General features: G+C 36.1%; 1 pseudogene; it reads right to left on the bottom strand.

Moving 5' to 3' along the window:
• Positions 1 to 35861: 35861 nt before the first annotated feature.
• Positions 35862 to 54653, bottom strand: LOC125863760 (gibberellin 20 oxidase 1-like; annotated as a pseudogene).
• Between the last annotated feature and the right edge of the window lie 3426 nt (positions 54654 to 58079).

The following is a 58079-nucleotide window of genomic DNA, read 5'->3' as shown; positions in this document are numbered from 1 at the left end:
AAACCCTAAATAAAATAATTGAGTCCAAATTAAATTAGGAATCCAAAACCAAAAGGAATTGGATTCCTTTTTCTCCGCGTGTTGCTTCCAATTTTGTGCGTGTAACTTCTTTTGACGTTGCTGCCTGACACTTGGACCAGCAGGTAAGTTCTTATTTCCTTATTTGCAAATAAATTATATTAATATTATATTAACTTATTTCCATTAAGTTGTCTTATTGATTTCCTTCTTCAACCTTTCATTTTTAATTCGTTTTAGCTCCAAACTTCTTCATTTTTTCACCAATTTAATCCTACAAATAAAATATACCATTTAAAACAATTCATAAAATTAATGCTAAAAAAGGATAAATATAAACAATAAATTTGAGGAAATAATGATTAAAAATATGTATTTTTAGCCTCACATCACTTGGTATTGATAACAAGGTCATATATCTAGGCACTAGATTAGAAAAAAGTAAGAAATAAATATAAACACAAGAAGCCGAAGGTTGATTCATTGAATAATTTCACTTTAACAAAAAATCAAGAAAGTCATTCTTTGGATGTGATATTAAAGACTCCCTTAATTAAGAGGAAATTGAGTGAATGCCAGAATCCTAAGAAACAACCACCCCTTAGATATTATTGAATAGACATGTGATAACAGTCGTATTAAAGAAAAGAAGGCAAAGATTTCCAATTCCATGGGAAAAGACTTCAGTAGAAGTAGAACTAGTGAAGGGACTGATGGAAAAGGTAGAGGTAAGAAGAGAGAGAGAGTCGGGCAAGATATAGATTGCACTGTTTCTCAGCATAATGCAGAAGCCGAAGATTCTGTACCAGCCTTTCTCCTTTTCTATATATGTTAGCTAGTCTTTTGCCATTGAGACGACTTGTTGTGTTCCACTAACGGGACTTGCATATTTTCACATTACACAGCTTTGTACTCGTGACTTTTAGGTTCTTGTATTGGTTCCATTGTATATAGTTCCAATTAGCAACGAACTTCGTCGTTAACCTTTGTTAAATTGTTCGTAGGTAATAAAATTTTATAATAATTTGTGACTAAATAATATTAGAAATGCATTTTGTTGTTTTGCTATAAAATTTATCGATTGCTAATTTCCATTTTTAGTCATATCTTATGTGAACAAGACACTTTAGAAGAGCTTGAAGTGGCTTCAACAAAAGGTTGCAAAATAGACAAATTCCCTTTTGAAGAATCTTGATCAGCTTCTGCACTCTGCCGAGACAGTGTAATCTAGATCTTGTCAAACTCGTTCTCCCTTTTCCATCAGTCCCTTCACTAGCTATGCTTTAGCTGAAGTTTTTTTCAATAGGCTTGGATACCTTTCTTTCTTTTCTTTCTTACAGTGTTATCACATATCTTTTCTATAATATCTAGGGGGATATCTGGGGGAGGGGGGAGGTTGTGTTTTCGAATTCTAACATTCACTATATTTCCTCTTAGGGGAGTCTTTAATGTCCCATCCCAAGAATGGTTTTCTGAATTTTTTGCTAAATTCAAATCTTTCAATGAATCAATCTTTACCTACTTCTATTTATATATATATCACTAACCTTTTCTTATCCCACAGTTTGATAAAATAGTTCCCCATTGGGATCGTCATCATAACTTACATCATCTCTCCTACACTTTTTAACTGCAGAACTGTCCAAATCTATCTTACTTAAGTTCCTCGTCTTGGAAGTTTCTACACATAGAAAACATGTCACATAGAGTTAAGAGAAATCCAAGGATTTTATCAAGTTTAAAATACGATAGCTTAAGATATAGCCCCATCGGGATGTTTCTCAAGTGATCTTCTCTTCTCATTTTACTTACATATTTGCTTCTCTAAATTTGAGCTACTTGGCAGGCCCACTAGTTGATGACCATTTTTATCAGTGGGAGAATTAGTAGTTGTTGGAATATATACTATTAACCATATCTTAAGATATAATATTTATTATAAAATAAATATTTATTCAGTTTTAATATATCCTATATTCGTTTATGTTGTATGTTTACTTATATAGTAGATGATTTAGAGTGTAGAGTTTTAGCTTATACACAGAGGATTAAATCGGTTCTTATAAGTATAAAGTTTTTTGTTCACAATCTAGGATGGAAATTTGACATGCAATCCGTACGATTGTGGCATAAGATTATATGTAATTCATCTTGATTATGGGAACGGTATAGTTCCAACTTCTTGTGCTAGTGAATTTTGTATGTATTGAACATGACCGAGTAGAGATAGTTGTTTTAGACTGGCTGGCAAAAACATATTCCCTAAACTATTAAATTTACTTATATTCTTAATCCTAATATAACTATTATGATCTGTATATATTAATTATCGTTTTGATTTATTAAAAGGTGAGATTATGAGGTGAGTTAAAATGTCTAGTAGATTGGATGATAATAATATATGTATAAATGAGCACTGAATTTTGTTATTTAGGATTATTCGAAATATTATGATCTACTTAATGTAATTTATCTCTTATTTCAATAGACTTTACGCACCCACTTAGTACTACTTAAGCTTTTCTTTTGGTAGAGATAAGATATAAATTCAAAGAATGCATTGTAAATGTACCTTATGTTAGAAGGAATTATTTCCAGTTTCTAACTAGATAAGAGATGAGTATTTAATATATTTGTTTTTAAATCTCCTATCATTGAGTTTGATGAATATTTTATTTCGTGTGGTATACTGATGCATGTTTTTTTATTAGTATTGTCTCTCATGAATTGAATTATATTAATCTACCTCAAAAGGGAAATTTTCCTTTAAATTGAATAAAACTTATCTTTATATTAGCGTCTAAGTCATTTATTCTGAATATAATTTCAAGGTTGGTTAATGCATTGAAAGTGCAGTCACTACCAGCATGTGAGTCTTATTTAGAAGGAAAAATGACTATGAGACCTTTACCTAAAGGAAAAAGAGGTAGTGATAAGTTATAATTAATCTAATCTGATTTATGTAATAAATAAACATTTGGGCAAGAGGTGAATTTGAGTATTCTGAGTTTTCAAGAAGTTTACTCATGATATGATTTTTTTTTGATGTTTTGTAAGTCTAAATGTCTTGATAAACTGAAAATAATTAAGACACATGAAAATAACATCATGAAAAGTATATAAGTCATTGTAATCTGATTGCATTTCTGTCACGACCCAACCCATCGGATCAAGCGGGCGCCCACTCTAACACCTAAGTAGGGGAACCCTCATATCCCAATAGTTAAACATGCGAAAAGATTAAAGAAACATAGATAAATATACTAATATGATTTTTAAATAATATCTTTAGACACACTTTTAGTTAAAACTTGTAAAGTAATTTAACAACTCCCATGGATCTAGCCTAAACAGGTAGAAGAGCGACTAAGAGTAGCACTGGACAAACAAATAAAAGACATAGCTCCCACCATGCAAAAGGAAAAGTAGAAGTTGTTGGAGATTTTCTTCGTCTTCACCTAATAAAATGTCACCAATCCTGCATCCAGACTATGTCAAAGACATAGCAAGGGTAGTGTCAGTACAAAACACGTGTACTAGTAGGCATCATCGGTCAACCTAACATCCACCACATAACATAAGAAACCAACTAGTAAGATCATGAAATAAACCACTGTCTTCTCCACCTTTACCCTCTCTTAAAAATACCACCAATGGGTAGAGGAGCAGTGCAACCAAACAAGGAGATTGTCCGTCAAGATGAAATGGCTGAGTGTTATGCCTTTCAGGGTTAGACTGAGGCGGAGACATCTAATGCAGTGATCACATGTACTATTCTTGTCTGTGAACAGATGGCTACTATTTTGCTTTATCCGGGTTCTACTTATTCATATGTATTAGTTCATTTTGCCTTGGGATTTTATGTGAATTGTGATGTAATTGATGCCCCATCCATGTTTCAACCCCAGTTGGGGAGTCGATCATAGTCACCTATGTAGATCGTGCTTGTCCTGTTCTGCTTATGGGTTATCAAACTTGGGCTGATTTGGTTATTCTAGATATAACAGACTTTGATATAATCTTAGGCATGACTTGGTTGTCCCCCTATTATGTTGTGCTTAATTGTAATACTACGTTTGTGACTTTAAAGATCCCGGGTAGGGAAAAGGTAGAGTGGGAAGGGGTGTACAAGCCTAAGCCATCTAAGGTCATGCCTTTCTTTCGGGCTAGAAAACTTTTGGGGCAGGGGTGTTTGGCATATTTGACTCATATTCGGGATATAGATGTTGAGTATCCCTCTGTTGAGTCTATTCATGTAGTGTCTAAATTTAAGGAAGTGTTTCCTACCAATTTACCTCATATGCCTCCAGATAGATATATAGATTTTTGCATTGACTTGGAACTGGGTACTCACCCTATTTCCATCCCTACTTATCGCTTGGCTCAGGTAGTATTGAGAGAGCTTAAGGCTTAAATCCAGGAGCTTTTTTATAAAGGTTTCATCCATCCCAGTTCTTCCCTGTGGGGTGCTCCTTTCTTGTTTGTTAAGAAGAAGGATGGTAGTATGAGGATGTGCATAGACTATCATTAGTTGAATAGGATCACCATCTTGAATAAGTAGTTGTTACCTCTAATAGATGATCTTTTTGACCAGTTTTATGGTGCATCAATTTTCTCTAAGATTGACATATGTCCTGGTTACCATAAATTGAAAATTAGGCTTAAGGATATACCAAAAATGACATTTAGGACCCATTATGGGCACTATGAGTTTTTAGAAATGTCGTTTGGGTTGACCAATGCGCCTGTAGCCTTGATGAGTTTGATTAATTGTGTGTTCAAGCCATTCCTAGATTCTTATTTTATAGTCTTTATTTATAACATTTTGTTTTATTCTAAGGGCAAGGAAAAGCATGCCGACCATCTTCGTATTGTTTTAGGGTTCCTTGGAAAACATAAATTATATGCCAAATTTTCAAACTGTGAGTTTTGGTTGGAATTCAGTTGCCTTTTTGGGGAATGTGGCTTCCAGGGAAGGGGTAATGGGAGATCCCCAAAAGATCGAAGCAGTCAAGAACTGGGTCCGACCTAGCTCTGTGACTAAAGTTAGGAATTTTGTGGGACTCGCTAGCTACTATCGACGGTTTGTGAATTTTATTTCTTCTATCGCCACACATTTAACAAGGCTAACCCAAAAGGAAGTGCCTTTCGATTGGACTGACAAATGTGAAGAGAGCTTCCAAAACCTCAAGACACTTCTGACTACAACACCCATTATCATACCCATTATGATGTTGTCGGTGGAAGGTAATTATTACATTATTTATTGGGATGCTTCACATTCAGGTTCGGGGGTTGTGTTGATGAAAGATAAGAATGTCATACCTTATGCATCGCGGCAGCTGAAGGGGCACAACAGAAACTTTCCGACGCATGATTTGGAGTTGGCAGTGGTAGTGTTTTCCCTTAAGATCTCGCAACATTACCTTTATGGTATCAAGTGTGAGGTGTTTAAAGACGATCGTAGTATACTACATGTATTCACTCAGAAGGACCTGAATTTGAGACAAGGACAGTGAATGTAGTTACTCAAGGACTATGATGTTGTCATCCAGTATCATCGGGGTAACTCTAACATGGTGGTAGAGCCATTAAGCCGGAAGGTGATGAGTATGCGTAGTCTAGCATGCTTGGGTGTGTCCAAGAGACCTTTGGCCAAGGAAATTCAAACCTTGGAGTCTAAGTTCATGTAGTTGGGTGTCTCAGAGAAAGGTGGGGTGTTAGCTAGCATTGAGGTTAGGCCCACATTCATTGAAGAGATCAAGGACAAATAGTTTGAGGATGATAATTTGAATAAGCTCAGAAAGAAGACAGTATCTGGCAAGGCACAATATGCGACTATTGACGCGGGTAGTGTGCTCAGTTTTATGGGAAGAATTTGTTCTCCCCGAGTGGATGACTTGATTTAGAAGATGTTGACAAAATCCCATGGTTCACAGTATTCCATTCATCCCGGTGTGACCAAGATGTACCAAGACTTGAAGCGACTCTTTTAGTGGCCTAGCATAAAGAAAGACATAGTTGAGTTTGTGGCTAAGTGCCAAAACTGTCAAACAGGTAAAGTATGAGCACCGAAGGCCTTGTTTCAACGAATGCTAATACCTAAATGGAAGTGGGAGAGGATAGATATGGATTTTGTGGTTGGTCTCCCCAAGACCTTGGGGAAGTTTAATTCCATTTGGGTAGTGGTTGACTAATTGACTAAGTCAACCCATTTCATTCAAGTCAGAGTAGACTATAATGCTCAACAGTTGGCTAAGGTTTATCTGAAAAAGATAATGAGGCTGCATGGGGTGCCCCATTCCATTATCTCGAACCGTGGTACGTACTTCACATCAAAGTTTTGGGGGAAATTGCATGATGAGTTGGGACTAAACTCACTTTTAACACAATCTTCCATCCACAAACGGATAGGCAGTCAGAGAGAACTATTCAAGTGTGAGAGGACATGTTGAGGGCATATGTGATCGACTTTGGAGGTCATTGGGATAAGTTCCTTCCTTTGTGTGAGTTCTCCTATAATAATAGTTATCACTCCAACATTGACATGGCACCTTTGAGGAACTTTATAGGAGGGGATGTAGATCACCCATATGGTGGTTTGAGGTTGGAGATGTGAAACCTTTTGTGGTTGACTTAGTTAAAGATGCTTAAGATAAGGTAAGAAGCATTCAAGCTAAGCTTCTAGCAACCCAGAGTCGACAGAAAAAGTATGCGGACCGTAAGGTAAGTGACATAAAATTTCAGGCTAGTGAGCGAGTTCTTCTAAAAGTATCACCCATGAAAGGGGTGATGAGATTTGGCAAGAATGGAAAACTTATTCCTCGATACATCGGGCCATTTGAGATTCTTGACTGTGTAGGGTCAATGGCTTATAGGTTGGCTTTACCGCCCTAGCCTACATGGGGTCCTTCTAATGTTTCATGTGTCCATGTTGAAGAAGTATCATGGTGACACAGATTACATCATAAAGTAGGACTTAGTTCTGTTAGACAAAGACCTTCAGTATGAGAAGGAACCGGTTGCAATTCTTGATTGTGATGTCCAAAAGCTGAGGACCAAGGAGATAACGTCCGTTAAAGTTCAATGAAAACATCGTCCAGTTAAGGAAGCTACTTAGGAAACTGAGAAGGACATGCGAGACAAGTATCCCCTGTTATTCAACAATTCAGGTACTACTTGACTGTACCTTAGCCAATTTTTCCTAGTTTATCACTCAGGAATGGGTGATGGGTAAATTGATATCTATTGTAATGACTTGTTCCTCTAGTTATGGAAAAGCGAGTGGGGAAATAATTTTGGTCCAGAAAACTTTAGATAGTGACTTATAAAATTTTAGCCTAGACCAGACTAGGACGAAATCTGAGTCAGGTGAGGTCTAGGGAAATATGGTAATGCATAGGGGGTTTAATTATGAATTTTATCACATGAGTGGATAGCCAATATGTTAAGGATCCTGTACCGCCTTACATAATCGAATTCAGGCAAGTAGAACTCTCGAAAGTGATCTTGGTGTGAAATGGTAGTTTTAGAACGTCTCGAGTTGAAGGTGTGTTGTGAAATGGGAGATTGACACTCAAATTCTGAGCTTTTGTCTGCGTGCAACCCGCCAGGGCAAGATTAATCCCGTTTGGGCGGGGCCGCTGTGGCGGAATAGGGTCCGCCGTGGTGGGCCAGTCGAGAACTTAGGTTGAGAAAACTCCAAAATCATTATTTTCCGCAAAGCGTAGTTCTTGAGAGCTAGGAGACGACCCAGGGTGATTCTTGATAGTTTTCCATGACTTTTAGTGCTAACGGTAAGGAAATTACTCCCTTAATTCGTATTTCGATTCGTAGGACTTAGAATAATAGGTAACTATAATTGGGGGAGGGTTTTGGCCTGAATTTGATGGTGGGAAAAGTCTTAGTTCAATATTAGGATCTTGGGTTTGGCCTTGGATTGATAGTTTGATTATAATCCAGGTAAATTAGGTGTTGTTTATTGATCCTTGTACTAATTACTTGTGTTAAGACCAAGAACAAGAAGAAATAATCCGGAAAGGTAAGGTTCAAGTGTCTTAGGAGGATTCAAGCTTGGTTTCAAGGTAGGTGATGGTTAATTCCCTATTTTTGTGCTATATGCCGGATAATTGCTTCTTATATGCATGTGTGTATGTGAATCGTGAAATGTGAATCAAAACTAATGGAATGATTATGTATGAACAAATGCATGCCATGAACTGCTACTTGACCATGTGACTATATGTATTATTCATTATGGGGTGAGTGTGATTGTGGTTGTGCCGATTGGATAAGGTGTCATGTTCCGACATATACATTGGACCGGGTGTCACATTTCGACATATATATTGGACTGGGTGTCACGTCTCGACACATATATTGGGAAATTGTATGTTGCTCCTGAAATGCTAATTGAACTATGTATTCTGTATATGTATGTTTACTGTGTTGTAATTTCCTGGTTGTATTTCGCTTATTGGGGTAGTCGCGTGATCCTACTATATAGTACACTGTGGTTGTGTACTGATACTACACTTGTTCGTTCTTTGTTAATTAGAGGGAATCTTTAGGCGGCTACTGATAGACCTCAGTTAGGAGATCAATGATCGAGTCTGGATTCAAGGGTGAGCCAGTTCTTCCCGGTTGCAATGGGTCCTCTATTGTTTAATCCATTCTTTTCAGACTCAAACTCTATAGTTAGATTTATTCGTATATTTAGTTACGGGGTCGTACCCCCTTTCCTTAGACTCGTTGATTGGTAGAGTTTTGGTACAACGACTTTCAAGTTCTAGGGATTGACCTCCACAACAGTTGTTTAAATTATTTATTTAAAACCTTTGGATTTTATGGGAACTCCGTTTGTATCCATCATTTAAAATTGCTTCTGTATCTTTAAATGTTTAGTTTTTTGTTAAGTTGTTTAGTTGGGTTGTCGTAATGATTCTCCCACTGGAGAGTTAGAGTGGATGCTAATCACGGTGGGCTGGGTTGTGACGTCGATAATCGTTGTGAACTTATTATTTATAATAATTTGTCACTAGCTTTGCTTATATTGAAGTTTTTTTCCAAGAACTTGGACACCCATGATTTCTTTTCTTTCTTAAAATCGTTATCACATATCACTTCTATAATATCCGGGGAAGGTTGAGTCTCAATATTCTTGCATTAATATAATCTTCTTAAGGACGTCTTTAATATCACATACAAAAGAATGGTTTTCTGGAATATTTACTAAAGCAAACTTTTTCAATGAATGAACATTTGGTTGCTTGTATTATAAATTTATGATCCATTATTCGATAAAATAGTTCCCCAAATGGGATCGTCATCGTAATGTACATCATCTCTCTTGAACATTATATCTGTAGAACCATCCAAATTTGTCTTACTTACGTTCCTCATCTTGAAGAATCTTCAACATCTGTACTATGCTGAGACAGAGTACAATCTAGATCTTGTCTAACTCTCTCTCTCTTCTAACCTCTACCTTTTCCATCAGTCCCTTCACTAGCACTCCTTCTACTGAAGTCCTTTCCCATGGAATTGGAAACCTTTTCCTTCTTTTCTTTAATACGACTATTGGGGGGAGGGGGGAGTTGTTTCTTAGGATTCTGTCATTCACTCCATTTTCTCTTAATTATGGGAGTCTTTAATATCACATCGAAAGAATGACTTTTTGGATTTTTTGCTACAGTCAAATTATTCAATGAATCAACCTTTGGATGCTTGTGTTTATATTCATCTCTTACCTTTTCTGATCTAGTGCCTAGAAATCGTACCTTGTTATGAATACCAAGCAATCTATCCAAGCATTCTTTGATTTTCTTGGAGTCTTTATTATTTTCAACTTGAGTTCCTTCACCTCCAACATATTCTTTCTTAAGATAATTCCAAATTTCTTTTGGTGATGGGAGAAATATAATTCTCTTTAAAATAGTTGTTGAGACAACAACAAACAAAGTTACTTTGGTCGTGGACTTCATAGATTTGGTTTTCCTTGTGACTCTTGCTTTGTGGTATGGTTGGATTATTTTGTAACAGGTTAATTTCATAATCCTCTTCCACTGCTTCCTTCCTAAAGATCAAGGGTCTCAAAGTAAATTTCCGTACTTACAACACATAATTCATAATTTTCATTACTAAAAATAGCATGAGTCATTCATGTAAAACAAACTTTGAAATTCATCTCTTTACTCAAAGGTCCCTTCAGAAAAATAGCTCTAGATCCCACCTATCAGTTTTTGAAAGAAAATAAATGCAGGGAAAGAACATTGGAAGAAAAGTTGAATGATATATTATGTGGAAAGATCTTATAATATTTTTCACCAAAAAATGTATTATTTGTTTAATTGATTATGTTTATATTATTTGTATGTAATACGTAATGCATTATCTTATTATATAGTACTAGTTTGTAAAATTTCTTACCGTAAATGTATCGCCTATGCTAACCACAAAAGCATTAAAATTTGGACGAATGGAATACCATTCATTGTCTACAAAAACCTGAAGTCCTGAATTGAGGCGTAATAAATAAAACATTGAATTCAATAAATAAGATACATAATTTAATAAGATACAATGTTTTGATGTATTCATTGTACTATATGTATCATAAATTATTATTTTTATGTAAATTCAATACATATGATACATAAATTATTAGGATAAAATAATTTTGATGTAATAAAAATTAACATTTCCTGAATCTCAAAAGACTCTTTAAATTAATAAATATTAATTTATCTATTAAATTATACATCTACAAATTAATAATATTTTGTAGACTCACCTATATAAATTTAGTGAGTTTTACTATAGTTTTATTTTAAGAATAAAAGTTATTAGTAGCTATATAAGGAAATCCATCTAAGGAAAATCAGTCGGAAAATTACTTTAAATATCTCTACCTATGGTTATGCTATATTATGTGTAGATGTGTTACATTCGGTAACAAAATTGTACCCCAATTTTAAATATTATTAAGACATTCTTAGCAAACTTTTTGGACCCTTTTTTGTTATTTCAAAGCTTTTTAAGGAAAAAATTTCAAACTCTGATTTTAAATCTATGGTCAAACATATCTCTAAAAATATTTCCTTTTTTAAAAATTTCTTCAAAATATATGAAAACTCTCTGGCCACAAAATTAAGCACTATTAAGCCCTTCTCAACAAACTATTTAGACCCGTTTTTTATACTTGAGAACTTTTTAAGGAAATTTTTTCAAAAACTATGGTCAAACATATCTTTTAAAGTATTTCCTTTTTTAAAATCTGATTCAAACAACATATGAACTTCTATCAAAATTTTAAGCATACTAAAACTTGAAGGGGAATCGGATTCAAGTGGAAAAGTTTCGTATGTTGTTTCATTGGAAGACGATGAAGAATGGGAAACTGTTGGCCCAAAGAACAAGTTAGCACTCACAAGAACTCAAGATTTTGTTCCTTCAAAGTTGAGTGCCATTATTGGGGGGAAGTTGAAGAGCCTTGTAAAAGTGAGATGGAACAAAGCCTTTGCGACAGTTCAACCATTTTTTTGTATTCCATCTTGATATTTCACATGAAGCTATTCATAACATTCAAGATGCTTTCTGCTTATTTTCTGCCCCTGAGAAACTCGAGGGATATAGAACTACCATAGGAATGGTTTGAGTGGCTACTGCTAGGAAATCCATTAGCATACATACACTTCCTAAGATGTTGATTTTACACCTGAAGCAGTTAGGTTATGGAAGTGCCATATTGCATAAACCTGTGCAATTTGGTACTTCCATAGCTTCTATAACCAAACCACTTCAGGTGTAAAATCATCATCTTAGGAAGTGTCTGTATGCTGATGGATTTCCTAGCACTACCCACTCCAACCATTCCTATGATAGTTCTATATTCCTCGAGTGTATCAGGGGCAGAAAATAGGTGGAGAGCATCTTGAATGTAATGAACAACTTTGTGTGAAATATCAAGATGGAATACCAAAATTGGCTTAACTATCGCAGATGCTTTGTTCCCTCTCACTTTTACAAGGCTCTTCAACTGCCCCCCTATAATGACACTCAAGTTTGTAGGAACGAAGTCCTGAGTTCTTGTGACTGCAGACTTGTTCTTTGGGCCAACAGTTTCCCATTCTTTATCGTCTTCTGATGAAACAACAGACGAATCTTTCCCACTTGAACCTGATTGCCCTTCAATCTTTAGTATGCTTAAAATTTGGATAGATGTTCATATTTAGTTTGAATAAGATTTTTAAAAAGGAAATACTTTCAAAATATGTTTGACCATAGATCTTGAAAAAAATTCCTTAAAAAGTTCTCAAGTATCAAAAATGGGTCCGAATAGTTTGTTGAGAAGGGCTTAATAATGCTTAATTTTGTGGCCCGAGAGGTTTCATATATTTTGAAGCAAATTTTAAAAAGGAAGTATTTTTAAAGATATGTTTGACCATAGATCTCAAATCAGAGTTTGAATTTTTTTCCTTAAGAAGCTTTGAAATATCAAAAATGGGTCCAAGCAGTTTGCTAAGAATGGATTAATAATGCTTAAAATTGGGGTATAATTTTTTTCATAGAATGTGCAGAGACTTATGTAGACATAATATAGCATAATCATAAGTAGAGCTATTTAATGACTTTTTCCGATTGATTTTCCTTAGATAGATTTCCTTATATAGCTAAAAATAACTTTTATTCTTAAAATAATACTATAGTAAAACTCATTAAATTAATATAGGTGAAACTACAAAATATTATTAATCTGTAGATGTATAATTTAATAGATAAATTAATATTTATTAATTTAAAGAGTCTTTTGAGATTCAGGAAATGTTAATTTTTATTACATCAAAATTATTATATCCTAATAATTCATATATCATCTTTAGTGAATATATATAAAAATAATAATTAATGATACATAACGTACAATGAATACATCAAAACATTGTATTTTATTAAATTATGTATCTTATTTATTGAATTCAATGTTTTATGTATTATGCCTCAATTCAAGTCTGGACTTCGGGTTTTTGTGGACAACGAATGGTACTTCATTCGCCAAAATTTTAATGCTTTTATTGTCAACATCGGCGACACATTTATGGTAAGAAAATTTTCAAACTAGTACTTATAGTAAGCTAATGTATTTTGTATTACATTCAAATAATATAAACATAATCAATTGAACAAATAATACAATTTTTTGGTGAAAAACATTATAGATCTTTCCACATGACGCGCAATGATATACATCACGAGTTCTTACTTAGAATTGAAAATAACATATTTTGTGTTTGTCCTTTTGCAGGCCCTATCAATGGCAGATACAAAAGTTGCTTGCATAAAACATTGGTTGACAACAAGACTCCTACAAAATCATTTCCTTTCTTTCTTTGTCAAGACAAACTTAAGGTGGTGAGTCGACCAACTGAATTGGTGGACTACAACACCCCTCAACTAGATACGGACTTCACATGGCTTGCTCTTCTTGAGTTTACTCAAAATTATCACAGAGTTGATACACGGACTGTTCTAGCTTTCTCGACGTGGCTTCAAGAAAATAATGTAGAAGCTTAAGAGCTATACATATAAGGTTCAAGATTGAAGGCCTTGCAATCTTTTGTAAATATGTTGAATCTTTGATTTAGAACTTCAAATATTCTTGTTGCAATAATTCTAGTATTTAGGAGTTGATTTCTATTTCAGTTTAGTTTTCAGTCTGTAAATAGATATCTTTTGTTAGTCAATAATATAAAGTTCTGTAGTGTAATACATAATTTATCCTTCAACTTTTCTTCCATTGTTATTTTCCTGCATTTCTTTTCTTTCAAAAACTAATAGGTGGGATATAGAGCTAGTTTTCTAAAGTGACCTTTTAGTAAAGAGATGGATTTCAAAAATAGGTTTTCATGAATAGTTCATGCTGTTTTTAGTAATGAAAATTACCAATTATGAGTTGTGAGAATGGAAAATTACTTGGAAGCCCTTGATCTTTAGGAAGGAAGCAGTAGAAGATGATTATGAAATTAATTCTTTACAAAATAATCTCACCACAACGTAAATGAGGAGTCACAAGGAAAAGAAAATCATGAAGTCCACGATGAAAGCAACTATGTTTGTTGTTGTATCAACAATACTTTTAAAGAGAATTATATTTCTCCCATCACCAAATGAAATTTGGAATTACCTTAAGAAAAAGTATGTTGGAGGTGAAGGAATTCAAGTTGCAAAGAATAAAAGACTACTAGAAAATCAAAGAATGCTTGGATAGTTTGCTTGGTATTGATAGCAAGGTAAGATTTCTAGGGACTAGATCAGAAAAAGTAAGAGATAAATATAAGCACAAGCAACCAAAGGTTGATTCAATGAATATTTTGACTTTAGCAAAAAATTAACAAAGTCATTCTTTGGATGCGTTATTAAAGACTCCCTTAATTATGAAGAAATAGAGTGAATGCTTGAATCGTAAGAAACAACCTCCCCCAGATATTATGGAACAGACATGTGATAACGGTCATCTTATAGAAAAGAAGGCAAAGGTTTCCAATTCCATGGGAAAAGACTTCATTAGAAGCAGAACTAGTGAAGGGACTGAAGAAAAAGGTAGAGGTAAGAAGAGAGAGCGAGTCGTACAAGATATAGATTACATTGTATCTCAGCATAGTGCATATATAATTCCTAACAAAAAATAAAAAAATAAGTTACTAACTTTTCAACATAATTGAAATAACAAATAAAAAAGAACTAACTCCTAAGTATAAGTCAAATAGGACTCTAATAACATAATTTAAAAACCTTAAAAATAGCTAACTGTTTTATTTCAGCAATATCCTAAGACATTCTCAACAAATCCGACACATTAAAGAAGTTAAGTAGTGCTCTAAAGGAAATTAATAATTGAATTAAATTAGTCAGTAATTTAATTTATTGATTAGTATCTGTAATCTTAACATAGTAAATTACATAGGTGTTTAATAGGGAATTTCGAATAATAAATAGAGGAGTGCAATTACGAATTTCTAGTGGAATGATTTGTAATTTATTATGGTAAGAATAATTCAAAATAATTGTTTGTAATTATTTCCATAATAGGAAGCCTCAGTAATTAATTATGTGGTCCCTACAGTTCCCATATTTAACTAGAACTCAGAATCCTATTTCTAAGGAGAAAAGAGGATACTACTAGCATGAGTTTTTCTTTTGAAAAGAAAACTTTCATGTATTTTTCTGGTTGAAGAAAATAGACTGTGTTTTGTTCTCCTTTTTTGATTGGGAAGAAATCTCTATAAGTAGGGATTCTCCTAACTTAGAAAAAGATTAAAGGTTTCTATTCATACTTGACCACCCAAGTATTGAAAGAGTTCACATGTGAATTTTAGATCAATGCAGAAGACTACATAGTAGTTGTTGTAACGACCTGCTCCCATCGTTATAGAAGATCCAACGGGGGGAATTTTGTGGCCGAAAAAGTTTTTCATAGTATTTAGATATTTGCCAACCAAGTCAATATTTAGACGAAATTGGAGTCTTTAAGTTGTAGGGAAATCTAGTAATAAACAAATGGTTTAATTATGATTTTGATTACATGAGGGGATACATAACTCGTTAAGGAATCCGTACTACTTTGTGGAATTGAATTCAGGTGAGTAGAACTCCCGGAATCGATCCTAGCGTAAAGGGTATTTTCTTAATGTCGTTGGTTAGAGGTGTGTTATGAAATAAGTGCCTTGGAATTAATTAAATAGCTTAATGGTTTCGTGCAGGCCACCCTGGCGGGATCTTGGTCGCTCTGGCAGGGAGGCTGTAGCGGGGTGGGTGTCGCTGTGGCAGGCTCGACATGAATTAAAGTCGTTATTAAACCCCTAAATGACCTCATTATGCACTTTTCAACTTTTAGGGCTAAGGACTGAAAAACAGGCGACTCCTACTCATTTTTCATCATTCTTGAGGAAAAAGGTAAGCTTTGCACTGCCCGAATCTATGTTTTGATCCGTAGAACATAATAGAAAGGATGAGTATTGATGGGGGGGAGAGTTTTGTTATATATTCTATGGTGGAAAAAACCATAATTTGGATGATTGGGATCATGAGTTTGATCTAGGGTTCATAGAATTGTTAGTATTTCAGGTAATTAGTGATTGTTTATTGATTCTCGTATTATATTGATTGTTTATAGAGCAAGAACAAGCGGAACAAATACAGAAAGGGAAGGATCAAGTTTCATAGGGTTTGAAGCTTGTTTAGAGATAGGTGATGGTTGTGATTCTATGATTGTGTGATGTATGCTTGTTCTTGCTTCATTATGATACTTGTATATTTATGAATGTTGATCACACTTGTTGTAAATGAGATAGATGAATTATGATCACCATGAAATCTTGACTTAGATGTATGATCTTGAGGATATACTTGTGTTTGTGATTGTGGTGTGTGGATGGGATCGGTTGTCACGTTGTGGCATAACTAACTTAGATCGGTTGCCAGGTTCCGGCGTAAATATGGGGTCGGTTGCCACGTTCCGGCATAAATATGGGATCGATTACCATGTTTTGGCATAAATATGGGATTGGTTACGGTCTGCCGTAAATATGGGATCAGTTGCTACGTTCTGACATGCTAACAATTTCGGTTTGGGTCCCATGAGAGGACCAATCATGTGATATAAAATGTGAAACTGATTGTTCTTCGTAAATGTTGATAATATTGTATATGTTGATATATATGCATGTGATTATATTGTTGTCTTGACTTGTTTATTTTGCACTAGTGGGATAGCCGCGTGATCTTACCAGTACACTGTGGTTGTGTACTGATACTGCACTTGCTCTTATTTTTGTTGAGTACAAGGCATCTTGAAGCGGCTACTGAAAGACCTCGCTCAGGAGATCAGTGATCGTCGCTTGAAATTCTAGGGTGATCCAATTCTTCCGGACTGCGATGGGATTCTCTTTCGTCTATGTTCACCATTTCTGGACTGAGACAATTGTTTTAGTTAGTTTATTATTTAATTAGTTTGGGGTTGTATCCCTTCTTGATTAGATTTGGTTAATTGTTATATGTTTTCATATATTTTCTTTTAGGTTCTAGGTTATTTCTTCCGCATTTGTTTAGTTCTTATTAGACTTTTGTTGGAGTTTATGGGAACTCCCTATTTATTGCCTTAGTATTTGACTTAAATCCCTTTGTTATTGCTTTAGTTGCTTGGTTTGGGTTATAGTAGTGGTTCTCTCACTGGTGTGTTAGTGTGAGTGCCAATAATAATGGTCTGGGTCGTGACAAAGTTGGTATCAGAGCCGAGGTTGGTTGATCTCGATGTACTAAAATGAGTCTAGTAGAGTGTCGCAGAATGGTACGGGGACGCCTTTAGTTTTCTTCGAGAGGCTATAGGACTTTAAAAATCTCTTTATTTTCTCTTGTCTCCTTTCATGCTATAACCTGATTCTAATTGGTATCTGTCGATTCAAATTGGTATCTAACCTCCTTCACTCTTCTGTCCGTAGATGGTTAATTCTAGGTATAACTGCGTCAGACCGGTAGTTCCTATCAATGCTCCGACTGAGGAATCTATAGTGAGAGGTCGCGGTCGAGACAGATGTAGAAAGAGCTAGTGGTAGAGGCAGTGGAAGAGTAGCGCCTGCTGGAAATGGATCTCCTGTTCAAAATGCTCTTATTTATGAGAACCCGCTTGCTCATCATAAAGAGACAGTGGAGGGTGTTGATGATAAGAACGTTGAGGATGTGGGACAAGGGGAAGACGTGCAGGCTGAGATTACATGTATTCCTCCCATCGATCTAGTGTTAGCTTAATAAATAATAACGTTCTTGAAAGGGTTGGTTGGTCCTAGAGTGCTTCCACCTGTTCAAGCAACTCAAGCTTCTACTAATCCTCTTGTTGCTAGCACTGCGCCCAAGATGGGTGGAAACGTGCGTACTGATATTTTCTTCCATCCTTTCTTGGGTTCTGTTACGACTGGTAATGAGCATGAAATGTTGACTATGTTTTTGAAGCTAAAGCCTTTTGTGTTTCTTGCTTCTGATAATGATGATGCTTATGAGTTCGTCTTAGATTACTATGAGATGCTTCATAAGTTGGGAATTGTCCATCAACATGGGGTTGACTTTGTGTCTTTTCAACTTCAGGGTGAGGTTAAGAAGTGGTGGAGAGCTTATATGGAATGCAGATCTTCCTCTTTACCTCCACTTACTTGGACCAAATTTCATGCTCTGTTTTGGAGAAATATGTGCCTAAGACCTTGAGGGATCGTAAGAAGGATAAGTTTATGGCTTTAGAAAAAGGTGGTATGACTGTGGCTACTTATGAGGCCAAGTTCCATGCTTTGTCTAGATACACTACTCAATTGGTGACTATTGAGGAAGAGAGAATTTGGTTATTTATTAGGGGACTAAATTCTGAGTTGCAAGTGTTATATGTTCATATGACTTCAGCAAGGAGGAATTTCAATGAGGTAACAGACTATGTTAAGAAAGTAGAGGGGGTGAGGCGAGACCGTCAAGCTAAGGCATGGACAAAAAGGGCCAAAAATTTGGGTAACTTCCAAGGTTCTTACTCCAAAGGGTCCGGAAGGCCAACACTTGCAGCCAAGCCAATTCAGTCCGCTATGCCCACCTCTACAGGTAATTACTCGGAAACTCCATCTCATAATTTTCTGGATAGCTAAGGAGTCGCGCCATCAGCGAGCAGCAGACCATATTTTGATCGTAATTGTTACAAATGTGGTGAACCTGGGCATATGAGCAGAGATTGTCCCTACCCACGTGTGTTAGATTATGTGCATCAGCAGTTTAAAACAGTGGTACCTATGGGGAATGGTAATAATGGTAGAGGACATACACAAAGTGGGCGAGGAGGTAGTTAGCGAGGCCGTGGAGGTAGAGGAAATGGTAATGAAGGTAGGGGTAACGCGCAACCAGGCAGGGAAGTGGCTCGTCAAGATGATAGGGATCAGTGTTATAAATTTCCGGGCAAGAATGAGGCAGAGGTGTTTGATGCGGTGATCAGAGGTACTATTCTTGTTTGTGACCGGATGGCTAATGTGTTATTTGACCCGAGTTCTACTTATTCATATGTATTTGTGAGATTTGCCTCAGAATTTGATATGAATTATGATATACTTGATGTCTCTATCCATATTTCTACCCTAGTTGGTGAGTCAGTCAGAGTTACTCATGTCTATCGCGCTTGTCCTATTTTGTTTATGGGTTTTCAGAGTTAGGCTGATTTTGTGATTTTAGATATGACTGACTTTGACATAATCTTAGGCATGACTTGGTTGTCCCCTTATTGTGTTGTGCTTAATTGTAAAACTATGTCTGTAATTCTAGAAATTTCAGGAAGGGAAATATTAGAATGGGAAGAGGTGTAGAAGCCTAAGCAAACTAAGATCATATCTTCCATTCGGGCAAGTAAACTGGTAGAGCAGGGTTGTTTGACTTATTTGTCTTATATTAGGGATATTGAGGTTAAGGCTCCATTGATTGAGTCTATTCCTGTGTTGTCGGAATTTAGAGAAGTGTTTCCTAATGACTTGCCTGGTATGCCTCCGGATAGAGATACAGATTTTTGCATTAATTTAGAGCCTGATACTCGTCCCATTTCCGTCCCTCCATATCGCATGGCTCCAACAGAATTAAGAGAGCTTAAGGCTCAAATCCAAGAACTTTTTGATAAGGGATATATCTATCCTAGTGCTTCCCCATGGGGTGCTCCAGTTTTTTTGTTAAGAAAAAGGATGGTAGTATGAGAATCTGTATAGATTACCCGCAATTCAATAGGGTCACTATTCGAAATAACTACCCCTTGCCTCGAATAGATGATATTTTTGACCAATTGCAAGGTGCGTCAGTTTTCTCTAAGATTGATATAAGGTCTAGCTACCATCAGTTGAAAATTAGGCCTGAGGATGTGCCCAAGAAGTTGTTTAGAACTAGTTATGGGTACTATGAGTTTTCGGTTATGTCTTTTGGTTTGACCAATGCGCCAGCAGCTTTCATGAGTTTAATGAATGGGGTGTTCAAGCCATTTCTTGATTCTTTTGTTATAGTCTTTATTGATGATATTTTGGGTCTATTCAAAAAGTGAGGAAGAGCATGTTGACCATCTTCGTATTGTTTTGGGTATTCTTGGGAAACAAAGGTTGTATGCTAAATTTTACAAGTGTGAATTTTGGTTGAAATCAGTTGCATTTTTGTGGTATGTAGTTTCAAAAGAAGGGGTAATGGTAGATCCTCAAAAGATTGAGGAGGTTAAGAATTGGGCTTGGCCTAGCTCTATTATGGAGGTTAGACGTTGTCTTCGGCTCGCTAGTTATTATCACCAATTTGTGAAGAACTTTTCTTGTATTAACACTCACTTGACCAATTTGACCAAAAAGGAGATACCATTTGAATGGACTGAAAAAATGTGAGGAGAGCTTTCAAAAGCTCAAGACTCTTTTGACCACCACACCCATCCTAGCATTACCGGTTGAAGGTAAAGACTTTATTATTTATTTTGATGCTTCACATTTTAGTTTTGGTTCTGTGTTGACGCAGGATAAGAATGTTATAGCTTATGCCTCGCATCAATTGAAGGTGAATGAGAGGTATTATCAAACACATTATTTAAAGTTGGCAAATGTAGTGTTTGCTCTTAAGATATGACGACATTAACTCTATGTCGTTAAGTGTGAACCGTTTACCGATCATCGTAGTTTGCAGCATGTGTTCACTCAAATGGATCTGAGTTTTAGACAATGAAAGTGAATGGAGCTATTCAAGGATTATTATGTGACCATTTAATATCATCCGAGCAAGGCTAATGTGGTGGCAGACACTTTGAGTAGAAAAGCATTGAGTATGGGTAGTTTAGCTTGCTTGAGTGCATCCAAGTGACCTTTGGCTAAAGAAACTCAGACCTTAGAGCCTAAGTTTATGCAATTGGGCATCTCAGAAAGAGGTGGGGTGTTAGCTAGCATTGAGGTAAGGGCCACTTTCATTGAGGAAATCAAGGACAAATAATTTGAGAATGAGAATTTAGAGGAACTTAGAAAGAAAACTGCGATTGGTAAGGCACAAGAGACCGTTGTTGATGCTGATGATGTGCTCAATTTTAAAGGGAGAATATGTGTTCCTAGAGTAGATGACTTGATTGAGAAATTGGTGGCAGAGTCTCATGGTTCGCGATATTCTATTCATCCGGGTGTGACCAAGATGTATAGAGATTTGAAGCGAATTTATTAGTGGCTGAGCATGAAGAAAGACATAGTGGAGTTTGTGGCAAAGTGTCAAAATTGTGAAAAAGTGAAATATGAACATTAAAAGCCTGCGGGTTTTCTTCAAAGAATGCCAATTGCGGAATGGAAGTGGGAAATAATAGCTATGGATTTTGTGGTTGGTCTTCCCAATACTTTGGGGAAGTTTGACTCTATTTGGGTAGTGGTTGATAGCTTGACTAAGTCAGCCTATTTTATTCTGGTAAGAATAGATGATAATGCTGAACAATTGACTAAAGTTTATGTGAAATAGATAGTGAGGTTGCATAGGGTGCCCCTTTCTATCATTTCAGACCGTGGTACCCAATTCACATCTAAGTTTTGGAGGAAATTGCATGATGAATTTGGCACACAACTCAGTTTTAGTACAACCTTCCATCCACAGACAAATGTACAATCAGAGAGGACTATTCAAGTGTTAGAGGACATGTTGAGGGAATGTATGAATGATTTTGTAGGACATTGGGATAAGTTCTTACCTTTGTGTGAATTCTCTTATATATAACAATAGTTACCACCCCAACATTGATATGGCACCATTTGATTAATTATATGAGAGGGGATGCAGATCACCCATAGGATGGTTTGAGGCTGGCGATGTGAAACCTTTGGGGGTTGATTTAGTGAAGGATGCTCAAGATAAGGTGAGGAGTATTCAAGCTAAGCCTCTAGCAGCCCAGAGTGGACAAAGAAGTATGCGGATCATAAGGTAAGAGACATGACATTTCAAACTAGTGAGAATGTTCTTCTTAAGGTATCACCCATGAAAGTGGTGATGAGATTTGGTAAGAAAGGTAAGCTAAGTCCTAGATGCATTGGTCCATTTGAGATTCTTGAATGTGTGGGATCGGTAGCGTATAATTGGCTTTACCTCCAAATTTATCGGGAGTTCATCCGATATTTCATGTATCCGAAGACTATATCATTAAGTAGGACTCTTGATCGTCATGTGCGTAAGTTGAGGAACAAGGATATTAAGTCTATGGAAGTTCAATGGAAGCATCGTCCAATTGAGGAAGCTACCTCGGCAGTCGAGAAGGATATGCGAGACAAGTATCTCCAATTGTTCATTGATTCAGGTACTACTTCATTCTTTCCTTAGCCTACTTTTCCTAAGTTTTGTCACTCATGCACGAGTGATGGGTAAATTTGTATCTATTGTAACGACCTATTCCCGTCGTTATAGAAAAACCAAGGGGGGAAAATTTGGGGCCGAAAAACTTTTTCGTATTATTTGGATCTTCCCCAACCTAGTCCAGATTTGGACGAAATCGGAGTCTTTAAGGTGTAGGGAAATATGGTAACAATCGGGTGATTTAATTATGATTTTGATTACATGATGGGATAAATAATTTGTTAAGAAATACGTACGACTTTATTGAATTGAATTCGTGTGAGTAGAACTCCCAAAATCGATCTTAGAGTAAAGGGTATTTTCTGAGCTTCGTTGGTTAGAGGTGTGTTGTGAAATGGGGGTGTTGGAATTAATTAAATAGCTCACTGGTTCCGTGTAAGTCGCCCTCGCGGGATCTTGGTCGCTCTGGCGAGGTGGCTGTAGCGGGGTAGGTGTCGCTATGGCGGGCTCGACAAGAATTGAAGTCGTTATTAAACCCCTAAACGACCTCATTATTTAGTTTGCGAGTTTTAGAGACAAGAAATGAACCCTAGGCGACTCCTACTCATTTTTCACCATTCTTGAGGCTAAAGGTAAGCTTTTCACTCCCCGAATCCATTTTTCTATCCGTAGAACGTAATAGAATGGATGAGTATTGATGCGGGAGGGTTTTGTTATTGATTCTATGGTGGAAACAACCCTAATTTGGATGATTGGGATAATGGGTTTGATCTAGGGTTGAAAGAATTGTTAGTAATCCAGGTAATTAGTGATTGTTCATTAATTCCCGTATTATATTGATTGTTTGTAGACCAACAACAAGCGAAACAAATTCGAAAAGGGAATGATCAGGTTTCTTAGGGTTTCAAGCTTGTTTCGAGGTAGGTAATGGTTGTAATTCTATGATTGTGTGATGTATGCTTGTTGTTGCTTCATTATGATACTTGTATATGTATGAATGTTGCAATGTTGATCACATTTATTGTAAATGAGATAGATGAATTATCATTGCCATGAAATCATTACTTAGATGTATGATCTTGAGGATATACTTGTGTTTGTGATTGTGGTGTATGGATGGGATCGGTTTCCACGTTCCGGCATAACTAACTTGGATCGAGTGCCACGTTCCGGTATAAATATAGGATCAGTTGCCACGTTTCGGCATAAATATGGGATCGATTGCCACATTTCGGCATAAATATGGGATCGGTTGCCACGTTCCGACATGCTAACTGTTTGGGTTTGTGTTCCATGAGAGGACCAATGATGTGATAGAAAATGTGAAATTGATCGTTGTTCGTAAATATGGATAATATTTTATATGTTGATATATATGCATGTCATTAAATTGTTGTTTTGACTTGTTTGTGTTGCACTAGTGGGTTATCCGTGTGATTCTACTAGTACACTGTGGTTGTGTACTGATACTGAACTAGCTCTTATTTTTGTTAAGTACATGGCATCTTCAAGCGGCTACTGGCAAACTTCGCTTAGGGGATCAGTGATCGTCGCTTCAAATTCTAGGGTGAGCCAATTCTTTCGGGCAGCCATGGGATTCTCTTTCGTCTATGTCCACCATTTCCGGACATACACAATTGTTTTAGTTAGTTGATTATTTTTTTAGTTTGGGGTTTTATCCCTTTTTGTTTAGACTTTGTTCATTGTTAGATGTTTTGGTACATTGACTTTCAGGTTCAAGGTTATTTCTTCCGCATTTGTTTAGTTCTTATTAGACTTTTGTTGGAGTTTATGGGAACTCCCTATTTATTTCCTTAATATTTGACTTAAATGCCTTAGTTCTTTAGTTGCTTGGTTTGGGTTATAGTAGTGGTTCTCCCACCGGAGTGTTAGTGTGGGTGCCAATCATGATGATCTGGGTCGTGACAACTGTCTATCATGTGGATTCAGTCGAAGATATGTCTAACTTGGGAATTTACTTGAAGGAAGATATGTCTAACTTGTGGATTCACTTGAAAGTATCTGCTCACGCTTCAAGAAGTAATTCTTGAATTAAATTTCAGCAAGTTTATGTATTCTAGCATTATTGTATATGTTCAAGCATAAACCATTTGGTTATATATTATTCACGTAAGCAATAAGACTCTGGTATGCTTCCGTTGTGCATATAATTTTCTAACAATAGTAACATTAGAGCTTCTACTAATTGGGGTTCCCTGATTGTTATTTTTTACATTATTTGATGACACTAACTAAATCATCCTGTTTGGTTGCAATTTAAGATAAATAATTTTTAACGACATCTTATCAGAGGCAGTTCTATAGGTCCTGTTGGGTTTTAAAAGGTGTGAATGAAAAATGAAGAGTTGCAACTTTTATGAAGAGTTGTGACTTTGATGAAAAGTTGCGACTTTTACGAAGAGTTGTGACTTTTATGAAAAGTTGCGACTTTTATGAAAAAGTTGTGACTTTTATGAAAAATTGTAACTTTTATGAAAGGTGGTGACCTTTCCGAAAGATTGTGACTTTTCCAAAGGTTTGTGACCTTTCCTGTAAGGCACAATAAGAATTTTTCTATAAATTGAGGAATTTCCTCTCATTTTAAATATAGAATTTTTCTAGACTTCTTGTACTACTAAATCTAGTATTCTAAGTGTACTTTACTGTCGTTGAGTGGCTCGTTGACACCAGCGTTTTGGGTATCAATACACTGGTGATTGAGATCATTCTATCCTGGGAGGACATATTCCAAATCAAACCTCGGATACTAGAGGGGAATAATTTCCTTAAGAGGAAACTGTGCATTCAGTGGGCTTGATCTTCTTTCTGTTTTCCTAGATTTTGGTATGTGTTACAGATTTTAGATTTATGATTTAATTTATGTTCTTATGTTCTTCACTGGTTCATTAAACTTTGGTAACTTCGTGTTTCTGCAAAGTTTGTTGGAATCAGTAAGATTCTTTAAACACAGATTGACAACAATTCTTCTTTAAGAAAAATATTTCGTATATTTTTTCTAATCTGTTTCTGATTCTATTTTCTCTACTAGTTTTAATTTTCTAGTTGTGAAAATGTTCTTAAACTTTATTGTGTCTTACCAAGTTCTTCAAACTTTTGTTCTAAGTATCTTGGGAATACAAGACGAACAACAATCTTAAGGAAATTATTATACTATTGGTATTTCTTGTATTCTACTGATTGAGAGAAACATATCATGGAAGTAGAAGTTTAAGGCATTACTTCTCCATAATTTGGTTCTTTGTTTAGCAAGGTCGAAGTGAGAATGTCTAGAAAAAATTGGTGCTATTCTGGTTAAAGATTATACCAGGTAACCTTCTTATTATTTATCTAAGGAAGAAAATAGTTTCTAAGAGTTAACAATTTTGATTTTTTATCATGTGTATCTTTGTAAAAAGATCTGCAAACCATTTGTTGTGGAATGAAATTTTCTTGGCAAATAGTATTGCCTTTAAAATTCTTTAGTTTGCAAAGTGAGAGATGCACATTTTTGTTTGATATATAGTATGTCAAAATGTTATAGTTGGAAGACTATTTGGAAAGAAAAACATTTCTATGTGATAAAGATTATGTTTACTTCTGTTTGGAGACAAAAAAAAAAACTTTTGTAGTTTTGTACTTCATGTGAAATTTGATTGAGTCTGATTTTTGTAGGCTAAAAACTTTTGTAGTTTATTACTCTGGATAAAGAAGACTATGCAATTGGTTTGAAAAATTATGAAAACTTCACATAATAACTCAATGTTGTACTTTTGACTTTCTATAAACTCACTGTTATATAGAAACAAATTGTACAATTTTTTTTTATCTTTATTGTTAATATTCTAAATACTAAGTGGTATGTCTATTTGTGATAGATTGAAAAATATCAGTGACTTAGAGTTTGTGATTTTGTGTCTCTATGAATGAACTTTGACACTATATAAATATTGTCAAAGAGAATTGAAGCAATATAATTATTTTGTAGAATAATATTTTCAAAAGAGGTTTCATAGTGCCAATGACATTTTGATAGTCTGGGAAAATATATGAAAAAACTATTTTCAAATACTTGAAAAATATTTTTGAGATCATATTTAAAATGTGAGGGTTCTTTGCTTATGATAAAGATAAAATTAGACTTGGTGTCTAATTTAATTTTGGAGCAAAAGATATGAAATTCAATGATACTTTTGTATTATGTTAGACCCATATAATTCTTGGATTATATTTGGTATTGTGGTTGTTTAGTTTCTCTATTACTAGTATATGATGTGACTAGTATGAAGCTACCAAATTATATATATACTTGTTCAAAATAAAAGTGTTCTTTTATGAAAAATTGTCACTTAAAATGTTGATTTTTTATAAAAGTATGTCTATTATAATAAAAGTATTTGCATAGACATGAACATTGGTGAATAATTATTCGTTATGTTTTGTAAAAGAAACATTTGGATTATATTGCCTTTATTGGACCTAATGAATCTTTGTTCACGGGTAGTTCTATAACAATCAAATTGAAAGTTATGGAAAGGTCGTGCTGAAAAGGATATTTAACAAGGTGATGACTCTAAACATTGGTTGTGTCATACAAAATTGTAAGAAATAAGAACAAATATCTGTGAGAAAAAGCTACCTCGCGGAGAGCTTTTCAAACTCAATATTTTTATTTGTTCTTACTTGTTTGAGTTAAACTTTTTGTGACATGAACACTTGGGACATGTCAATTACAAAACCTTGTAAGGAAAATTGATCAACTTAGAAGTTTTGTCTAACTTTGAGTGCAATAAATAAAAAAATGTCAAGTTTGTGTGAAATCTAAGTATGCTGAGCATTCTTATAAATCTGTTGAAAGGAATTCTAATCCCTTAGAATTGATTTACATTGACATTTGTGATAGGAAGTCAACACCATCTCATGGTGGAAAAAAGTATTTCGTAACTTTCATTGACGATTGCATTAGAAATGACTATGTCTATTTGCTGAATGGTAAGGATGAAGCAATAGAAACGTCTAGACAATACAATATTGAAGTTGAAAATCAGTTGGGAAAAAGATAAGAAGTAATAGGGATGGAGAGTATAAATCTCATTTTGCAGAAATATGTTTGAAAAGTGGAATTATCCATCAAACTGCTGCCCTATTCACCTCAATCTAATGGGAAAAAAAAACTGAACTTTGAAGGAAATGATCAATGCATTACTTATAAGTTTTGGTTTACCACAAAACTTGTGTGGAGCAACTATCCTTAATGCAAAAGGGAACAACAAAAAGTTTTGCCTTTTGATAAAGAAAACAATGGAAAATTTTGTTTTTCCAAGACACAATCTATTCCATATGAGAAATGGAAATGAAATCCAACTTCAAATATTTCAAAGTGTGGGGGTGTCTAGCCAAAGTCCAAGTTCCTATTCCTAAAACGATTAAAATAGGACCTAAGATAGTGGACTGTTATATTAGACTTGAGTAGTGTAGTGAAAGGTCTAAACGACCTTGGAAATAACAAAAGGAGAATGTGCTTAATAAAGATATTCTGAAGTTTAGTAAATGTCAAAGGACATCTACTTTCTTCGAATATGATTTTGTAACATTTCTTGTGTCTTCTGTAGACTCATCCTTTTGGACAGATGGTGTTAATAGTGAGATTGGTTCAATCTTGAGCAATCCTATTGGAAGTTGGTTGATCTTCCCCCAGGAAATAAACTTTTGGGTTCAAAGTGAATCCTCAAAAGGAAAATGAAAGTCGATGGAACTGTTGACAGATAAAAAGCAAGACAAAAAACAAGGTCTTGGTCTTTTCGACACATACTCGCCAGTAACTAGAATTACATGCATTTGGATGTTAGTTCTATTAGCTGTGGTATATGACCTCCAAATTAATCAAATGAATGTGAAAACAACTCTCTTAAATGGAGAATTGGAGGAAGAAATTTATATGAAACAGCTCAAGGGTTTTGTGGTTCTTGGTAAAGAAAAGAAAGTGTGCGAACTTGTTAAGTCACTTTATGGACTAAAACAAGCGCCCAATCAATGACATAAGATATTTGACCAAACTATGTTGGTAAATGGATTTAAGAATGATAGAAGTGAAAAATGTGTTTACATTAAAATCACTAGGTCATTGTTTGTTTTTATAATTGGTGATATGTTGATCATCAATAGATACACTAATGGCATAAATGCTACTTAACGTATGCTAGAAAGCAAGTTTGGAATGAAAAATTTTGTAGTTGCTGATGCGATCTTAGGTATAAGAATCCTTAGAACTTCATAATGTTTAGCATATTCGCGGTCTCATTTCATTGAAATGTTACTTGACTAGTTCAAATATTTGGATTTCAATATTGTCAAGTCTCCAATAAATGTGAGTTTTGCATTTCAAAAGAGTGAAGGCAAAAGTGACTCACAATTGGATTGTGCTAAAGTATTGAGAAGTATGATGTATATCACGAAGTGTGCGCGATCAGATATAGCATTTGCTATTAATAAACTGAGTCGGTTCACGAATGATCCCAATCGAACTCATTATATGACAATGAAAAGAGTTTTGGAGTATTTAAGAAATACTTAAAACTATGTCTTGCATTATAACAATATCCAACAGTATTGAAAGGATATAGTAATGTGAATTGGATCACCGGACAAATGAAGTGAAATCCACGAGTGGATATGTATTTACTCTTGGTAGAGGAGCAGTCTCTTGGAAATATTTTTTTTAAAAAAAGAAGAGACATGTATCGCTAGCTCTACAAAGATCTCTGAGCTAGGTGCTCTAGATAAGGTCGGTGAATAAGTTGAAAGACTCTGGAATTTCTTGATAGATATCTTTTTGGCCCAAACCTTTGGCATCAATATGCATACACTTTGATAGTCAAGATGTAATAGGTAGGGCATGGAGAATGATGTATAACGGAAAGTTTAGTCATATAGGACACATACAAGATACCGTTAGAAAACTACTCTCTAGTGGATTTATCAGAATTGACTATGTAAAGTCAAAGGATAATGTGTCGGATCCACTTACAAAAAGGCCTACCTAGAGAGAAGGTTTAAATATCATCTAAGGGAATGGGTTTACAGCTTAGGACAAGTCATCATGACGGTAACTCTATCTAGCAGACTGGAGATCCCAAGAGCTAGATTCAAGGAGAAAAACAAAGTTGTGACTGACGGTTCAGCATTGTCAACAAACTCAATCCATTCTCATGATGAAGACAATGCTCAGGAACAAAGATACAACATTAAGGCTTGTTAATGAGTTACTAAAGCTTAATGTTTTTAATGATTTGCTACGTTTGGCAGATTTGACCAAATAGTGTATCTACGCGATAACACAGTTAAAAATCACCTATGTGGGTGTGAAGTGTAAGCCGCTTCAAGCAGAATTATTGTCAAAAGCCTATTCTCTATACACTCATGAAACCAGGAGGTGTTCATGGCTGAAACGAACACAACCGTAAGAACCATAAATGGTAAAGGGTTAATTGTGTGACATATGGTTGTCTAGGTATACACCAAAGCTCGACGGTTCAAAGATATCGCATCTACCGATTGACCGAGTATATCAAACGTATATTCACTACGGAAAGTCCAAGGGGAAACCTACTTATCCAGATGCAATTAATTCTTGCTTGCAAAGTACACATATTTGTCCGTTTCTTTGTCTTGGAGTCATTCCCCATTCATGCGGGGGATTGTTGGGTTTTAAAAGGTGTGAATGAAAAATGAAGAGTTGCGATTTTTATGAAGAGTTGTGACTTTGATGAAAAGTTGCGACTTTTACGAAGAGTTGTGACTTTTATGAAAAGTTGTGACTTTTATGAAAAGTTGTGACTTTTATGAAAAAGTTGTGACTTTTATGAAAAGTTGTTACTTTTATGAAAGGTGGTGACCTTTTCGAAAGATTGTGACTTTTCCAAAGGTTTCTGACCTTTCCGGTAAGGCACAATAAGAACCTTTTCACACTACCCTTTGTTTTCTATAAATTGAGGAATTTCCTCTCATTTTAAATATAGAATTTTTCTGGACTTCTTCTACTACTAAATCTAGTATTCTAACTGTACTTTACTGCCGTAAAGTGGCTCGCTGACACCAGCGTTTTGGGTATCAATACATTGGTGATTGAGATCATTCTATCCTGGGAGGACATATTCCAAATCAAACCTCGGATACTAGAGGGGAATAATTTCCTTAAGGGGACACTATTCATTCAGTGGACATGATCTTCTTTCTGTTTTTCTAGATTCTGGTATGTGTTACAGATTTTAGATTTATGATTTAATTTAAGTTCTTCTGTTCTTCACTGGTTCATTAAACTTTTGTAACTTCGTGTTTCTTCAAAGTTTGTTGGAATCAATAAGATTCTTTAAACACAGATTGACAATAATTCTTCTTTAAGAAAAATTATTTCTTATATTTTTTCTAGTCTGTTTCTGATTCTAGTTTCTCTACTAGTTTTAATTTTCTAGTTGTGAAAATGTTCTTAAACTTTATTGTGTCTTACCAAGTTCTGCAAAGCTTTGTTCTAAGTATCTTGGGGATACAAGACGGACAACAGGTCTAACTAAACCCAATATGAAACACAAATAAATACGTGAAAAACAACTAAAACTATTAAAAGTTAAAAGAGAATATCTAATTGTGAACACATAATTTCGAATGTACAATGAGATTAGCATTAATCATCTTAAAGACTTAAAGGTTGAACTTATCTAGTTTAAATCTTAAATATTAAATCTATCTATGCATAGTGTCATAATTCTGGGTTTCAATTTCTAGAAAGCAATCATGAACAAATAATACTAAGAAACTTCTAAAGCCCCACAAAACACTCCATCTTTTGATTTTTCAGACAACAAAATGATAACTTTCGTATATTTTGTAGATTAATATAACTTAGAAGGATACTCGAATTTTAGAAAAGAAATAATATTCTAAAATCATACTCCACTAAATTTTCCTAAAACCTAAGGGCATATCTTGGAATATAAGATGTACTTAAAGAAATGTGACAAGAAAAACTTTGAAATATTTTAGAATAAGAGAGAGTTATACATCGTTATCATATATTACACTCTTATAACGATTTACATGCACATGTTTACCTAAAGTTATATGGTTACAGACATATATATGAATAGTGGTGTATACACATAGAAAGCACACAAGATTTCAAATTAAGATAATAAATTTGAAACTTATATCACATCATAAATAAAGCAAAATAAAATGTTGTATGTATGTTTGAATGTTTTATGTTGTTAGTACATGCACAATTATGCTTTATTAATCGACATAGATATGCATATTGGTGTATACACTTAGAAAGCACACAAGTTTTAAAATTAAGATAATAAATTTGAAACTTATATCACATCATAAATAAAGAAAAATAAAATTTTGTATGTATGTTTAAATGTTTTATGTTTTTTGTACATACACAATTATTCTTTATTATTAGCACAAAGATGCACAAACTATCCAGTGTACATAGCATAGGAAACTGGACGATATAGATTGGTAATTATATTATGAACTAAATAATGCAGTTACAATAAAAAAGGGATTCAAAATCTACATTAAATATCAATAAAAATCAAATATTTCGTATATCATCCATTAAAAATATGAGAGATAAGTACTTAGTTATGTTTAGCTTTGAAAAAGTAAGAAAAAACATATAACTTACTAAATTGAAAAACTAAAAGACCATTGTTCTAAGATTGAAAACGATTTCTAATTTTGAAGTTTTCCTGAACTTTCTTGAGCTTTGCCAAAATAACATGATGTAGAAAGATCCCACCAAAATTAAGTCATTGGGCATGTAATAAATTAACTAGTTATACTGAAGTTACAAAGGAATGCACGAATTCTCAATGTAAAATAGCAAATAATAACCACTTTCATCTTGCAGATGGGGCAAGTGTTCTGGATCTTGTTCCACTCTTTGGGGAAATCAATATGGTATATATGGCCACAATCGTTTCTTGCAAGGTCTTCCCTATCAAAATGCTCCTCTAAGACACAAAAAAAATTATAAGTAAGCAATGAACTTCATCGATTGTAATGACATGTTCCCGTCGTTATGGAAAAGCCAATGGGGAAAGAATTTGGGCTATAAAACTTTTGAGTAGTGACTTGGAAATTTCTGTCCTAGGCCAAACTTGGATGAAATCTGGGTTAGATGAGGTCTAGGTAAATCTTGTAATGAATAGTGGGGGGGGGGGGGGTTAATTATCATTTTGATCACATGAGTGTATAACCAAGACGTTAAGGAGCTTGTATGGCTTTACGAAATCAAATTCGTGCAAGTAGAACTCTCGAAACTGATCTTAGCGTGAAAAGGTAGTTTTAGAACGTCTCGGAAGGAAGGTTTGTCGTGAAATGGGAGCTTGGAACTCAAACTCCGAGCTTCTATATCCGTGCAAAATGCCAGGGCGGGGCCGTTATGGAGGGATAGGGTCCACCGTGGCGGGCCAGTCACAAACTTAATACGGGAAAAACCCCAAAATTTGTGATTGTCTGCAATACTTCGTTCTTGAGAGAGATGAGACAACCCAGTGAGATTCTTGACAATTTTCCACGACTTGTAGTGCTAAATGTAAGAAAATTACTCCCTTAATCCATATTTGATTCCTAGGACTTAGAATCTTGGGTAACTATCGTTGTGGGAGGGATTTGGCCTGCAATTGATGGTGGTAAATGCCCTAGTTGAATATTAGGATCTTGGGTTTGGACTTGGATTGATATTTTGATTATAACCAAGGTAAATTAGGCCTTGTTTATTGATCCTTGTGCTAATTACTTCTGTTTAGACCAAGAACAACCAGAAACAATCCGGAAAGGGAAGGTTTAAGTGTCTTAGGAGGATTCAAGCTAGGTTTCGAGGTAGGTGATGGTTCGATTCCTTGTTTTTGTAATATATACCGGATAATTTCTTCTTATATGCATGTGTGTATGTGAATCGTGAAATCTGGATTGAATCTAATGAAATGAATAGGTGCGGACAACTACATGCCATGAACTGCTACCTGACCATGTGACTATATGTAATATTCATTATGGGGTGGTTGTGATTGTTCTTGTGCTGATTGGATCAGGTGTGACATTCTGACATGTACATTGGATCGGGGTCACGTTCTGACACACTAACAATTTGGGTATGGGTTCCATGAGAGAACCACTTATGATTATTTATGTTCTTGTCTACCTATGATTGATATTGGGAAATTGTATGTTGCTTCTGAAATGGTAATTGAATAATGTTTTATGTATATTTGTGTTTACTATGTTGTAATTTGCTGGTTGTATTTCTCTTACTGGAGTAGTCGTGTGATCCTACAAGTACACTGTGGTTGTGTACTGATACCGCACTTGCTCATTCTTTGTTGAGTAGAGGGAATCTTAGGCGGCTACTGATAGACCTCAGTTAGGAGATCACTGCTCGAGATCGAATTAAAGGGCGAGCCAGTTCTTCCACGCTGCTATGGGTCCTCTATTGTTTAATCCATTATTTTCTGACTCAGACTCTATAGTTAGATTTATTGGTATATTTTGTTCCGGGGTCGTACCCACTTTCCTTAGACTTGTTGATTGGTAGAGTTTTGGTACAACGACTTTTAGGTTCTAGGGGTTGACTTCAAAAATAGTTGTTTAAATTGTTTATTAAAACCTTTGAAGTTTATGGGAACTCCGTTTCTATCCATCATTTAAACTTGCTTCTGTATCGTTAAATGTTTAGTTTTTTGTTAAATTGCTTAGTTGGGTTGTCGTAATGAATCTCCCACTGGAGGGTTAGAGTGAGTGCCAATCATGGCGGGCTAGGTTGTTACATCGATAATAGTTGTGAACTTATTATTTATAATAATCTATCACTAGCTTTGCTTATATTGAAGTCTTTTCCCAAGAACTTGGACAGCTATGCTTTCTTTTCTTTCTTAAAATCGTTATCACATGTCCCTTCTATAATATCCGGGGAAGGTTGAGTCTCAATATTCTTGCATTAATGCATTCCTCTTAAGCAAGTCTTTAATATCACATCTAAAGAATGGTTTTATAAATTTTTTACAAAAGCCAACTTTTTCAATGACAGCACATTTGGTTGCTTGTATTATAAATTTATGATCCACTATTCGATAAAACAGTTCCCCAAATGAGATCGTAGTCATAATGTACATTATCTCTCTTGAACACTTTATCGATAGAACCATCAAACTCTCTTGAAGAATCTTCAGCATCTGCACCATGCTGAGAAAAAGTGCAATCTAGATCTTGTCCGACTCGCTCTCTCTTCTTACCACTACCTTTTCCATCAGTCCCTTCACTAGCACTGTTTCTACTAAAGTCTTTTCCCATGTAATTGGAAACCTTTGCCTTCTTTTCTTTAATACGACTGTTATCACATGTCTTTTCTATAATATCTTGGGGGAAGGTTGTTTCGTAGGATTCTGGCATTCACTCCATTTCTTCTTAATAAAGGGAGTCTTTAATATCACATCCAAAGAATGACTTTCTGTATTTTTTGCTAAACTCAAATTATTCAATGAATCAACCTTTGGCTGCTTGTGTTTATATTTATCTCTTACCTTTTCTGATCTAGGGCCTAGATGTCACGACCCGATTTATCNTAAATGACTTGGGGTCGCCACAAGAACGCTCTAAACGACGCAATAAATGCTTTAATTTAAAAAAAATGACCTAGAGGGTCATTACACTAGAAATCTTACGTGGTTATCAATACCAAGCAATCTATCGAAGCATTCTTTGATTTACTTGGAGTCTTCTTTTCTTTTCAACTTGAGTTCCTCTACCTCCAATATATTCTTTCTTAAAATAATTCCAAATTTCTTTTGGGGATGGGAGAAATATAATTCTCTTTAAAATAGTTGTTGAGACAACAACAAACAAAGTTTCTTTCGTCGTGAACTTATAGATTTTCTTTTCCTTGTCACTCTTGATTTGCGCTATGGTTGGATCATTTTGTAACAGATTAATTTCATAATCCTCTTCCACGTCTTGCTTCCTAAAGATCAAGGGTCTCAAAGTAATTTTTCGTTCTCACAACACATAATTGGTAATTTTCATTACTAAAAACAGCATTAGTCATTCATGAAAAACAATTTTTGAAATCCATCTCTTCACTCAAACGTCCCTTTAGAAAAATTGCTCTAGATCCCACCTATCAGTCTTTGAAAGAAAATAAATGCAGGAAAATAACAATGGAAGTAAAGTTGAAGGATAAATTAAGCATTTCACTATAGTACTTTATATTATTGATGACTATCAAAAGATATGTATTTAATAACTAAAAACCAAACTGAAATAGAAATCAACTCCTAAATACTAGGTGTCTAACTTAATACAATTATTGCAACGGGAATATCTGTAGTTATAAATCAAAGATTCAACATATATACAAAAGATTCCAAGGCCTTCATTCTTGAACCTGACATGTAAATCTCTTAAGCTTCAATATTATTATTTTGAAGCCACATCGAGAAAGCTTAAAGAGTGTTCGTATCAGCTCTGTAATGCTTTTGAGTAAATTCAAGATGAGCAAGACATTTGAAGTCAGGATATAGTTGAGGGTTGTTGTAGAGTTGGTGGACTCACCACCTTATCTTTGTCTGGACAAAGAAACAAAGCAAGTGATTTTCTAAAGTCTTGTTGTTAACCACTGCTCTATGCAAGATACTTTTGTATCTACCATTCGATAGGGTCAGCAAAAGGACAAACACCAAATATGTTATATTCAACTTGTAAGCCTAAGAACTCATGAGGTATATCACTACTCGTCATGTGGAATGATCTTATAATGTTTTTCACCAAAAAATGTATTATTTTTTTAATTGATTATGTTTATATTATTTGTATGTAATACATAATACATTAGCTTATTATATAGTACTAGTTTGTAAATTTTCTTACCATAAATGTGTCGCCTACGTCAACCACAAAATTATATCCCAATTTTAAGTATTATTAAGCCATTCTTAGCAAAATGTTTAGACCCAAATTTTATATTTCAAAGATTTTTAAGGAAAACTGTGATTTGAAATCTATGGTCAAACATATCTTTAAAAATATTTTATTTTTAAAAATTTGCTTTAAAATATATGAGAACTCTCTGGCCACATAATTAAGCACTATTAAGCCCTTCTCAACAAACTATTCGGACCCATTTTTGATACTCGAGAACTTTTGAAGGAATTTTTTTCAAAATCTATGGTCAAATATATCTTTCAAAGTATTTCCTTTTTTAAAATCTGATTCAAACAACATATGAAAATCTACCCAAATGTTAAGCATACTAAAGCTTGAAGGGCAATCAGGTTCAAGTGGGAAAGATTCATCTTTTCTTTCATCGGAAGACGATGCAGAATCGGAAACTGCTGGCCTAAAGAACAAGTCTGTAGTCACAAGAACTCAACACTTCGTTCCTTCAAACTTGAGTGCCATTATTGGGGAAGTTGAAGAGTCTTGTAAGAGTGAGAGGGAACAAAGCCTCTGCGATAGTTCAACCATTTTTGGTATTCCATCTTGATAAGCTGTTCATAACATTTAAAATGCTCTCCGCTTATTTTCTACCCCTGAGAAACTCGAGGGATATAGAACTACCGTAGGAATGGTTGGATTGGCTAGTACTAGGATATCCATAAGCATACAGACACTTCCTAAGATACTGATTTTACACCTGAAGCGGTTTGGTTATAGAAGTTATCGAAATACCAAATTGCATAAACCTGTGCAATTTGGTACTTCCATAGATTCTATAACCTAACCACTTCAGGTGTAAAATCATCATCTTAGGAAGTGTCTGTATGCTGATGGATTTCGTACCAGTAGCCATTCCAACCATTCCTACGGTAGTTCTATATCCCTCGAGTGTCTCAGGGGCAGAAAATAGGCAGAGAGCATCTTGAATGTTATGAATAGCATCGTGTGAAATATAAAGATGGAATACCAAAAATGGTTTAACTATCACAGAGGCTTTGTTCCCACTCACTTTTACAAGACTCTTCAACTGACCCCCAATAATGGCACTCAAGTTTGAAGGAACGATGTCCTGAATTCTTGTGACAACAAACTTATTCTTTGGGCCAACAATTTCCCATTCTTCATCGTCTTCCGATGAAACCACAGACGAATCTTTCCCACTTGAACCTGATTGCCCTTCAATCTTTAGTATGCCTTAAATTTGGATAGAAGTTCATACGTTGTTTGAATAATTTAAAACGAAAATACTATCAAAGATATGTTTGACTATAGATTTTGAAAAAATTTCCTTAAAAAGTTCTCAAGTATCAAAAATGGGTCCGAACAGTTTGTTGAGAAGGGCTTAATAGCGCTTAATTTTGTTGCCAGAGAGTTTTCATATATTTTGAAGCAAATTTTAAAAAATGAAATATTTTTAAAGATATGTTTGACCATAGATTTCAAATCAGAGTTTGAAATGTTTTCCTTAAAAAGCTTTGAAATAACAAAAAAGGGTCCAAAAAGTTTGCTAAGAATGTCTTAATAATATTTAAAATTGGGGTACAATTTTGTTACCGAATGTAACACATCTACACATAATATAGCATAATCATAGGTAGAGATATTTAATGAATTTTTTCAATTGATTTTCCTTAGATAGATTTCCTTATATTGCTAAAAATAATTTTTATTCTTAAAATAATACTATTGAAAAACCATTAAATTAATATAGGTGAGACTACAAAATATTATTAATTTGTAGATGTATAATTTAATAGATAAATTAATATTTATTAATATAAAGAGTCTTTTGAGATTCAGGAAATGTTAATTTTTATTACATCATAATTGATGTAATTGATGTTTGGCTCAGTTACTACTTAGCACCAATCAACACTAGACTATTAGATAGTGTCACACTAAATCTATGTTGATAATTATTTTCTTGTTGATTACCTCCTTTGTCCGGCAAATAGCAACAAGGTGAGTTCTAACGCGTACACTCGTTAAAAAGACTTCTAACCGACAAAATTATCAATGCATGCAGAACACTATTCAAGAATTGCTTATTTACTATTCATACTTTGTTAATCGCTCATGGTTCCCACAACCCTAGTTGTGGGGTTTATTTACCCGTAATCATATGAACACAATTCATTGTTATAGATGAAAGAATTATGAACTTACTTAAGAAGAATAATAAACCCAGAAATTTAACTTGAATTGCAATACACAAATCTTCAAAACGGAATTAGGAAATTAATAATTACTAGGTTTGCAAGAATATATCCCCAAGTCACAAAATAGAACTAAAGTAATAATGTCGAACCCCCAAAAATGAGGTTTACATGCCCTATTTATAGAAAACAAGTCTTAAATTAAAAGGGAAACAAAATAAGGAAAGTTTGTTTAGGGACGTGTCTTCATTCCACGAGACTGATTCACAGACCGTTAATGGATCTAAGGTCCGTGAGTCCCTTCCGTCAGCCAGGGCTTAGAGAATATTTTAGCTTCCAAAAATCAACTTCTCTCAAGCAAACGACGGAACTGCAGTACGGACCGTAGATCGATATACGCTCCGTCAATCCCCTTTCGTAACTCCACACTTGGAATCTTCAAAAATCAGGTACTGCGAGGGTCATCAATCTACGGATCAACAGTACGGTCCGTAGATCCATCTACGGACCGTCAATGGCCACCGTGGTTCCACACTTGTCATATTTCCCTGATTTGCCTTCCATGCCTTGCCTGCTGATCTACGATCACCATCTACGGAGCGTCAATGGGCCTACGGTCCGTAGATCACCTCCGTAGATGCCCTTTTTCTACATTTCTTTCAGTTGTCTCTTTACTTCCGCGCCTTAAGATCTTTCTTGCAAAATATGATTAAAACACATAAAACCAATACAAAAAGGCCTTTGACACACACAAATTGTAAGTGAAATGTATTAGAAATACCGTAAACTCACGGTATATAAACACCCTCAACTTAAATTCGTTGTTTACCCTCAAGTGACGCACTTAGACTCTAAACGACACTTGTATAGAAGAAAGCATTTCAAGCACAAGCAATCACATGGCTGTCTATTCTACTCACTTTCCGGGTGCATACTATGTTCTCTTAGACTTGACATACTAATTCATGCGAATCAAACCATGACAACGATCGACCAACCAACACACAACATATACTGTTTCACTATCAACAAAGTACCAACTTTCCGACAATGTAACTAGTACCCTTACTTCAAACGCAATCCCTTTTCTTTCATACAATGACTATGAATTTTGAGTACAAGGATTCATTTAACACTCACACTCAGAAGTAACTTCAAGTACAGTTAGTGCTCAGTACCATAGCCTTGCCCTTATTTTCACTGCTCAGACTCTCCAAACTAGATTCTAGGATCACTATAGAACTTTCTTGGCTTGTAACGTAGGATCAGGGTCAGGTGTGGTACATTTGGGTACTTCTTAGTGAATTTATGCCCTCCTTGACATTACACTAGGCTTTCAACCTCTTTTTGACCTATTTTTGCCATCCTACCGTTGTGCCTTCTTTCCCTTGATTTTCTTCAACCACAGATGTGACTTTAAACCTTGTAGTTTTTTAAAAAAATTGGTTTTTTTTATATAATAATGCTTTTATTTAGCTTTCAACAAGTCACATCCTTTCCTCTCTTTTTCAACATCGAACTCTTTTCATACCCACAATTCTTTCGGTTTCCTCTTTCATAGCCTCCCTCAACTTACGGATTTTCCATTGGTTGAGATGCACAATACCTGATGTCGGGTCAGATTGAAGTTACTTTTTACATTAACCACCCTCAACTTAGGCTTTTGGCCTAAGTCAAGGTGCACATGTCCAAGGAGGGACCGGGGCCAACATAGTCGATTATGGGAAGGTGAGTTCGGGGATAAAAAAGAAATGGTCTAATTTTAGCCTCAAAGCATTTGGATCAAATGAAGCATTTATTTTATTTGATTGGATCCTTCTTTTAGGCAATTTGTGGACTTATCAGAACAATGGCCTATGATCACTTCCTAACCTCTAAATTGAATTGTCTTAGTAGGACTAACCGGGCAAGTTCTAGTTTTGCACAAAAACTGTATGAACAATCAACTATTCTCACACACTTTTTGCACATAGTTTCATTATCAGATTACCCAGTTCAAGTTTCAACTTAACTCATGTCTTCAAGTTGATTAATTATCATGTCATACTTAGAGCCAACACATTCAACTGGTCTTACCCTACCAATTCTAGCCAACATAATCAAATTTGGACGGGTATATTTTTCATAGGCCATCATGCTTCATTCTTTTTCATGCTTCTACACATACGATCCTAAAACATATCGATTCAACAGAAATTAAACAGTCTCTTGGCGAAAAAGAACACAGGCAAGAAAACCCCAAAGAGAGGATGTATGAGTTGGGTTATCCAGGCTTCACCCTACCACTCACAATCCATTTACCCCACCCCAAAAAAAAAGATGTGACTGTCCCCAATGCATACCAAAACAATAAAAGATAATGGATTGGGTGAAGCAAACCTGTGGTGCATTGCATCGAATAATCATCAACAAGCGGGTGGGTCCGGTTTCCCGGAGCCCACTGGAACCATACTTGGGTCACCCATCATAGCACCCTCAGTAGTTCTCTCGGTCACTCTAACCACACCATCAGTGCTTCTAACAACATCCCTCACGATAGGCGAGACCTTTACAACTGGGGCAGAACTCAATGCCCTTGCAATAATCTCACGCACCCTCTGTTGGCGTAACTCTTCATCTAAAATCGAAGCTTTCCTAGCCTCCTTCCCCTACATACGCTGTCTCTTTTGGGCTTTTTTCTCCTCGGTGTGACTAGAACAATACCTTTTACCTTTGGTATGTGTATGCTAAGGCCCCTCCTCGGCGGTCCCACCTAATAAAGCATCCATCACCGTATCATCATCCAACGCAGTATGTGCAGCTTGAGGCTCAACTTTAGGGGTGGAAAGAATGGCATCAACATCTACTCGGTGACTAGTTAACTCAAACTGATCAAAGGATAGATCTATGGTCGGGGTTGGTCGCTCAAGGACTCTTAATTCAAAGGCATCAAGACGCTTATTAACGGCTTGGATCTTCTGGTCCACCATGCCCTCCATCCTTCGCTCCATTCTGGCCTCGAACTCGACTATCGACTTTTGAATCCAAGGTTGGATGTGATGCAGCAGTGTGGTCATCTGAGCCTCTAATTTCTGCATTCTTGCCAACTGGACATTATTAGTCCTAATGGTGGTGTGGACCAGGATGAAATAGGAACCTCACTAGCGGCCTGGAAAGAGGAGGTCAGGATTGTATCTGTGTGATCTAGTATAATGGGGTCACTACCCTGTGCCTGCCCCACCGTGTCTGCAGGATCTGCACCCAAGGGAGGTACCTCAACCTGGGCACTCTGCGAGGTGCTGCCACATTTGCCTCATCTCGAATGAGGCCTATATCCAAAGTCCGTGTATGATGGATTAACCTGTCACAATGCCAAACCGGCACTCAAGAGTCCCTGCACAATTAAAAAATAAAACATGGAAAGGGGTAAGTAGTGGAGGTTTTGAATGCCCTCTCATGAATCTCTGCCAGCAACATGCGGGCAAAGCCAATCTCCACTCCTGCTACCAATGTTGCAACCAGGACCGCTCTGTCCCATGTGAGTTGGTTGTCAGCTTTTGTAGGGGAAACCCTATTACGCACAAACATCCAAAAGAACTTGGCCACAAAATTTAATGTGGCCTTTTGGATACCCAACTGTGGTGTGACGACCCACTCCGCACGCTCGATGTCTGCATCCATGTATTTAGCTAACAACAGTATAACAGTCTCTCCCTGCTCAGCATTCCTCTCGAAAGCGCCGCTCCGCACGATGTCCCATCTGTAATCAAACTCTGTTGTGTTTAGTGACCAAGAGTGACTCGTAATAGGTCCATAGAGAAAGCGATTGATGGTGCCATGTGATATGTCCACCGGATAACCCCGGGCCATAGTGGAAGTGATAGGGTCCCGGGCTATGGGCCTTGACCTCTTGGAGATCAAACCACAGAGAGTGGCGGCATATGAGGTGTAAAACTCCCGTACAATATCCTAACTATAAGTACCTGGGTCTCGAGCCATCCAGTCACACTTGTGAAGGTTAAAAAGCCGGTGGATGTCACGAACAGTGTACAAGCTCCTTGTGAAGACTTTGTGCTCCTCTGTGACAATTCGAGCCATCTTCTCTTTGTCATTAATCATCTTGGCATCCCGATAGATTTGTCATTAGCCCTCAACACACCATCTGTTTGGCTCACCAACCACTGGAGTAGGGTTCTCGTTCCTTTGTATGGGTACTTACTCTAAGCTACTGGCCTCATGAGATGAGTCTGCTTGTTCATTTTGGCTAGACCTTGTGGCTGACTTGGCATTGGACCCCGAAGCATGGGCAGACTCAGACCCTGAAGCATGGATGGACTCAGAGCCCGAAGCATGGGTAGACTTGGAGCCAAACACAGACCTAGTAGTGGAACTGGAAGTAGCCGCAGTTGGTGACCCGATCAATGCGTGCTCTTCATCAGGCTAGGAGACAGTGACTACGTTAGAAATCACCTTTCGGGGGGTGCCTCTGGTAGCTTGGGGTGCAGTGGGAGAAGTCCTTGTGTTGTGAGGAATGTATGCTGGATCTTTTTCCGTGTCCGTGTCCTCATCAAGTAACTTGAAGCTAGGAATAACAGATTTTGACTTGCCCTGTTTTGAGTAGGTGACTAGCTTCTTGGGTGCCATCGTACCTGTGGAAGCGATATTAGTGCCAAAACTAACCAGAAACAAAAAAACAAAAAAATTTATAACTTTAAACGAACAGTAAATAAGTCACATGAAACTTTCAGAAAGAGGCTACAGTGGTCATCCACAGAGGAGACCTACGGTCCGTAGACTGATCTACGGTCCGTGGAACCCTTTCGTGGATCTGAGGACCAACAATATTGGTCGCAAATGGAAACCACGGATGTACAGAACGGTCCGTAAATTGATCTATAGACCGTAGTCCACATCCGTGATTTCACACTTTGTGAAATTTCAGGTTCATCCAACCACGAACCAAGTCTACGGTCCGTAGATCGATCTTCGGACCGTAGACTGGGTATTATGGATGTGATCTGTGCCAGATTTTAGCTCTGGCGGAACTTTATATTGCTTTGGTGCCACCGCTATAGCGGAATGAGGGTTATTGTGGCGGGCCAGACGCGACATAATATCGTTAATAAACCCCTAAATGACCTTATTCGACACTTTTTGACTTTTAGAGCTAAGGAACCATCCACAGGCGATTTCTACTTGTTTTTCGCCATTCTTGAGGCTAAAGGTAAGCTTTTCACTCCCCGAATAAATTTTCTATTCGTAGAACGTAATAGAATCAGTGAATATTAATCGGGGAAGGTTTTGTTTTAGATTCTATGGCGAAAACAACCCTATTTTGGTTAGTTGGGATCATGGGTTTGATCTAGAGTTCATAGAATTGTTAGTAATTCGGGTAATTAGCGATTGTTTGTTGATTTCCATGTTATTGTGATTGTTTGTAGACTAAGAACAAGCGGAATAAATCCAGAAAGGGAAGGATCAAGTTTCTTAGGGTTTCAAGCTTGTTTCGAGGTAGGTGATGGTTGTGATTCTAGGATTGTGTGATGTATGCCTGTTCTTTCTTCATTATGATACTTGTATATGTATGAATGTTACAATGTTCATCACAGTTGTTCTAAATGAGATAGATGAATTATGAATGCCTTGAAATCATGACCTAATTGTATGATCTTGATAATGTACTTGTGATTGTGATTGTGGTGTGTGAATGGGATCGGTTGCCACGTTTCGGAATGACTAACTTGGATCAGATTTCCATGTTCCAGCATAACTATTGAATTGGTTTCCACGTTTCGACATAATTATGGGATCGATTGCCATGTTCGGACATAAATAAGGTATCTGATTGCCACGTTACGGCAAGCTAACTGCTTAGGTTTGTGTTCTGGGATAGGACCAATGATGTTCTATAAAATGTGAAGTTGTTGGTTGTTCATAAATGTTGTACATGTTGATATATATGCATACGATTATAATGTTGTTTGACCTATTTATGTTGCACTAGTGGGATACTCTAGTTATCGTACTAGTGCACTGTGGTTGTGTACTAATTATGCACTTGCTCTTATTTTTGTTTAGTACAGGTCATCTTCACGCGACTATTGACATACCTCGCTTAGAAGATTAGTAATTGTTGCTTCGAATTCAAAGGTGAGCCAATTCTTTCGGGCTACCATGGGATTATCAGTCGTCTATATCCATCATTTCCGGACTTAGATATTTGTTCTAGTTAGTTAATTAGTTCATTAGATTGGGGATGTATCCCTTCTTGTTTAGATTGGATCATTTGTTTAGATGTTTTGGTACATTGACTTTCAGGTTCTAGGTATTAAATTTCCGCATTTGTTAGTTAATTAACTTGCTTCCGTAACTTAATTTCCTTAGTTTTTAGATGGACTGCTTGGTTTGGGTTGTAGTAGTGGTTTTCCCACCGGTTTGTAGTGTGGGTTCCAATCATGACGGTCTGGGTCGTGACAAGAACCATCAAAATCTGTCTCGCTTATGTTCCTCATCTTGAAAAATCTTTAGCATCTGCACTATGCTATGCACAATGTAATCTAGAACTTGTTTGACCAGCTCTTTCTTCTTACCGCTAGCTTTTCCATCAGCCCCTTCACTAGCTCTGCTTCTACTGAAGTCTTTTCCCATGGAATTGGAAAACTTTGCCTTCTTTTCCTTAATATGATTGTTATCACCTACCTCTTCTATAATATCAAAGGGGGAGGCTGTTTCTTAGGATTTTGGCGTTCACTACATTTCCTCTTAATTAGGGAAGTCTTTAACATCACATCCAAAGAATGAGTTTCAGGAGTTTTCGCTAAAGTCAAATTATTCAATGAATCAACCTTTAGTTTCTAGTGTTTATATTTATCTCTTACCTTTTTTTGATCTAGTGCCTAGAAATCTTACCTTGTTATCAATACCAACCAATCTATCCAAGCATTCTTTGATTTTCTTGGAGTTTTTTATTCTTTGAAACTTGAATTCTTCACCTCCAACATATTCTTTCTTAAGATAATTTCAAATATCTTTTGGTGATGGGAGAAATATAATTCTCTTTAAAATAGTTGTTGAGACAACAACAAACAAAGTTGCTTTCGTCATGGACTTCATGATTTTCTTTTCATTGTGACTCTTAATTTGCGCTATGGTGGGATTATTTTGTAACAGATTAATTTCATAATCCCCTTCCACGGCTTTCTTCCTAACGATCAAGGGCCTCCAAGTAATTTTCCGTTCTCACAACTCATAATTGGTAATTTTCATTACTCAAAACAACATGAGTCATTCATGAAAAAATTATTTTTGAAATCCATCTCTTTACTCAAGGGTCCCTTCAGAAAAATAGCTCTAGATCCCACCTATCAGTTTTTGAAAGAAAATAAATTTAGGAAAATAACAATGGAAAAAAAGTTGAAGGATAAATTATGTATTGAACTACAAAACTTTATACTATTGACTAACAAAAGACATGTATTTACAGACTAAAAACAAAACTGAAATAGAAATCAACTCCTAAATACTAGGTGTCTAACTTAATAGAATTATTCCAACATGAATATCTGTAGTTCTAAATCAAAGATTCAACATATATAAAAAAGATTCCAAAGCCGTCAATCTTGAACCTCACATGTATAGCTCTTAAGCTTCTATATTATTGTCTTCAAGCCATGTCGAAAAAGCTTGAAGACTATTTGTATCAGCTATTGAGTAAACTCAAGGAGAGTAGGCCATGTGAAGTCAGGATATAGTCGAGGGTTATTGTAGTCCAATAAATGAGTTGGTGGACTCACCACCTTATTTTTGTCTGGACAAAGAAAGAAAGCAAGTGATTTTCTAGAAGTCTTGTTGTTAACCACTGCTCTATGCAAGCAACTTTTGTGTCTACCATTCTATAAGGAACAAACACCAAATATGTTATATTCAAGTTGTATGTCTAAGAATTCATGATGTATATCATTGCGCGTCATGTGGAAAGATCTTATAATGTTTTGACCAAGAAAATGTATTATTTGTTTAATTGATTCTGTTTATATTATTTGTATGTAATACATAGTACATTAGCCTATTATATAGTTCTAGTTTGTAAATTTTCTTACGATAAATGTGTCACCTATGTTAACCACTAAAGCATTAAAATTTGGACTGATGGAGTACCATTCGTTGTCCACAAAAACCTAAAGTCCGCTAACAGAATCTTGATGGAGAACAGTTCGTGATGTTGGATTATAGTGAGGCCCTATTCCTAAGTTGAGCTGTGGTTTGTGGCACGTGGAATAATAATTGAGTATAATGATGGATTCATTATCTTCGAAAAAGTTTTTAAATTGACTCTTTTATACACCTAGCTCATCCGTAAAAGTTCCATGATCCTAAGAGAAAGCATGCTCATGGAATTGCAATAATCTTGATAAACATTCATTTGCAATTAAAGGGAAAAAAGAGTAATTCATATACATAATCGAAAATAGAAAAATAGATACTCCTTTTGTTTCAATCTTTTTGTCTGATTTTGTTTTGACATAAAATATAAGATATTAACGAAAGACTTTTGAATTCAATATAAATATATATATATATATATATATATATATATATATATATATATAAAATGTACTAGAATATCATTTAGGCTAGTGGTCTTAAACATGTCATGCCAAAAAAGGAAAAAAACACATTTTTATGAAACATACCCAAAAAAAAAAGTACCACAAAAAATTGAGAAAGATGAGAACTAAGATAGTCGATTGTCCTTACCCGAGATTTTTGAAACTTTCACCCAGTATCCTTTGGAAATACTCCTGAGCTATGTGAGATGATCACTTTTTAACAGAGTATCGTAAAGAGAGTGTCTTTTTCTAAGGATATTTTGAATAAAATCTTCCAGTAAAGTTGTTGGCATAACCACAATGTTCACCAATTTTCCTTTGAGCTTTTTGCTTTTCACAGATAGGCATGTCAAAGAACATGTCCATATGACGATGGACATTAGAGTTGAGATTAGCATCAACTCTGTACTTTACTACAAGAAAGAAACCATGACTCCTGCACGCTTCACCCAAAAGCCTAGATTCTTGTTGGGTGGCGGCAGGGTCACGAGAAAAAAAACCCCTTAAGTCAATAAGGGGAACATGAAGTTCTTGTGCTACAACATTAGTCTTCTCGTCATCTGACCATATATATTGTATGGGAATGTTGGACTCATTTTTCATATGGGATGCATGAAAATGGGTTTTCCTCACCAAGCATATGTAACGATGTGTTCTTGTCGTTATGGAAAAGCCAATGGGAAATGAATTTGGTTCAGAAAGCTTTTGAGTAGTGGCTTAGAAATTTCTAGCCTAGGCAAGAGTTGGACAAAATCCAAGACATGTGAGGTTTAGGAAAAACTAGTAATAGGTGGAGGGGTTTGATTATGAATTTGATCACATAAGTGGATAGCCAAGACGTTAAAGAGGCTGTACGACTTTAAGGGATCAAATCCGGGCGAGTAGAATTCTCGAAACTGATCTTAGCATGGAAGGGTAGTTTTTGAATGTCCAGGTATGAATGTGTGTCATGAAATGGGAGCTTCCAACTTAAATTCCGACCCTCTACCTCCGTGCAATCCTCCAGAGCAGGGTTAGTTCCCTCAGGGAGGGGCCAGTGTGGCGGGATAGTCGCGTGTTATGTCAGGGAAAAACCCCAAAATCATTGTTTTCTGTAAATCTTTGTTCTTGAGAGCTACAAGGTGAACCAGAGCAGTTTTTGACAGTTTTCCACAATTTCTAGCGCTAAAGGTAAAATAATCACTCCCCTAATCCTTGATTCGATTCTTAGAACTTAGAATATTGAGTAATTATCATTGGTGGAGGGTTTTGATTTAACACCCCAAAAACTAGTAGACTCAACTAGAGCTTGTCGTGAGGGTTAGAGTCCTAGTTATAACTCCCCGTACTTAAAATGAAGGGTTTCGGGTTAGAATGTCAAGGTACGACCCCCCCCCCAAGGAATAACCAAGGGTCCTTGAGGGGGACTCTAAATTTGCCCAAAAAATACTGATCCACGAAAGGGACCCACTCCCCTTGGGTGAGGGGTCGTGGGTCAGGGTCCCAAAAATAGTGTTGCAGGCCACCACCCACGTATCACAAGCATGCCCCATGGGTCCACTCATGGCCCGTGGATGTGGTCTCGTGGGTGAGGCATAATGTTGGTTTCAAACGGTTAAGTAGGGGCTTTGTGGAATTTTCTAGAACTAATTAGTTATTAAGTGACATTGTTTTACCCTAGTTTAGACAAATTGTATAAACACTTTAGACCCTTATTTAAGTCATCCTAAATCATTAATTCGACACCCCCAAAAGAAACCTAATTCCCTCTTAAAATTCCTCTCTCTAGAAAGAAGAAGAAGAAGAAGGAGAACCAGAAGGACAAGGACAAGGACAAGGACAAGGACAAGGAGAAGAACAAGAGGAAGAGGAAGCAGAAGAGGAAGAGGAAGCGGAAGAGGAGGAAGAGGAAGAGGAAGTAGAAGAAGACGAAGAAGAGGGTAAAGCTAGGTCAATACTCCACTGTTTCAAGCTTTCTAGGCTTTGTAATCAAGGTATGATGGTGTATTATTTAATTGACTCCTTTCATCTATGATGTCCCCTAGTTTTCCACAATTTGAAGAAGAATTCCCCAATTCTACCTAAGGTTTCTTCCAATGTTGTGGGTTACGATGAATGTGATCCAATTGAGTAGATTATGATTTTTTATGATCATTTATGATTATTTATGATGGAGTTAAATGATTTTAGCATGGTTATACATGTAAGAAGAAGAAGAAGAAGAAGAAGAAGAAGAAGAAGAAGAGGAAGAAGAAGAAGAAGAAGAAGAAGAACAAGAACAAGAACAAGAAGAAGAAGGAATAGGAGGAGGAGGAGAAGGAGAAGGAGAAGGAGAAGAAGGAGAAGGAGGAGGAGGAGGAGGAGTAGAATGAGGAGAAGGAGGAGAAGGATGAGGAAGAGAAGGAGGAGAAGGAGAAAAAGAAGAAGAAGAAGAAGAAGAAGAAGAAGAAGAAGAAGAAGAAGGAGGAGGAGGAGAAAAGGAAGGAGAGAAAGAAGAAAGATAAAGAGAAGAAGAAGGAGAAGGAGAAGAAGAAGAAGGAGAAGGAGAAGAAGCAAAAGGAGAAGGAGGATGAGAAAAATAAGAAAGAGAAACAGAAGAAGAAGGAGAAGGAGAAGAAAAAAGAGAAGGAGAAAAAGAAGAAGACAAAGAAGGAGAAGAATGAGAAGGAGAACGAGACTGAGAACGAGAAAGAAAAGGAGAAGGAGAAGGAGAAGAAGGAAGAGGAGGAGGAGGAGGAGAAGGAGGAGAAGGAGGAGAAGGAGAAGAAGGAGAAGAAGAATAAGGAGAAGGAGAAGGAGGATAAGCATAAGGAGAAGGAGAAGAATAAGTAGAAGGAGAAGGAGAAGGAGAAGGAGAAGGAGAAGGAGGAGGAGGAGGAGGAGGAGGAGAAGAAGAAGAAGAAGAACAGGAGGAGGTTGAGGAAAATGAAGAGGAAGAGGAAGAAGAAGAGGGTCAAGCTAGGTATAGAGTCCATTGTTTCAAGATTTCTAGGCTTTTTAATCAAGGTATGATGGCTTATTCATTCATGGACTCCTTTCATCTATGTTGTTCCCTAATTTTCCCCAATTTAAAGAAAAAATCTCAAACTCTAGCTAGGGTTTTTTCCAATGTTGTGGGTTATGATGAATTTGATCCAATTGAGTGGATTATGATTTTTTATGATCGTTTATGATTATTTATGATGAAATTACACGATTTTAGCATGATTATACATGTATTCTTAATTAACCTAAGATTCTAGGGTGAAATTGATATAGTTTGGTTTTATGCCATGAAAAAAGGAAATTGAGAGCTTAGATTAATGAATTACTTTATGAATTGCTTGAGATTAGAGCACCTAGATATGAATTTCTTAAAAGTAAATCTTGTAGACATGAATTGATTAGATCAAGGGTCATATGATGAATAATGACTAGTAATGTTGAGATAGAGTTTATATGATGATATATGATTAAAATTGATGAATGATGAAGCATGTGTTTAGATTGTTGTTAGAATTAGTAATATATGATGACTATGTGAAGTATTGCGTAAGAGTAAGGCTTGTAGTATGAATGTGATTTCTAGCGCCTTGAGGGTAAAAGTTAATATGAATTAACTAGGAATGTTAGGGCTTTGACAGTGAAGCTATTATGTATATTTATTTGTGTATTGTATTATTGTGGAAGGACTTTGCTCACATGACCTATATTATGAGTATATGAGATTATGCATATAGTGATTTGATTACTTGAAATTGTGATTATATCCATGTCTAGTGTAGTCATTCCAGATGTGTTGATTTGATATGAGCATGGGTCCTTGAAATGACAAGATATGATATTATGCATGATTTATTAAGGTTATGTATATGCTTTAAGAACAATTTGAGAATAAAGTGATTATGATTATGACCTTGTTGTGTGTTGTTTAAAGGATATTCTCATATGCACACCTGTGTATGTATATGATATGATGTGAATAGATTTCTCACAATATGATGATTTTAAGGTTGGATGACTAGTCCCACCTATTGAATCTGCATGTAGACATGGATGGTGAAAGGCTATTCTGACGTTTGATCAAATATTTTATCTTATGAATTATGTTGGATTGAGTGACAAGACATTCTTCCATGAATATGAACTTAAGTCAAGACTTAATATGAACTTCATGGGAATTAATGCTTAGTACCGAATGGATATTGACAATGGGATGGAAAATCCTTCGTTAGTAAAGGGCGGGTTTCTAGAAGAAGTCCCATGAGATGGAAGCTCCTCCATTAATTTAGGGTGGGTTTATAGTAACAATCTCCTTATCCAATAAACTACGAGCCCTCGTAGGTTACTTAGCCATTGGATTAACCTAACCTAAGAGTACGGTTCTACCATAGGCAAGTAGAGCAACCCCTTTTCGGTGTGGGGTAGACACCGGATTCCATGTTAAGCTCCAATGCTCTATGTTGGTTAAGGCTTAATCCCACAACAAGGATATGAATTATGAACTATGTTTACTCAAGAAGCTTTACGTAGTATGGGTGAGGTTATGGGATCTTATTCAAGCATTGCACAAGTATGCGTTAAAGGTATTCATGGTATGTTCTTTTATGTTATGATGTTCTATGTAATAAATGTGCTTATCACTTATTCTTACGATCTATGCTTGGTTGGATTGTAGCTTGAAAGGCCCTTCGAATACACATATGACTAAAGGTGAATGTTCCCTTGTCTATCAGAAATAAGCTAAGGATGAGATCAAAAGATGATAAATATGAATGAGGGCCTAAAGTGACTTGCTTAGCATGGGTGGGATTATGAGGTCCTATCCATACATTGCACAAGCTTGTCTTGAGGTGATTTAAGAAGTGTTTCTCTTATGATATGGTAAACTAGATGTATTGATTATGTCTATGACTATGTTGTTACATCTTATGCTTATAGCCTATGTTTTATGATGATATCTTTTAAGCTTATGACTTGTGTTATTGTCTCTTATGATTAAGGTATATGTCTTACATTGACTAACACCTATGGTGTGCTTATGTTGATGATTTATGCTAGCTTTCACGCCCCGAGGCTACCCCCTTGGATATGGACATGGGACCTAGGATCATGAGTGACCCAAAGCTAACCCTGATGGCATACCATAGGCATACTAAATAAACTAAAATAAGAAAATACTGTGCGGAAGATAAATCATGAGATAATCTGAAATGATGGGGAATACTCATACTAAATCTGAATATATAAATACTGAGAGTTTAATAACAACTGAAAACTCAAACACAAATACTAAAAATCATTCTAACTATGTCTAAAATAAAATCTCTACTAACTAGAAATATTGGTACATTCCCCAGCTAGATCTGCCAAATACTGAAAACTAAAGATCAAAAAGCAAAGGAAGATAATTATGTCGATCGTCCTCAATGAATGAGAACTCACCAATGATGCTGCTAAACTGTAGATCGGGAATCGATTTATACATGATTCAGAAGCTGAGAACCTAAACCTATATCACGAGAAGATGTTGCGTAGAGTATGAGTCAGTACTTGAAAGGTACTGAGCATGCATGATAGAGTAAATTTGAACAATTAGCATAACTAAACCAAAACATATATCTGAGCAAGGATAAGAGATAAGCATGATACTAAACTTAGAATACTGAACATGAAATGATTGTATGCAATGACCAAATATATAACATGATGAAATTAAATTTTGAACTGTGACTGATAATATGGTCAATGCCATATAATCTGACTGTAAGGGAGCTACTAATAACAAACATAAAACCACATGAGCTAAATGTGGTGTCTGGTGTATACTCCCCATCGAGAGGACCCAATATACCCTGCCAGAGGTATAGACGCATGACTTGGTGTGATCACTAAATTGATACTTACAGTGGGGACTTACAATCTACGGAGCACGTAGTTAAGGGACTTGAGGGTGACTAACCCAAGTCCACTCGGTATTAAGATACTCCCAATTGATTATGTAATTAACAATCTATTACTGCATTTCTGTAATACTAGATAGCTCAAAATGCTGACATGCTAACTGAAAGTGCACCATTAAAGCACTAATAATGAAACATTCAAATCTGAGGCATGTATAACTGAGATAACTGACCTAGCATGTGTAATTCATGAACTAAAAGAACTACATAGCTAGGGTTTTGAATTTAAGAAAAAATCTACACAAAACAATACTAATATCATGAAAATCTTATTAGGAACATTCAAGTAACCAATTCATAATGAACTACTGAAATTCTAGAAACCCAGGTTTAGATAATATGAAGGGAATCAAGAATCTGAATGAATTCTAGAGACCTAGTGGATGAAAGGAATATACCAGTGAAATCAACATACCTGGTGATGAATTCCACAGATAAGTCTTTCGATTTCGGAGCTGGAACTGATAAAAACTTGTTGTGTTCTCGAACTATGGATTGGTCGGCTTTCTCCTCTATTTTGCTCTAAGTTTCCTTAATTTTTGGAGAATAATTTATTAGGTTAGGTTCTAATTTGTTTATTAGGCTAAAACTGACCAAAACCACATTGTTTAGGGGTTAAACGATGTAGTTTAGGGGTCCAACACATGAGGAAAAGACCAAATGACCCTTGATTTAAAATCTATTGTAGCCACAGACAAGCCTGACCGACGGACTATTGATTGACTGACGGCCCGTCGTGTAAGTCCATCGATCGGTGTCAGAGAATGGGTTCTATGGGTCTGACCTACGGCCCTAGACCATAGACCATGGTTTGACCTATGGTCCATAGGTCCTGGCATGGGTCTACCATTAGTCAATTTTTTCTAAGGGGGTTCTAGGAGGGTTGCAGGTGGTGCACCACGGACCACTAAAATGTACCGTGGGTCACCCTACGGTCCCTTATTGGCAATGGATTGCACCTGCAACTTCTGGAAAAAAACTGCTTTTTGGTAGTTCTAGCCTACATGGTGTTACATTATCTCCCCCTTGGGAACATTCGTCCTTGAATGAAGACTAAACTAGCTGGAGATGGAGGGAAAGAGTTGCAAACCCTACCATTAAACACTAGCGAACTGATTTCTGACTGAACTACGTTCCAAGAACATGCAAATATGCTAAAAATGCAAGTATAAGTGAAGGAACATGATACTAAGATATAAACTGTGCATGAATGACTAAAAGACTGAAGAGGAACTATTACCTCAAGCTGTAATGGGATCAGAAGGAAACAAATTAGGATACTTGGCCTTCATGGTTGCTTCTGCTTTCCAAGTAGCTCCCTCTACAGACAAACTCCTCCACAAAACCTTAACTGAAGCGACTTCTTCGTTTCCCAACCTTCGAACTTGACAATCAAGGATTTCAATTGGTACATCCTCATAAGTGAGACTATCATACACAACCACACCTTCTAAAGGTACAATAGATGATGGATCACCCACACACTTCTTCAAAAATGAAATGTGAATTACCGGATGCACTACTGCTAGTTCTGTTGGCAACTCTAACTTATAAGACACTTTACCAACTCTCTTCAAGATCATGTAACGGCCAACGTATTTAGGACTGAGATTTCCTTTCTTGCTAAATCTCATCACCCCCCTTTATAGGTGTCACTTTCAAGAAAACCCAATCATTAATTTGGAACTTTAAGTCCCTTCTCCTTATATCTTCATAGGATTTCTGGCGACTCTAGGCTATCTTAATTCTATCTCTAATGAGCTGAACTTTTTTCATAGCAGCATGAACCAAATCTGGTCCTATCAAGCCTGTTTCACCTACTTCAAACCAACCAACTGGAGATCTACAGCTACGACTATAAAATGCCTCATAAGGGGCCATGTGAATACTGGAATGGTAACTATTATTGTAGGCGAACTCTATAAGAGGAAGATGATCAACCCAACAACCCTTGAAATTGATCACACAAGCTCTCAACATGTCCTCTAAGTTCTGAATGTACGATCTGCCTGAACATATGTCTGTGGATAAAAGGTTGTGCTAAGATTAACGTTAGTACCAAGACCTTTCTTAAATGACTTCGAGAAATGAGAGGTAAATTGAGCACATCTATTTGAGATGATAGACAAAGGAACCCCATGCACTCTGACTATCTCATTATTTTAAATCTTGGCGTAGTCCTCCGCCGAATCTGTAGTCTTAACAGCCAAAAAGCGCGCAAACTTAGTAACTCTATCAACTTCACCCAAATGGAGTCATGTTGTCTGCGAGAACGAGGTAAACCTGTAATGAAGTCCATGTTGATCACTTCCAACTTCCAAGTAGGAATGTTGATCTCTTGAGTCATGCCTCCTGGTTTTTGATTTTCTACCTTCACTTGTTGACAATTAAGGCAATTATCCACAAAATCTTCTATATCAATTTTCATACTATTACACCAAAAGACTTCCCGTAAATCACAGTACATCTTAGTAGCGCCTGGATGAATAGAATACCTAGAGTAATTTTAGGCTTGTGCAAGAATTTGATGTCTCAACTAACCCACCTTAGGAATACATAATTGACCTTAATAACGAAGCACCCTTTAGTTAAAGAAATATAGGATCACTGTCATGCTTTTCCTTCATCTCTTCTACCAATGAAGATTCTGACCCATTCTGAACTGTTACACCACCATCTGATATACTCGTCAGGCGAACTCGCAAGAGAACAGGCATGTGAACATCCTTTGCTATGTCTTTTCTTTCTTTCTTAACATGTGCTACACTACCCATAGATAGTCTTCTAAGAGTATCTACTATTACAGTGGCCTTACAAGGATGGTAATGCACACTCATATCATAATCCTTGAGGAGCTCAAGCCATCTCCTCTAGCGAAGATTCAAATCTTTCTAGTGAACACATACCTAGGGCTCTTATAGTCTGTGAACACATCCATGTGAACACCATATAAGTAATTTCTCCAAATCTTTAGTGCAAACACTGCTGCTGCAAGCTCGAGGTCATGAGTTGGATAATTCTTCTCATGAACCTTAAGCTTCCTAGAAGAATAAGCTATAACCTTACCTCTCTACATTAACACACAACCTAGGCAGACTCTGGATGCATCAGAATAGATAACATAATTGTCTAAACCCTCTGGTAGAGTCAAAATGGGAGCTATAGTCAACCTAGTTTTCAGTTCTGTGATGCTTTTCTCACAATTATCTTACCAGTGAAACTTAACCTTTTTTTGAGTCAACTTAGTCAATAGAGAGCCTATGGATGAAAACCCTTCCACGAACCTTTTGTAATAACCAACCAAACCCAAGAAACTTCTGATATATGTAGGAGAGATAGATCTAGGCCATTGTTTCAGTACTTCTATTTTCTGAGAATCTACTCGAATGCCTTCACTAGACACAATATGTCCAAGGAAAGAAATAGATTGTAACCAAAACTTACATTTGCTAAACTTAGCGAATAACTGTCAATCTTTGAGAGTTTGAAGGAAAACCCTTAAATGATTCACATGTTCTTCCTCATTCCAATAGTAAATGAGGATATTATCAATAAAGACAATGACGAACAAGTCCAAATACTACTTGAACACCCTGTTCATCAAATCAATGAAAGATACAGAAGCATTGGTTAGTCCGAATGACATAACTACAAATTCACAATAACCATACCGAGTTCTGAAGTATGTCTTCGGGATGTCAATATCTCTGACTCTGAGTTGATGATAACAGGATTTGAGGTCTATCTTTGAGAAATGACTAGCACCCTAAAGTTGGTCAAACAAGTCATCAATTCTCAGGATAGGGTACTTATTCTTTATTGTGACATTGTTCAACTACCGGTAGTCAATCCACATTCTGAAGGAACCATCTTTCTTCTTCATGAACAACACGGTGTACTCCATGGTGAAATACTAGGTCTGATAAGGCCCTTATCTAGAAGGTCTTTCAATTACTCTTTCAATTCCTTAAGCTCAGCTGGAGCCATTCTGTAAGGAGGAATAGAAATAGGCTAGGTATCAGGAAGGAGATCAATTTCAATGCCGATTTCCCTTTGGAGAGGAACTCCAAGAAGATCTTCTGGAAACACTTTTGGGAACTCATTAACTACTGGAACTGACTCAAGAGTTGGGGTTTCATAGCTTGAATCCTTAACCCAAACTAGATGATAGAGATAACCCTTAGAAATCATCTTTCTATCCTTAAGGTAAGAAGTGAATCAACCCATAGGTGCTAAGCTACTACCCTTTCACTCTAAGATTGGTTTGTCTGGAAACTGAAAGCGAACAATCCTAGTTATACAATCGACTGCAGCATAAAAGGAATGTAACCAATCTATGCCTAGAATGATATCAAAGTCAACCATTTCTATCTCTACAAGATTTGTTGAGGTGACTATATGGGAGACTGTGACAGGGATTTTTTTGTATATATGTCTAGCTATAACTGGGTCACCGACTGGAGTAGAGACTAACAAGGGTTCTGAGAGAGTTGTTTGACTCACACCTAAGATTACTGCTATAAAAAAAGTTACAAAGGTAAGAGTAGCCACTAGATCTAATAATGCATAAACATCTAAGAAAAGACTCGAAATATAATAGTGATCTGAAAGGCATAACGTCGAATTAGAAATAAGTAATTAGATCATAGCTTACGCACAATAAGAGTAACAAGAAAATGCAGTTTTCCTAAAGTACTTCATAGCCTCCCTCTCATTAGATGTGGTGCACTTAACACCCATGAAGAGGACTGTACTTAGTGCGACTTTTCAGACATCCTAGGACACTTAAACCTAATGCTCCGATACCATGTTTGTTGCACCTCGAGGCTACCCCTTTGACGTGGACACGTGACCTAGGATCACGAGTGATCCCAAGCTAACCTTGCTGCCATATCAAAATCATACTAAATAAACTCAAGTAAGAAAATATTGTGCTGAAGCTAAATCATGAGATAATCTCAAATGATGGGTAATACCCATACTAAATTTGAATATATAAATGTTCAGAGTTTAACAACAACTGTAAAGTCAAACTCAAATACTAAAGCTGATTCTTTCTA

Source organism: Solanum stenotomum, chromosome 5 (assembly GCF_019186545.1).
Source record: "Solanum stenotomum isolate F172 chromosome 5, ASM1918654v1, whole genome shotgun sequence".
Classification (NCBI taxonomy): Eukaryota; Viridiplantae; Streptophyta; class Magnoliopsida; order Solanales; family Solanaceae; genus Solanum; species Solanum stenotomum.
This window is presented reverse-complemented; position numbering and strand designations above follow the sequence as displayed.